This window comes from Nicotiana sylvestris, chromosome 3 (genome assembly GCF_000393655.2).
Source record: "Nicotiana sylvestris chromosome 3, ASM39365v2, whole genome shotgun sequence".
Classification (NCBI taxonomy): Eukaryota; Viridiplantae; Streptophyta; class Magnoliopsida; order Solanales; family Solanaceae; genus Nicotiana; species Nicotiana sylvestris.
The window spans coordinates 143,198,471-143,270,559 of record NC_091059.1 but is presented as its reverse complement, the minus strand read 5'-3'; the positions used below and the strand labels follow the sequence as shown (position 1 = coordinate 143,270,559).

The 72,089-nt window shown below is 38.4% G+C and overlaps 3 protein-coding genes across 10 annotated transcripts; 2 read left to right on the top strand and 1 right to left on the bottom strand.

Annotated features, from left to right (window-relative positions):
- The first annotated feature begins 25,791 nt into the window (after positions 1-25,791).
- LOC104236494 (polypyrimidine tract-binding protein homolog 2) lies at positions 25,792-32,187 on the top strand. Of its 5 annotated transcripts, none has more exons than XM_009790412.2 (11): positions 25,792-25,900; positions 26,961-27,151; positions 27,385-27,594; positions 28,840-28,902; positions 29,011-29,084; positions 29,635-29,727; positions 30,041-30,098; positions 30,494-30,598; positions 30,704-30,785; positions 31,274-31,386; positions 31,599-32,187. In XM_009790412.2, the coding sequence occupies exons 2-11, from the start codon at positions 26,966-26,968 to the stop codon at positions 31,944-31,946; spliced, it is 1,332 nt and encodes a 443-aa protein (XP_009788714.1). In that variant the 5' UTR covers positions 25,792-25,900; positions 26,961-26,965; the 3' UTR covers positions 31,947-32,187. The 5 variants fall into 5 exon arrangements, with proteins under 5 accessions (XP_009788714.1, XP_009788713.1, XP_070027155.1 ...); XM_009790411.2 differs by having other exon boundaries at positions 25,798-25,900; positions 26,948-27,151; XM_070171054.1 differs by lacking the exon at positions 25,792-25,900 and adding an exon at positions 26,354-26,371.
- Positions 32,188-32,733: 546 nt separating this feature from the next.
- LOC104236495 (ATP-dependent zinc metalloprotease FTSH 11, chloroplastic/mitochondrial) lies at positions 32,734-46,916 on the top strand. Of its 4 annotated transcripts, none has more exons than XR_713440.2 (17): positions 32,734-33,622; positions 34,093-34,246; positions 34,540-34,632; positions 34,857-34,945; positions 35,240-35,363; positions 36,181-36,300; positions 36,412-36,462; positions 37,020-37,081; positions 38,297-38,354; positions 39,259-39,384; positions 39,465-39,545; positions 40,170-40,299; positions 41,539-41,687; positions 42,051-42,332; positions 43,004-43,469; positions 43,562-43,695; positions 44,504-44,593. XR_713440.2 is itself a non-coding variant. In XM_009790419.2 (17 exons), exons 1-17 carry the CDS (start codon positions 33,063-33,065, stop codon positions 46,573-46,575), a joined length of 2,379 nt encoding a protein of 792 aa, XP_009788721.1. In that variant the 5' UTR covers positions 32,738-33,062; the 3' UTR covers positions 46,576-46,916. The 4 variants fall into 4 exon arrangements, 2 of the variants coding, with proteins under 2 accessions (XP_009788721.1, XP_009788723.1); XM_009790419.2 differs by lacking the exons at positions 43,004-43,469; positions 43,562-43,695 and adding exons at positions 44,751-44,804; positions 46,420-46,916 and having other exon boundaries at positions 32,738-33,622; XM_009790421.2 differs by lacking the exons at positions 43,004-43,469; positions 43,562-43,695 and adding exons at positions 44,751-44,804; positions 46,420-46,916 and having other exon boundaries at positions 33,519-33,622; positions 34,124-34,246.
- A 126-nt stretch (positions 46,917-47,042) lies between these two features.
- On the bottom strand, positions 47,043-49,998 carry LOC104236496 (uncharacterized). Its single transcript, XM_009790422.2, has 3 exons — positions 49,585-49,998; positions 48,606-48,857; positions 47,043-47,672 (listed from the first exon to the last, which is right to left on the bottom strand). Exons 1-3 carry the CDS (start codon positions 49,939-49,941, stop codon positions 47,394-47,396), a joined length of 888 nt encoding a protein of 295 aa, XP_009788724.1. The 5' UTR covers positions 49,942-49,998; the 3' UTR covers positions 47,043-47,393.
- Between the last annotated feature and the right edge of the window lie 22,091 nt (positions 49,999-72,089).

The following is a 72,089-nucleotide window of genomic DNA, read 5'->3' as shown; positions in this document are numbered from 1 at the left end:
GAAAGAGTTGAATTTGAGGCAGCGTAGGTGGCTTGAATTATTGAAAGACTACGACGTCGAGATATTGTATCATCCCGGTAAAGCCAATGTTGTGGCAGACGCTCTCAGCCGTAAATCAATGGGAAGCTTAGTACATATTGAGGCAGGTAGATGGGGGTTGATTAAAGAGCTTCATCAGCTAGCCAATATGAGAATCAGATTGTTAGACTCTGATGATGGAGGTGTTACTGTACAGAATACATCAGAATCATCTTTGGTAGCCGAGGTAAAAGCACGACAATATGAAGATCCTATCTTAGTACGATTAAGAGAAAGCATTCAACAGTGTAAAAGTATGGCTTTTGGGATCGGAAAAGACGGGGCACTGAGATACCAGAGCCGATTGTGTGTGCCTAATGTGGCAGGGTTGCGAGAGAAGATTATGAATGAGATTCATCAATCCCGATATTCCATCCATCCCGGCTCGACAAAGATGTATCATGATGTCAAGGAGCAGTATTGGTGGGATAATATGAAGAAGTCTATTGCAGAATTTGTAGCCCAGTGTCCCAATTGTCAACAAGTAAAGATAGAACATCAGAAACCCGGTGGATTGCTTCAAAATATAGAGATTCCGACCTGGAAGTGGGAGGTGATTAATATGGACTTCATTATTGGATTACCTCGCTCTTATCATAAGTTTGACTCCATCTGGGTGATAATTGATCGACTTACAAAATGTGCCCATTTTCTGCCAGTGAAGACAACTTACACGGCTGAAGATTATGCAAAGTTGTATATCAAGGAGATTGTTAGGCTTCATGGTGTGCCCATATCTATTATATCAGACCGAGGAGCTCAATTTACGGCTAACTTTTGGAGGTCTTTCCAGAAGGGTTTAGGCACACAGGTAAATCTCAGCACTGCATTTCATCCGCAGACTGACGGACAGGCTGAACGTACCATTCAGACACTGGAAGATATGCTACGAGCATGTGTTCTAGATTTTAAGGGGAATTGGGATGATCATCTTCCACTCATAGAATTCGCCTATAACAATAGCTACCATTCCAGTATTAAAATGGCCCCATACGAGGCACTATACGGGAGGAGATGTAGATCACCAGTTGGATGGTTCGAAGTCGGTGAAACAGAATTATATGGGCCAGATTTGATTCACCAAGCTATTGAGAAGGTGAAAGTGATACAGGAGCGATTGAGGACGGCACAAAGCAGGCAAAAATCTTATTCTGATGTCCGACGTCGTGATCTAGAGTTTGAGGTTGGTGATTGGGTTTTCCTGAGGATCTCACCAATGAAGGGTATTATGCGTTTTGGGAAGAAAGGTAAGCTGAGTCCAAGGTATATCGGGCCGTATAAAATTCTTCGACGGATTGGACAGGTTGCTTATGAGTTAGAATTGCCATCCGAATTGGAATTTGTCCACCCGATATTCCATGTATCTATGTTGAGAAAATGTATTGGAGACCCTTCTCGAGTCGTCCCTATCAAAGATGTACAAGTTACAGAGGACCTATCATATGAAGAAGTGCCAGTGGCGATATTAGATCGGCAAGTCCGCAAGCTGAGAACAAAAGATGTAGCTTCCGTCAAAGTATTGTGGAGGAACAAAAATATGGAAGAAATGACATGGGAAGCAGAAAAGGAGATGAAGTCTAAATACCCTTACTTATTCCAGAATGAAGATAACAAGGATGCTGGTGGAAGACAGGATACATTGGAAGGTGAAACGGCTCTATGAGGTAAGCAATAATTTGAGAATACTCCTCCTTAATACAAAATGGTGATATGTAGATAATGTAAATACGCATAATGCTTTGTGTAGCCTTGTGAAGCCATATGTTGGGCTTAATTACTTGCAAGTTTTGCTAGTGACCATTTTATAGGGGAAAATTGATCGGAAATTTCCATTGGAATCCATGATGATTTAAACTCCCCATAAACCCTTACATTCGAGGACGAATGTTCCTAAGGGGGGAGGGTGTTACAACCCATATCCACATGTGTTAGTTCATGCCATATATTAGTTAACATAAATCCAAGAAGGAATTATCTTTGAGATGATAAGAAGTCAATCCTATTGGTCTTAAGTGATACAAGAGTGTATAAGGGTGATTAACCAGTATTAGAAGTTAAACGAATCAAGGATGTTGTAACTCGTATTTTCAGGTAATCTAGCGGTGCTTAATACACTCAAGAGGTCATTTATTAAGGTATTTTAATCATATAATATCCGTATCATAAGTCTTGAAGTCAAACGAGTTATGAAACAAAAGTCGACAAAAGTTGTCGCAACTTAGGTTCATAATTTTACTTAAACATTAGGTCAAATGTTTCTAATCTTTTCTCATAATTTACAAGGAATTACGGGGTGATCTACCCACCAAATTAAATATCTATGAGTCTAGTTTCCAACGCATTAAACCGTTCATCGATACGATCTCGGAGTAGAGAGATATTCGCGTTTTCGCGAGACTGCGCCAAGCACCTCTCTATGGGGCCCACTAAGGCGGTTTAAGATATTTGGACCTATATAGGATGCCTCCAACCCGTTTTAAGTCATTTCTTCTCACTATTTTCAGACCTTAGAACCCTAGGAACATCCTCTCAAGGTTCTCTCAAGATTCAAGACCCAAAAAAGGGCAAACAACACAAATCAAGTGTCGGGAATTCCGTGGCGCTAGTAAGTCTCTTGTTCTTCTTGTTGTTGCTCATTTTTGTGTCGTTCCAGCTCGTGTGGGAGGTTGTTTTAAAGGGTTTATGTTCTGTAAATACTCCCTCATGTTCTTAATATCAATCCTAGGTGATTTCAAGCCTTCTAAAGTGATTCTAGTGCCGAAAAACACTAATTGATCGCTAGTTTCGCTTTTTTGTTGTTGTGGCAGCATTGGAGGGATATTTCATGGAAATTTAAGGTCAAATTGGAGTTGTTCTTTCTGTATAAAGGTAAGGAACCTCTTACTCTATATGTATTTAAGATTATCCAAGTTGCAGCTAAGCCATTGAAGCTAGAACTTGTGAAATATATATCGAAAGGCTTGGAAGTAATGTTATTGTTTTGTGGATTGTTTTGCGTTGTTGTTGGGCTGCGTATTTTACTACTATCTTGTGGAGTTTTGGAGGAGTAAGGGTGTGGAGAAACACCATATATATGTAGGGTTATGGGCTGATAGTTATTCGTAACATTTCCAGGTTGTTTGACACGACTACGGTGGTCGTCGTATGTATGGAGTGATTAGGCTGTGTGTGGACTATTTTGGGAGGCTCAATATGTTTATTATTGATGTTGTTTGGGCTGTTTGGTGACTGTTTTGAATGGTGTGAGGTCATATATATAGGGGAGGTGTTGTCCGTTTCATCGTAAAATAGGTTGTGGTCGATACATAATAGTTATGACGCTTAAATGATAACGATAGTATCGTTTCTCTTATTGTAGACTAAGGAGTTTTGACAATTGCATAGCTTGAGATTGGGGCAGTATATACAAGGTATGTGAGGCTATCCCTTTCCTTCTTTTGCACGACTCCGATTGTACATAATGTAATGAACGATCTTCCAAGATACTCTACTCTTAGAAGCTAGCAGTACTTACATTGTTTTCCCTCTTATGGAACGATTGATGTTAATGTTGCTTCTCTTAGTCTTATGTTATCAATGTTGTTGGTACTTCCTGATTCTTATAAGGTTCATAGTGAAGAGTTAGTCCTAATAACGTGTACAGAGGATACCGACCTTACGTCACTCCGAAAGGTTTAGAATGTGATTCCATGAGTCGAGCATGCATTATATATATGTATCTATTTTACTCTACCGAGCCACACTATAGTTGGCCGGGTACGGCACCTATTGTGCAACCACTGATCAGTTGGGTTTTACCGAGCTCCACGTGGCCGGGTACGATTCTACCGAGCCTATTATGGCCGGGTACGATATGATGATGATGATGCCCATAGAGGCGAATGCTTTAAAGGTTTATGTATTTATACATATGTATCATGCATTTCATGTAAGTAGCCCTCAGAGGTACTAAGATGTTACAGGTTGTATATTCTCTATCCTTGCTTACATTACTGATCGTATTTATGGTTCCTTGCCTTACATACTCAGTACTTTATTCGTACTGACGTCCTTTTATTTGTGGACGCTGCATGTCGTGCTGCAGGTCCTGATAGACAGGCAGGTGCAGCTCCCCCACCACAGTAGACTGTCCAGTTCAGCGGTGATTGGCGAGATCCCTTCTCCGGACTTGCCTTGGTCTTGGTATGCAATTTTTGTTATAGACATTATGGGTATGTCGGGGCCCTGTTCCGGCTATGTTGCAACACTTATGTTCTTTTAGAGGCTCATAGACAGGTGTCGGCTCATGTATAGTTTGGTATGCCTTGTCGGCTAGTTTTTGTTGTATAGTCTTTCATAGTAGCGTGGTAGCTCATACCTTATATGTAGTTTCTTGATTGTCTGGTCATCCCCTGCTATGTATGTTCATGCCGTCATATTTTATTGCTGGTTGTCTATGATCTAGGTCTACCATTTATATTGATCTCGTCAGCCCTAAAAGATAATAATGAAGGTTAGATGAAATGTGCGTTGGTGCTCGGCAAGTGTGGTCGGGTGCTAGTCATGGCCCTTTAGTTTGGGTCGTGACATTTCCGGCCACAGTCCTTTGGCGTCCTCGAGCGTTTTCTTCATAATGTTTAGTATTGACATGTTAGAGGACTCTACTTGCCTGTTACCCGCTGGGCGATATAGGGTTGAGAGTATCCTCTTAATATGTCATTTCTTCGAGAATTCGGCGGTTTTCTTTCCCATGAATTGGGGTCCGTTGTAACAACCGATCTCCTTGGATAGGCCGAATCAACAGATGATGTTTCTCCATATAAAGGTGATTACCTTTTGTTCCCGTATTTGGGCAAATGCTCCTGCTTCCACCCTTTTAGAGAAATAGTCAGTTAAAATGAAAATGAATCGTACATTACATTGCCCTGCTGAGAGGGGGCCCTACGATGTCCATTCCTTATTTGATGAACGACCACGGGGAGGTGACTGAGTGGAGGCGTTCGCTTGCTTAGTGGATCATTGGGGTGTATTTTTGGCACTATTCGCATTTCCTCATGAAGTCTGCGACGTCCTTTTTCATGGTAGGCCAATAGTATCCAGCCCGTATGAGGTATCTGACTAGTGCTCGATTGCTGGAGTGCGCACCACAATGGCCTCCATGGACTTCCTCGAGGACGCGTTGGGTATGGTTTGGGCCCAGATATTTCGCCAGAGGGTTGTCGTAAGTTCTCTTGTATAGGTCACTATGAAGGAGACTATATCTGGTCGTTTGTATTCTTAGTTTCTTGACTTCTTTCTTGTCGCCTGGGAGTGCGCCGTCCTGCAAATATGCAATAATACTATTGTGCCAATCCTAAGTCATGTTTATAGTTATTACCTTGATTTGTTCTAGTGATGAGTTGAGGAGTTAGACTATGTTTTTGTCCCCGGTCGTGATGCTTTTGGTAGCTAAGGCTAATTTGGCGAGGCCATCTGCTTTGGCATTCTGCGCCCATGGGATCTGGTCGAGCTGGCATTCGTTAAACTTAGGCAGTAGTTTGTAGATTTTGGTATGGTCTTTTTGCAACTTTTGTTCCTTATTGGCAAGTCCCTGTGACTTGGTTGACTACGAGCTGGGAATCATAGCGAAGTTTCAACCGCTTCACCCCGTATTTGAGTGCTAGCCTCATTCCTACAATTATGGCTTGTACCGGCCTTATTGTTAGTCATATCCGGGAACCTTATGGAGTGGTGGATTATTTTGCCTGTAAGGACTCGAGTATAAGTCCCAGTCTGGACCCTGATCCGTTGGACATGCTACCGGTGTATAGGACCCAAAGGTCTTGTGCTTGGAGGGAATCTTGGGCGGCATCCCTTTCGACTTCAGGCATTATTTTTGCACTGAAGTCGGCAAGCACCTGCGACTTTATTATCATTCGCGGCTGGCATGTGATATCGTGCTCACTTAGCTCGATGGCCCACTTGGCCAGCCTCCCTGATAGCTCGGGTTTATGCAAAATGCTCCTTAGGGGAAAGGTTGTAACGATCGAGATGAGGTGGTACTGAAAATAGGATCTAAGCTTTCGTGAAGCTGCGACCAATGTTAGAGCCAATTTTCTAAGGTGCGGGTAACTCGTCTCGACGTCTATGAGTATTTTGCTAATGTAATAGATGGGAGATTGCGTACCTTTGTTTTCGCGGATCGGGACTGCCCTTACCGCTATTCGAAGACGGCTAGATATACGAGGAGCTACTCCCTAGGTTCGGGTTTTGAAAGTAAGGGTGGTGATGATAGGTACGCCTTTAGCTCTCGCAGATCATGGACGCACTCGGGAGTCCATTAGAGGCCGTTGGCCTTCTTTTAGCATGCCAAAGAATTTGTGCCATCTATCACATGAATGCGAGATGAATCTTGATAGGCAGCGATTTGACTAGTCAACCTTTGGATTTGCTTCTTAGTAATCAAGAGCTCAGGTATCCCTTCGGTAGCTTTGATTTGGTATGGGTTGAGCTTGATCCCCTATTGAGACACCAAAAAACCTAAGAACTTTCTCGAGGCTATGCTGAACGTGCATTTTTTGGGTTTAGTTTCACCCTGTACCGTCTTAGTATATCGAAAGCTTCCTTCAAATGATCGATATGGTCATCTGCCTTTACGGACTTGACCAACATGTCATCTATATATACTTTCATGGTCTTTGAATCTTTGTCACCAATATTTGGTATGTAGCCCCTGCGTTCTTCATCTCATACGGCATGAACCTATTACAATATGTTCCTTGGTGGGTGATGAATGTGGTCTTCTTCCTCCATAAGAATTTTGGTTATAACTTGAGTAAGCATCCAAAAAACTCAATATCTCATGCCCGACTGTTGTGTCGATAAGTTGGTCGATGTGAGGTAATGGGAACGAATCCTTCAGCATGCTTTGTTCAAGTTTGTGAAGTCCACGCACATTTGCCATTTCCCATTTTTTTTCTTTTTGACCATCACTATGTTGGCGATCCAATAAGGTACTTCGACTCCCTGATGGAGCTGTTCTCTAACAATTTTTCCACTTTCTTGCAGACTGCATCGTTGATAATAGGGTTGAATTTACGCCTGACTTGTCTAACTAGGGGTGGAACATGTCGATGTTTAATTTGTGTGTGGCGATTTCCCTTGGTATGCCCGGCATATCTACATGACTGAAGGCAAACAACTATGCATTAGTTATTAAGAATTGACTAAATTTACCTGGTTCCCGGAGTTTGCAACCAATATAGGCTATTTTGTTATGGTCGTTGAGGTCCAATTTAACGGGGGCTAGGGATTCTATGGTTGAATTCGCAGCCTCAACCATCTCGGGATCCATGATCACGTCTCCGATCTCTCCTTGCGTCAACCTCAGCCCTGTTGATTACTATGCCTCTTTTTCCTTGTCTTTTTCTGTTGGGTTTCCATGTTGTCTAAGGCAATCCTGTAGCATTCACGGGACATGTGTTGTTCTCTACGTATACAGAATATTGTTTATGGTGTTGGAAATTTAATTATTTGGTATAGACTGGAGAGGATGGCTCTCATAGGATGTATCCATGGTCGTCCCACTATGGCATTGTATGTGGTGGCCTGATCCATGATGTGGAATGTCATCTCTAGTGTTATGCCACCGGCCAAGACAGGAAGTGTAATTTCCCCTAATGTCCGCTCAACTGTATTATTAAAACCAGTTTGCGTGATGCAACGCGTCACTATCTTATCCTTGAGTCTCATTTGGGTAATGACTCGGGGATGGATAATGCATACGCCGCTTCCATCATCTACTACAATACATTTGGCATCGGTATCTAAAATGCGTAAAGTAATAACAAGAGCATCATTATGAGGAAAAGTCAAATCGTCGACATCCGACTCATCGAAGATGATACTTTCTTCAAGTTTGGCGTGTCGTTCGCGGGTGATAGACCACTTGAGCTTGTGAGTGGTAGTGAACTTCACGTTGTTGATATAGGTGTTGCCGCTGCCATCGATGATCTTGTTGATAGTACGGGCTGGCGATGGCGGCTTCGGTGGGCCTTGGTGTTCGTGTCCTCTGGTAAAGTTGTTTCTACCCTTGTCGCTTAGCAGCTTTTTGAGGTGTCCCTACCGCAACATGTTTACGAATTCTTGTCTAAGGGCAATGAAATCTTCTATTTTGTTCCCACATTCCTGGTGGAACTTACAGAGGGCATCAAATTTTCTAATGTTCAGGTCTGATCATATCTTCGGTTGCCACTTCACCTCTGTTCCAAGTTTTTTAAGAGCGTAGACTATTTCTGTAGGTGACACACAAAAATTGTAAGTAGATAACAATGGGGAATACCTCTTTCGTTCCGGTGAATCCCTGTTCTTGGCCTAGATGGGCCTTCTATAGAGCGAGGGTAAGGTGCAGCGGCTGCCCTAATATATGACCGGTGTCGTTCCCTATTAGGTCGTGAAACTAGGTGATCCCTCCTGATTTTGTCTCTTCGTTCTTTTCTGGATTCGGTTTGTATAGAGGTTAGTCAGTGAGTTGGTCCATTAAGGACGTCTTCATCTGCTCGGACCTTAGCACAATAGGCATTATGGATTTCGTCCCAAGTGGTTAGAGGATATTTCATCAATCGGTTCAACAGTTTTCTAGTCATTCTTGAGCCATGTCTACTCAACCCGTTCTTGAAGGTTGAGAACGCCATCCCTTCGGATACGTTCGGTAGAGTCATCCTTACATTGTTGAATCGGGCGAGGAAGTCCCTCTCCCAAGGATTGCTTGATAGTGAATATGTCGTTTACTCTTACTTTAGACTTTTTGGATCCGGCATGGGCAGTTACGAACTTATCAGCCATTTCCTCAAAAGTCACTATAGAGCGGGCTGGTAGCTATGAATACCATGTCAATGTCATTCCCGTAAGGGTTTTGCCAAACTTCTTCAGCAAAATAAAGGACACTTGTTTCTTGGCGTGGTCGTTGTCTTTCACGGCGGTAACGTAATGGGTCATATGATCCTCAAGATCAGTCGTCCCATAGTATATCCTGAGGTAGGTCGGCATTTGAAGGTCTTGGTATGGCATATGGGCCTGCGTTATCGTTGTACGACTGCTCTACAAACCTGCCGGCGTCCCTTTTTGGCAACAACTTAGGAGCACCCAGTATTTTGTCAACTAGTTCTTGGTGTTATTTCATCTGATCTCAGAGTGCTTTGTTTTCATTCTCTATTTCTTCCCATCCTCTTTAGAACGATAGCGAGGGCGTTGTCACCTGCACTGTTAGTAATATTGTGAGTTATACCTATTGTCGGAGGGCTTGGTCGGTTGCATTGATCGTCCGTTTGTTATATCATGCAAGCTCTTGCGGTTTCTGTAGTCATGTCTGGAGCAGATCTGTTGAGGACGCTCACCAGCATGTCGGTCAACCATGCTTCGAGGAATTTTTTCACAACTGGGGGCATCCCTTCTTTTGTGGACGTGGAGGCCCCTTTTAGGTTTTGTTATGCTGCAGTGGGGAGGGAGGTGACCTCTTGCACCTAGGGAAAACGTTGGGCGTCACATCCTCACCTACTATTTCACAGCTTTTGTTGATAGCGTTCATGAGGTTTCTAGGGAAATCACTTATTATTTTTGTCCTTTCTCCTTGGTTACCTATCGTGTAGGTTTTGTACGTACAAAGAAAGAAGATCTCGGGGTTTGTGAAGTCAGTGACTTGCGTCAGCTGTAGATCTAGAGGAAACTAAAATTTTAACTAAGAAGTTCCCACACACGATGCTAAATTATTTGATCAAAAATATAGATTTTGGTTCAACTAATTAAAGGGTTAATCTTAGTTAACAATAATATCCCAAAGATGAAATTCTTGGAAGTGCAATAAACAATATATAGATATACTTCAAAAGCAATGGTAGCACACAATCAATATTTAAGAAGTCAATGGAAATAATGAAGCATTAAAAAGTGATGAACAATAATAAATGGCATTTATGTAAATAAAACGAATGAGTCACCCAAGAAAGGATGAAATCAATGAATATTCTTTCTAGCAATGATGAGTGATAGATAAGTCTTTGAATATCTGAGCTAATCTCGGATCCAGTGAAAAAGTGTTGACAAGAATCTTAGTATAAAGGTTGCTTTTGTATGCTTGCAATACGATTCGATTCTCTCTTTTAAAGTCAAAGTGTATTTTACAAAATGAGTATCACATGTCCCTATCATTGTGTCTCTTTCCTTTTTATAGGGGACATGTTCCTAGAAACCCTAATAGTATAAGTGCAGAGAATATCCACCAGAATATTCTCCTTTTGTACCTATCTTAAAGCTAGTTGTTATAACTCTGTCAAGGGCATGAGACCACGACATCGATTATTGACGACTCCTCGACTTCGATCTTTGCTGACTCTTCGACCACCACCTTCATTGTTTATTAGACCACTTCGACCCATGGCGGCCTGGAGATGCTTTACCGATATCATTTTGACTTATATTTTAGAGATAGATTTTGACCCATAAAATGTGGTTATAAAAACTTCTCATTAAAGTAAAATGGATAAAACAAAGAGTTTAAAATTAAATTATTTTCAATTATAGAAATGTATTATTCTTTTTGGTGTATCATCTAAATTGAAACAGAAGGAGTAACCTTTTTAATAGTAAATAAGCACCTTATTTGTTCTTTAATGTCTCTTCTTTTTTTCCTTTTACTTCTTTTAGAATATTTATTAGAGTAAAATTGGTAAATTATTTACTTCTTTTAGAATATTTATTAGAGTAGGGATGGTAAAAATAGAAAAATAATTAAGTTCTTGATTTTCTAAAATGGTAAATATTTTGAAATAACTATATTAGCAAAAGTGATAAGTATAGGGCTAGAGGAATAAAAATATATTTCATACAAAATAATAAGATATTTTTCAAAGCCATTTTTTGGTATCTAGTAGATTAAATAGGTATTATCACAAAGTAAAAGATTGGGATGTTTTCTATGTCGATTGAAGAAAAAGAATTTCAGATATTTTCTAAAGTTATTACTCAGGGCATAAACATTATATGTTATATTCAATCGTTTTGCATGAATCTTGTAAGAAAAATACTTTAAAAGTTAAAGAATTAAATACAAAAAAGTATTTTATTAAGATACTTTATATAAAAGTTCACACTATATGAATAATACACTAGATTCAATTAAAAATTTTACTAGTTCATTTAAACAAAAAATTTGAACCAAAGGGTCATTTCTTTCACATGTTATTTGAGAAAGTATAATTATGAAATTATTTACGTGAATAATAATAATAATAATAATAATAATTTTGTGGGTGATATACAAATTAAAGTGTATGGACAAAGTTTGGGGCATGATTTCCTCTCGGCGCACGTTAAACGAGTCCTGCTAATGTACACGAGTAGCGTAAAAATGCCTGCTACCCGTACCTTACCATCACCGACAACTTTGGCTATAGCAACACTGGCGAATGCAGTACAATCACAAGTAAGACCACTCACTTTTGGTAGTTTCCTATCGCTACAATTTCAAATCATATGTGAGGAAAAGAGTGAGAATCAACTCAATCTAGTTGGGAAGCGAGCTGCGAGAAGAACAGGGTTAGAGGTTCTCCACCGACTTCAATTTTCTAACCTAGCTAAATCCACAATACCAATTCCTGATGCTGCAAAAAGCCATGCAATGGAGGATCAAAAACACCCTCCAACGGAGGAGAAACCCTACTAGAGGAATAAGTTCACAAATGGGTAAGGACCTTACCGATATTCCTTCAGATATGCATGGTGATACATTCATAGTTATGATTGTTGAGGAGGACATTAAGGAACAATAGAAATATTGGGGTACTTCTCTTATAGGGTATGTTCTGGGGGGATACTCCATATTTCAAATCCATGGAGAATTATGTTGAAAATGTGTGGAATTTTGTTAACGAACCCAAAATCCTACATCATGACGATGACTATTACATAATCAGGTTTGACTTTGTGAGTGATAGGGATCGAGTCCTACAATCTGGTCCTTATACATTCCATAACAAGCCTTTTATCTTGAAGAATTGGTCGATTGATTTTGTAACGACCTGGCAGGTCGTTTCGAGAGTTGTAATCTTGTTCCCCCATTTTCTGCTTCTTTTGTGTTCTACAGCTATATTATGACTTATCGAGTTAGTTGGTTCGAGGTCTGGAGTGATTTCAGAATGAATTGAGACACTTAATCTCTTACTTGAAATCTTAAGTTGGAAAAGTTGACCGGATTTTGACTTATGTATAAATGACCTTGGATTTGAATTTGTATGGTTCCGTTAGCTCTGTTAGGTGATTTTGTATTTAGGAGTGCATCCGGATTGTGTTTTGGAGGTCCGTTGTGGAATTAGGCTTGAAATGCCGAAAGTTAAAATTTTGGAAAGTTTGACTAGGAGTGGACTTTTTGATATCGGGTTCGGATTGGATTTCCAGAAGTTGGGAGTAGGTACTTGGTATCATTTATGACTTGTTTGAACAATTTAAGGTCAATCGGACGTGATTTGATATATTTTGACGTCGTTTGTAGAATTTAAAAATTTCGAAGTTCATTAGGCTTGAATCTGTGGCAATTCATATTTTTATGTTGTTTGAGGTGATTTGAGGATTCGACTAAGTTTGTATAATATTTTGGGACTTGTTGGTCTATTTGGTGCTGGTCCCGAGGGCCTCGGGTGAGTTTCGGGTGGTTAACGGATTATTTTTGGACTTGGGTTGATTGTTGATATCTGCTGGTGTGATTCTTCTGGTTTCCTTCATTTGTCAAAATTGAGGTCATGATCGAGGCCATGATTGAGGGCAAAATCGAGAGGGCGGAATCGAGAAGGCACAATCGAGGGTAGAAACGAGGGCACAATCGAGGTAGCGATCGATGGCAGCCAGGACAGAAACTTTAAGTTATAAAATAAGGGTACTTCATCCCATTTTCCATTTTTGACGAATTGGAGCTTGGGGAGAGGCGATTCTTGAGAGCTTTTTCAAGGAAAAATATTGGGGTAAGTGATTCTTACTTGGTTTTGGCTAAATTCCATAATTATGTCTTTAATTTCATCATCTAATTTGTGATTTGGGGTGAAAATTGGGGAAAAAATGAGAGGAAGTGTTCTTGAGATGGATTTTTTGAGGTTTTGAATGAGATTTTATTATCTAATTTGAGTAAATTTGGGTATGGTTAGACTCATGCATGAATGGGCTTTCGGATTTTGTGACTTTTGTCGAATTTCAAAACGTGGGCCTGGGGGTAGGGTTCGGGCAGATTTTGGATTTTTGGCTCTAATTCAAGAGTTTTCTTTTGGTATTGATCCCTTTAGCCTATATTAATTGTATTGTACTACTTGTGCCTAGATTCGGGACATTTGGAGGCCGACTCGCGAGACAAGGGCATTTTGGAGTAGCATTTTGCTCGGATTGAGGTAAGTAACAGTTTTAAATCTGGTCTTGAGGGTATGAAACCCCAAATGTTATGCTATGTGATTATTTTGGAGGTGACACACATGCTAGGTGATGGGCGTGTGGGCGTGCACCATGAAAATCAAGACTTGGTCCGTCCCGTGGAATCGTAAATTGGAATAACGTGCTATTAGCTATATGCTTCTCTCAGTGTTATAGAAATTGGACTGAAATCCATGTTAGAAATCATGCTTAGGCTATATGAAGTCACTATTAGGACCCGTAGAGGTCGTGTATTTGCTGAATTAACTGTTATTTGTTGTTTTGTACCTAGTCATGATTTTCTTACGTATCATACCTCCATCTCTTCTTGTTCCTTGTTGATACATGTTATTATCCTATTTGGGCTCATTTATATGATTTTTGAGAATCCGAGAGACTAGGGAGGTTGATGATTGAGTGAGGCCGAGGGCTGAAGGTGAGGTATTGATACTGTAGCACGTGAGTTATCCGTGCAGATCCTGATATGATACTGTAGCACGTGAATTGTCCGTGTGGATCTTGATATGATATTATAGCACATGAGTTGTCCATGCAGCACGTGAGTTGTCCGTACGAATTATAGCGCTTGGGCTGTAGGAGCCCCTCCGGAGTCTGTACACCCCCAGTGAGCGCATGTACCTATTAATTGTGAGTACTGAGGGCTGAGGCCGAGTGATTGAGCTCTGGAGATGAGTTGAGTGTCAGTTGCACTGAGAGGTTGTACTTGCTTTCATTTGTTGTTTTTACACTTAGTTGCTATCTATCATTGTTGTGAAATTTCCGAAAGACTTTATATCAGGTTTACTTGAACTTGAACTGTATAAAACTAATTTGACTTAAACTGCCAGATTTGAAAGCATGTCTATTCTTTGCTGAAATTACTGAAAATGAACTATAACTGTATAGCTCGTCACTATCTTCATTTCCTTATTTATTATTATTACTTACTGAGTTGGATGTACTTACGTTACTCCCTGCACCTCGTGTGCAGATCCAAGTATTTCCGGATACGGTGGACGTTGATCTCGTGCGTGGTTGAGTACCGGAGACTTACGAGGTAGCTGTCGGCGTCCGCAGTCCTTGTCTCTCCTTTCTTGTTATCTTTTCTTTTCTGTGTTGGCATTTTGACATAGACTATTGTAGACTCTGTTCTTAGACTGGTAGTTTAGATGCTCATGACTTAGTGACACCCCGGTGTCAGGCTATTTTCCACACTTATGATTTGGGTTTACCCCGTTTTTATAAAAAAACTCTGGTTATTTTGAATGTCTTAATTCATTTCTGTTAAATGTTGAAAGTGTTATAAAAATGCTGGCTTGCCCAGTACCACGATAGGCGCCATCACAATGGGTTAGGTTTTGGGTCATGACAGATTTTGTGTTTGATCCTGAATGGCTAACTGTAATTCCATTATGGGTGAGATTTCCTAGTTTACATGTTGGTTACTAGTCTACAAAAGCTTTGAGTAAGCTGGCTAGTGTGGTAAGTAAACCTATGTACACTGACCTGTTTACATCAGAGATGGATCGTATATCATATGCTATAGTACTAGTAGAGACAGATATTTCTCACCCCTTGCCAAATGCTCTTGAAATCCATATTTCAAAAGGGGTTGTCCACCAGAGTATAGAGTATGATTGAAAGCCAAAGTATTGTACTGATTGTGCTAAAGTTGGGCACACTATTAAGGAATGTAGATAGAGGAAGACCCAATAGGAAAATGATGGTTTTGTAGAGCAAACAAGGAAGAATAGAAGAGGTAGGAAGAGGAGGAAGGTGGTGACTAAATGGGTGGCAAAAGACCAGAGTAGCACTACCACTGATCCAACTGCTTCTACAACAAAGGAAACTATTACTGAACCACAGGGGACTAATGCTACTTTGGACGAGGAGGAATTCCCAGCATTAGTAGCACCGATAAGGAAAGAAGGGTCAAAAAGCCAAGATAAAAGAATTGTTGATGGTGGAATGAATGATCAGACACAACAAGTTATAGCTAGTTATTCCACTAGCTAGTTGGGAATTACCAATAGACTTGAGGTACTTACTCAAGGATATTCATCATCTGATATAGGGGAGGGTGGTAGTGACCACCTCAAACTTCTATAATTATAAGTACTTGGAACATAAGAGGGCTTAACATGCCCTTTAAATAGAAGGAGATGACTCTCTTTCTGAAGAAGTACAGAGTAGAAGTTATGGGGATAATTGATACAAGAGTAAAAGTAAATAAAGCTATGAGGATCACACAAAATATAGCAAAGGACTGGCAAGTCAAATAAAACTATGATCATGCCTATAATAGTCGCATTTGGCTATTGTGGAAACCTCATATAAAGCATCAAATATTAGATGTTAATGCTCAGTTCATCCATTGTGAAGTGGAGGTCCCAAATTGTCAAAAAAGGTTGATTCTCACTGCGATTTATGCAAGTAACGACTTAGTGCAGAGACAATAACTATGGGATAAGCTTGCTTATATAGGAGCTCATATTACAACTGAATGACTGGTATGTTGTGACTTTAACAATGTGCTTCATACAGAGGATAGGATTGGGCCCCCTATAACACAGGCAGAGACTTAGGGCGTTAAATAACTATTGAATCGACTGCAATTTACTCCCTTAAAGAGCATATGATGGTACTACACATGGTGTAACAAAAGAGATGACAATGCAAGAGTATACAACAAGATTGACTGGGCATTTGGAAATTATAATTGGCTGATATGGCCATATTGAAGCAGAGTATCTGAATCCTGGAGTTTCAGACTACCCACCTATCTTGCTCAAATGCAACTCTATAGTATAACAGCGGAACTTGCATCCTAGACCCTTCAAGCTATATCAAACAATAATACACCACTTAGATTTTGCAGGGATTGTGAAAGAAGTGTGGGAACAGGATTATGGAGATGCAGGGATGTCCAGAATATGACAGAAACTTAAGAGGCTAAAAGAGGCACCGAGGAAGTTAAATACTTATATGGCCTTTTATCAACAAAATCTTAATCAAGCCAAGCAGAAATTAGAATTAACACAATACAATATCTCCCTACAACCATTATGCCAAATCTATATAGAACAGGAGAAAGAAGCTTTAATGGAAGTGGAAAAGTGGAGCAATGTGGAGGAACAGGTTCTAAGGTAGAAATCACGAGCCACATGGATACAATATGGAGATACTAATACAAGATACTTCCATACTCAATGAAAGATGCGCACTAGTGATAATATAATTAATTCTATACACAATGATGCATGAATCAAGATCACAGAACCAAAGCAGGTAGAAGAACAATTTCTCTCTTTATTTAAAAAACTGATTGGAGCGTCATCACACATTCTCCCCTGCCCAAATTCTAAGGTGATTAAGAAAAGGTCATGCCTGACAAGAAAACAACAACTGGAGCCGATCAAGGAAGTCACAACAGAGGAAATATTTGATGTTGTTAAAAGCATGCCAACTGACAAAACACAGGTGTTGATGGATTTCCAATTGAATTCTTCATACAACACTAGGGGGAGGTAAAATATGATGTGATTGTTGATGTACTAGCTTTCTTCCAAATAGGAAATATGAATAAGGCTATCAATTGTACTGCTATCACTCTGATCCCAAAAGTCCCCAACCCCACCAGGTTAAGGACTGTAGGCCTATAGCATGCTGCACAACCATGTACAAGATCATTACTAAAGTGCTCACTGGGAGACTTAAGGAAGTGATAGGTCATCTGGTTGGAGGATCTCAATCAGCTATCATTGAAGGTAAGAGTATCACTGATAATATATTATTCACTCATGAACTATTCAAAGGCTATAACAGGAAGGGGATTTTAGCAATGTGTGTACTTAAGGTTGACCTTAGGAAGGCCTATGACACATTGGATTGATATTTTCTGAAAAGACGTTTGATTGAACTGGGATTCCCACATAAGTTTCTTGAGTGGATAATGGAATGTATAATAACCATTACTTATTCTTTAACACTGAATGGAGGGCTCACTAGACCTTTCAAATGCCAAAGGGGAATTAGGCAAGGTAACCCTATGTCACCTTACCTGTTTGTGCTTGCCATAGAATATCTACATAGAGAATTTGATCAGTTGGCTTTGAACAAGGAGTTTCACCTCCACCCTAGATGCAAAAAGTTGGGAGTGATCTATGTGTGTTATGCTGATGATCTATTGATGTTTTGTAGGGCAGAACTTCCTTCTATTAGGTTGCTTCCGTAGGCTTTTATGAAATTCTCAAAGGCCTCAGGATTACAAGCAAATGCGGACAAGAGCTCCATTTACCTTGCTGACATTTTTGCAAATCTGAAGGAGGAGATCTTGCAGGAGTTTGGATATAACGAGGGCACATTGCCATTAAAATTAGGCACTGAACTGAGGTTTAGTAGTGCTTATCACTCAGGACGGCCAAACTCTCTTAACTTGCTCCTACGACTTCCTTTTCATTTGGTAGGGCATGCCAACGAGATCTCATGAGAGCTTTGAATCAGTAAGCTCATAATCTAGGGTTCAAATAGCGCCAACTTCAGGGGAGGGAATTCACCCCAAAGTGGATTTTGTTCGCTCTGCTCCTCTTGATTCTGTTGTTCTAGACAAAAAGATGAGAGCTTTTCAAGGTATCCAGTTAGATCCCCGTGTAAAAGAGATCTATCCATTTTAGCCACCCTTTCCATTACTGATCTAGTTGCTCTTTCTATCTAACCCGCCACTTTATTATATGATCTTTTATTGACTTCAAAAAGTCAATTTTTTTCTTTTTCTCGGGCCGACTTCATACATTCTATTACTTATAGAAATAGTTATGCCAATCTTCTCGGTAAAAAAGATCAATGTTGGGTGTGCCACTAGCATCAAGGAAGCTGTCAGTTAACCAATGCTGGCCACTGGTAGAAAAGATCAGTGCAAGGATGAGCTGTTGGACATCAAAGTTATTATCATACTCTGGAAGATTGCAGCTCATAAAACTAGTGATCTTTGGTGTACAATCTTACTGGCACAAATATTTCTATTGCCAAAGAAGGTGTTGAAAATGATTGAAGCCACATGCATGACATTCCTATGGACAGGAAAAACAAATATCTTTAGGAAAGCATTGGTGTCTTGGGAGAAGATATGCTTGCCACAAGTAGCTGGAAGACTGAATGTTATTAACCTGTACAACTGGAATAAAGCAGTAACGGCAAAACACTTATGGGCTATCACCAAGAAGAAGGATTCCCTTTGGATCAGGTAGATCCATGCTTACTATATCAAGAACCAGACTATCGATACTATGTCTATACCCAAGAATGCAGCTTGAATAATGAGAAAAATTCTTGAACTCAGGAAGCTTATCCTTGATCTACCTACCATGCAAGGAGACTTAACTTCAAGACTGATGAAATTGCAAAGTACAGATGGAAGATTCAGCATCAAGAAGCTATATAAGTTGCAGATCCCTCAAGTCCAAAAGGTGCACTGGAAGAGCCTAATCTTACCACATATACACCCTAGACACAAATTCAACTTATGGCTAGATGCACATGGGAGACTACCTACTGTTGAGAAGCTACAGAAAATTGGTATTCAAGTTCCTCAAACTTGTGTATCTTGTGGCCTAGATGAAGAACGCTTTGAACACTTATTCTTTGGTTGTGACTACAAGAATAATATCGGGCAAAGGCTACTGAATTAGCTTGGTTGTCCGAGGCGGATAAGTACATGGTAGAAAGACGTGAAATGGGTGACAACCTATGCTAGGAAAAAGAAAGGATTTGGGACAATTGTCTTAGCTGTCTTTGGGATGATGGTATACCTTATATGGCAAGATAGGAACAACATCAAATTTTAGAGTGGCAGCTCGTCACCAGATAGAATGTGTAGAGAAATTGCAAGCCATATACACATCAGAGGCAATGCATATCTCAGCTAGCAGAAGCATTTGGAGGCATTGAACTGGTTTTCTTAGATAAGTTTAGTTTCTTTGTTCTGTCAAATGTACTGTATATTTGTCTATAGTTCAGATCGTATAGGTATTAACATGTATGTTATAGTTGAAATCAAAACCTAATGCCTTCATGACCACTTAAACTTATAGGGCTTTTGAAAGCCGATACACAAACTTTTGTCTTTCCCATTTAAACACTCAAACTCGTGAAACCTATAACTAATAAACACATTTTACCCTTGACCCTACGCGCGTGTATTACATATTAGCTAACGTGTCCATCCAGTCAGCAAATGACCAATAAGACTGGTACACGTCAATGGCGCGAAATTAAACCCCAACCGATTGGGGTCCCCCCTCTTTTAATCAGTACACCGACAAACCCTCCCCCACTTTTCGTCTTTTTTCCTCTCTCTAACCAACCCTCCCCTCTTAAACCTAGGTTAAGCAATGGTTGAAAATTAGTCATCCCCTTCCAAAATAAATCTTAATCACTCCAAAACCAACCGATTAGGGTCCCCCTCTTTTAATTAAAAGCTGATCGAGCTTCGTTTGGTCTGAGCTTTCGATTTCAGTCACGTTATAGGCTCTGAAGGTTAGTTTGTTTCTTTTGATGTCGTTTTCTTTTTTGTTTTCTAATTTCTTGTGAAATAATGTGGGTAATGTTTGATAGTTAAAGCTATTTTTGTCTGCATGCACAATTTTTCATCTGCTATAGTGGAAGCCATTTCGCCTTTTGGGATTTTATATTAGGGATTTTATATTTGGGGAACACTCGAATATTCACTCTTTTTAGGGGGTTTGTCTTTTTCATGACTGATCTGGCATTTGGGGTTAAAAAATTAGGGCTTTTGTTTGCATGCACAAATTATGGGATTTTATATTAGGATTTTGGGGAAAACAGTCGTATGTTCACTTTATTTTAGGGGTTTGTCTTTTTCATGAGTGATATGACATTTAGGATTAAAAAATTAGGGCTTTTTTGAATATCAAAATATTCTTGTCGCCCATTTTGTTAAAGTTTATGGCTTTTTAGGATTAAAGTGTATTTGACTTGTCCCTCCCCCCTTTTTTATAGGTTTTAATGGCCATCTATGTGAAATTACAGTTTCATCATCTAGGGTGGTTAGTGGCTGACCCAATTATGAGGTATGTAAATAGTCAAACTTGGCCAGTTGTTCTTCAAGCTGACATTGATGAATTACATATAATTCAATTTCATGATTGGGCTAAGGATATGGGGTACTTAACAATAGATAAATATGCATGTAAAATTAACCAAAAAGGAGAATTTAGATTTCTGAAATATGATGCTGATGTGTTAGCTTTCTGTCAAGACCTTAAGGATGAGAATTTTATTGATGTGTATATATGTCACACAATTAATACATCATGTATTGATTTGGACCTAGATGAAATGTTAAGTAGTGGTGGTTTAAATGTGGACCCCACTAATGTGTAGCCATTTGGCTTTAATGAAATGCCACATGGGCAAACAAGTGATGTTAATGTTAGGGCAACACACTCACCTAACAATGATATAAATAGGGGTGATAACACTCATGGGAAGGGTAAAGAGAGGGTTCCTGAAAGTGATTCTGAAACAGAAGAGTCTAGTGAAGATGAAGGTGAGTTCTATACCTTTCATTTAGCAACTGATGTTGAGGGTGATACTGAGGGTGATGAGCTAAGTACTGAGAGTGATAAAGATTATGAGGCTATTTCTGAAGATGAAGATGATGATACAAATGAGTCATTATATGGTTCTGATGAGTATATTGTTGGAGAGACAAGTGACCTAGAACCTGAAGTTGTTGTTGCTAGACAGACTAAAGTGAATGCAAAGAGTAGTAAATTAAGATCTAGTGAAGTTAATACTGATGAGATACCTAGTGGACTTGTAGGTATAGACCCTGATTTTGAAGACATGTATAAAGACAGGGGATCCAAATATGCTGGAAAGTTGGGAGGGGATGAGCAATATCTGGACAATTCAGATCGAGGTAGTGAGGATACAGATGATGAAGTAGTTGAAGAAAATGTGGTGCATAACCCTCAACCAAGAAGATACAACAGCAGGGTATACTTTGATCCTGCTTGTAAGAAAATTTGTTTCTAGTTGGAAATGGTGTTTGAAAATATGAAATAGTTCAGATCTGCTTCGCAAGATTATGATGTACAAAGAAGAGTTCAAATTAAGTTAAGGCCTAATGAGCAACATAGGATTAGGGTAAAATGTATGAACTCAACAAGATGTAGATGGCATATTGTGGGAAGTTTGGAGGGACACACAGGGAATTTCATTGACAGCAACTACTATCCTATTCATAAGTGTTTTAGAGCAACCAGAAACAAGATAGCTAATACATCATGGGTAGCTAAACATTTCAAGGACAAGATTATCAACCAACCTGATATATAGCTTAGGAAGTTGCAAGATTTGATTAGGATAAAGTATGGTGTGTATGTGGAAAAATCCATATGTGCTAGGGCTAAACATCAGGTCATGGGTCAGTATCTTGGTGATTACAAGCAGGAGTTTGCTAGAATATATGATTATGCTGACATGTTAAGGTCTACAAATCCTGGCAGCACTGTTGTTGTGAAGACCTTCAAGGAGAAAATGCCTGGTAAAGAGGTGTTTGTGGGTATCTATATTTGTCTACATGCTTACAAAGTTGGTTGGTTAGAAGGATGTAGAAATGTTATTGGCTTTGGTGGAGCGTTTCTGAAGGGTGTATGTAAGGGTGAGCTACTATCATGCATTGGTAAAGATGGTAACAACCAAATGTACCCTGTTGCCTGGGCAGTGGTGGAAAAGGAGACAAAACACACATGGTCATGGTTTTTTAGGTGCCTGATGCATGATCTACAGCTCACTGAATCCCAAGGTGAGGGGATGACCATCATTTCTGATATGCAGAAGGCATATACTTCACCCTTATTCTTCCTTTAATTACTTATCTACTTAATATATGTTTCTGATATTCTAATTATTTTTTTCGTTGCTTAAGGGACTTTTTGCATCTGTTTCTGAGTTGTTACCAAATGCTGAGCACAGAATGTATGCAAGACATATATGGAGCAATTGGAAACAAAAGTGGAAAGGAGAGGAAATAAGGAAGAAGTTTTGGGCCTGTGCAAGGGCTTCATTTGAAGCATATTTGAAGGCTAAGATAGATGAACTAACAGAATAAGGTGATAGTAAGATCATTGAGGACTTGCTGAGATACCCAAAACAATGTTGGTGTAGAGCATTCTTCAAAGGTTGAAGTAAATGTGATTATGTGGAGAACAACATGTGTGAGACCTTTAACAGTTGGATCTTGCCTGTTAGGCACAAGTCTATCATAACCATGTTAGAAGAGATTAGAGTGAAGGTGATGGAGAGGATGACTACCATGAGAGAATTTGCAACAAGGTGGATTTCTAATGTATATCCTATGGCAATGAGGGTACATAAAGGAACAATCTCAATATGCTATTAAGCATGAATTTAAATGGAATGGGGATACTGGGTATGAGATACAACATGGGGTTTACAAACATATTGTTGACTTCTCCAACAATACATGCACACGTAGATCATGACATCTCAAAGGAATACCATGCTCCTATGCAATATGTGCAATGTTTTTTAAGAGATTTGAGCCTGTTGACTATGTAACCCACTGGTACAAGAAAGAAACATACCTGAAGGCTTTTAGTTGTTACATACAGCTAGTAACCAACATGGAGATATGGCCATCAACACAGAATCCAACTGTTGAGCCTCCTGTAATTACCAAGATGCCTGGTAGACCTAAGAAAAATAGAAAAAGATCTCAATATGAACTTAAAAAGAAGTTTGGTAAGAGATCAAGGAAAGGGATACCAATGACATGCTCTAACTGTAAGACAGTAGGCCATAACAAGAAGGGGTGTTCTATCCTGGTAATGTATTCAATTTGTTTTTGATTGTGTCTTGTACTTTAGTTGTTTCTATATCTCATTTTATATTTTGGAAATTTCATAAAGGACAAGGACCTGGAACAACAAGAACCAGTAATCCTGGTGCTACTCAACCATCACAGGCTGCTCAAACAACAACTCAACAATCAGGTCCTACAAGTTCTGGAACTGCCAGGGCCAGAAATACTCAACCATCAGCTGTTGCAAGTGCATTTGTAAGTATTCATTTTTTACTTTAGTTAATCTGTATTAGGACCATAATTTTTAAATTACTAGATAGTATTTTATCTTACATCAGGATACTAGAAGTATGAGATCAAGAACTTCTGAGGATATTATAGCTAGTGTTAGAGGAAGGCCAAAAGGTAGTGGACTTCGAGAAAGACCAAGAACTACTGGATTTGGTATATTGTTTAGTGATACAGGAACAATGATAGAAAGGGTAAGATCATTAAGGATTTGAATTTTTATTTATATATTAGTAGTTTGGGTACTAATTTGGCTTCCTATGCAATATGGAGCAAGAGATAGGGTACATTCTGCTCCTACAAAAGTAGTGGAAGTTGGGCAGACCAATATCGATCTTGGATACAGTGCACCTGGACTAAGGTGGCAAGGAAGAAATGCTATATCACAAAGGCAACTTCAACAACAGTTGAGGAGAAGACAAACTCAAGCAAGCCTTAGCCAACCTCAAGTCCATTCTTTATCTCAGCCAAGCCAGTCTCCATGTCCAAACTTGAGCCAATCTCAGCAAAACATCAACCAATCTCAACCTTGAAGACGACTGAATGTTTGTTTTTGTGATAACTTAAGTCTGTTAGTTGCAGAACTTAATTTGTATGTTAATTTAAGTCTGTTTAACTATGACTTTTCTTTTGGAACAATGTTTAAACTGTTTCTGCTACTAGACAATAGTTTAGTGCTAATTTTGTCAACCAAGAAGGCTGATCGAACTTGGTTGTTTATATATGTGTGCTTGTTTATGTTAAAATTTCTTTTCATTCCACAAAAAATACATCATTCATTCTGTCATTATCATTGTACATAGGGTTATGAAGACACTGATTAGTGCTAACTACACTAAGAAGAAAGTTACAATTATTAGTACTACTACAACAACTAAAGTCACAATGATCTTCACCCTCTTCCTACGCTGTAGTCGATCTCTCTCTCTAATTCTTGATAACAACCCTGAAATTACCTGTTTATAGTGACCTGGAAGAGGTAGGTCCAACCACCTAAAAAATTACAAGAATCGGCTCGACTATAGTTTGAGCACCCATAAAACCTTCTTCCTGAATTTATTGGCTTCCAAGTGATGCAAATATGAGCTTCAACTCCACAATGATAAAATACAGGACTTTGATTCATTATCACAGTCTGGAAAAGAAAAGAAAATTAAAGAAAGCTTCAGATTTTAAGAAATATGAAGGAATGAAGCTTCAAATGCATATAATAGAGGGATAATGTGTTTTACACTGAAGGAATAAGAACCCACTTAAATAGGCCCCATTTTTTACCGTTGGGCGTTGGAAAGGGGGCTCTCACGCTCCTAAACGTCGCGACACTCACGCAACAGGCTGGCTAGGACCAACTGACGCCACATAGGATGTGTCAATGATCAAATATGTTTATTAATTATAGGTTTCACGAGTTTGAGTGTTTAAATGGGAAAAACACAAGTTTGTGTATCCGCTTTTAAAAGCCCTACAAGTTTAAGTGGCCAGGAAGCCATTTCGCCTATAGATTATAGTTGAGTAATTAGTTGTCAAGTAGAGTAAAGGAAATGGTCAGTAGTTCCTGTATTGTATTGAACTTTTTGGTTAAATAGAATAAAATTTTACCAAAAATAAAAATAAAATTTGTGGGTGATATTTCTCCTCTTAATTTCATAACAAATAAATTTGACATGTTTATTGCACAATACATGAGCATTGAAAATTAAATTTTTATCATTAATGAATTAAATTACTCGAATCTTTACGATAATACATTTTTTTAGATTACCTGTACGATATAACTACACAACCTGAAAGAAATAATCATTGAAAAGTTCACCCATTTGATAACCTTTCGCATCCATGGTGATCAGAAATTTCATATGTATCCAATTGTTAAATCTTATAGTTGAATCAAGGCGAGTACCTCGATCTGGTATCACAAATATAGTTTATAGTTACATCGACTTCATTACAAAATTTAGTTTGTCTCTACATGACCCGAAAATAATTTGATGTAAAAATTATTTGACTTATAAGATCGTAATAGGCCATAAAACAAATATTGTTATCCAATTCTTTAAAGAAACATTTTCATATTATTCAGTCTTTGAACTTTCATTAATCGAGTTTAATTTTCTTATATACTTTGCACTGGTCATTCAAGAGCTATATATAGTCATATATTCTTCACCATAAAAAATAATACTAATATTCATATCAATTAATCGAATACTGCGTTGTCACGACTCAAAGCTGTGTGCTCTTCCGTTTCCGTCCGTGAAACCCTAATCTCAGATAACATAGGTATGGCTGCTCTAAATCTATACTTTCTTTTTTCATTCTAATCAAAACGTTGTTTTAGAGATTCTAGTTCAATATCACATGATTAATTTTTTCCTCATTCTTTTGTGCCCTAATATGTCTTCTTCATTCTAATTTAAAGGTTTGCGTTTGAACATTTTTTGACGGCGACACTGATTTCAATGAAGTAGCTCGTTCCCCCCTTTTTGTTTTTATATATTCGATGAGTTTGAGTAGAGGGATTGTACGATGTTGTATGTTTTTTTCCTCCTATACAATTCTGTCCCGGTTAATCTGGTAGTCAATCCAGCTCACAATTACGTTCAATCACTGCCCGACCCGGGTTTGTGGTTGGTTGGCCATAAAGTTGATGTCTTTTTAGCTGCATAAATTGGATATGTTGCTTAATATTTGTGGATAAATTAATTGTTTTCCTGTTGGTGGAAGCTTGTGATTGGCTTCACTTTCCTTCAGGTGATGTTTTCTAAGTTCTTCACTTAAGTATTTATTTTTGGACTGATGTAATGTGATGACACCACTATAACATGGATTCGCCAATGTCATTGCATGACTGAAGTATTTATATGCCATCTATCGTTCTACCTAATTTTCTCTTTCTTTATTGGTTCTTCGCTGTTAACTTTGCGTGCGATAAGGAAAAATATAGTGGGTTGACCCTGATTTTAAAAAACCGGGTTGAGAAGGCTATAGTTACACAGTATATACCTTCATTTGAAAGCTTAGTATAAGGGACTTTCCTAGTATGAATAAGAAAGATAATTTATGGCAATAGTTGTACTTATTCTAAATTATATTCTTGGAGAATTGCTTTCTATTTAAGCGCATGCTATTATATTACACAAGATTACATATATTTTTTGATAAGGAAATTACACAAGATAACATTTTGAGTACTGCGCTGGCACCTTTAGCATCAAATTTTATATAGTTTATATACTGCTTATAATCCAATCAGGCTCTTAGATTTGAGAGCTCGCGGGGTGTTATTATTGAGCGAATACCATTTTAATTTTGTTATTCTGTTTGAAGCTTGTGTTTATAGTTCGGATGGCATCTGGGTCTAGCCAACCCCAGTTTCGATACACACAGCCACCATCAAAGGTCCTCCATTTGAGAAACTTACCATGGGAGTGCACAGAGGAGGAGCTGATCGAATTGGGGAAGCCATTTGGTAAAGTTGTTAATACCAAGTGTAATGTTGGAGCGAACCGGAATCAGGCATTTATAGAGTTAGTAAGTAGCTGTTCAAATTTTGTACTGATCTGCACCATCTTAGTGCTTGGTCAAGTTTGCTTATATTAATTCTACTTTCTCAAAAAATAAAATTACTCACCTTTCCTCCTAAAAAAAGAGAGAGTTCGTAAGCAGCTAGTTCACCATGATCTTTCATTACATTTCCGTTTCTTGTAAAACTGCACGTCCTTCAAAAATTGATTTTCTTATTTCTGAAGTGTTAATATGTGTAGGCAGAATTAAATCAAGCTATTGCAATGATATCGTACTACGCCTCTTCCTCAGAACCGGCTCAGGTACGAGGGAAAACCGTCTACCTACAATATTCCAACAGGCAAGAGATAGTGAACAACAAAACTACAGCAGATGTAGCTGGAAATGTGTTGTTGGTTACAATTGAGGGGAATGATGCTCGCCTTGTCAGTATTGATGTTTTACATTTGGTAAGGATTACATCACTTCCCATGTACCTTGGTGGATAGGAAATCTTCTTCATAGAAAGGTTTTTCTGTAGTTTTGGTAATTAGGTTGGGCTATTTCATGCTTTATTGAGCACTCTTTGACATGAAATTGAATGGATCAGCAGGCCAGTGTCCAGGATATATCTTCAGTGGCAGCTTATTGCTTCGGGAGAAAGAGCGAATGTGTGTTTGTCTCCTTTCTCTTTTGCTTAACTCAAGCTCTTCCTTCCCTTCTTCTCCTCATCTAACTTTCCTGACTTTCTTGGAGTGTCAGATGATTCTTATTCCTCAAAATCTTCTTCCCTCCTTAGCATATGCATAATGGAGTTGCAGTTTTTCGTTGTCCAAGGCAAACTTGTTGCATGTGCATCTGGAAACTTGCAATGGATGCGAATTTACTTGTTTTTCTTAGAGTAATAATGTCTTTTCAATTAATTAACTTGAAAGTTTACGATCCAACTCAATTAGGCTCAACACAAAGCCAGATAACCATCTACGACTCAGATATTTGGTTTCTAAACTTACCCTCTCCATGACTTGCTTGTCTTAAATTTTTTAAAACCTTTTAACTTCGATACTAGCGTAAGAAATAATCTCCTTCACTCCAGTTTTAGTGTTATTAGGATGTTAGTAGACGGAAAGTTTTGTTTTTTTAAAGACAGCTTCAAGGAATGGAGCTTGTTCAGCTTTGGGCCTAAATTTTACAAACCTGAGGCGACTTACTGCTGCTGAGAACTTCTCTGATTATGAGCTTTGTTTGACAAGGTTGCCCTTGTAATGAAGAAATGAGACTTAGGCTTTATTAACAGTCGTGAAAGCTAATTTTTTTTCTTGTGGAATTTTCTGAATATATGAGTGGTTGACCTAAATTTGGTGACTTCAGTGAACTGTCTCTCATGTTCAGGTAGTTTTGTTTGCATCACATGTTCATGTTCCGGTAGCTTTGTGCCTTTGTTTTGTATCCTTCCTCCAATCGATATCCTTCGCATTTTTAGAACCCCTTTAGGTCAACTGTTGTGAAATACTCCTTGATTAGAAAATATTTGCAGTATTATTCTGTGATGGTATAATTGATAATCATTAAAAACAGAAATGTCGTTTATACTATTTGTTTCTAATACGTGAGAAGAGCATGACTGGAATTGCACATTAGAATGTAGGATTTTTCCAAATATATAATTTTTAGCATTGAATAGATCTATTTCTTAAATTTTCCTATTCTTTCAGGTGTTTTCAGCTTTTGGATTTGTGCACAAAATCACAACATTTGAGAAGACAGCTGGATTCCAGGTATTTATGCTTCAGAAAGATGGATTTGACCAAGCTTGATTAGTCTCAATATGTTTGTTGACCTCCTAATTAACTGACGAGTCCCTCACCTCCTTGAACCCTCTTCAGGCTCTGGTGCAATTTTCTGATGCAGAAACCGCTACTTCAGCAAAGGATGCCCTGGATGGAAGAAGCATTCCCAGGTGATGTTGGATTATATTTTGGCTGGGTTAAGGATCATTTTTGTAGATGTGGTGCATATACATTGGGGCTGGACATCTTTGAGGAGCTTTTTAAGAATTTACTGAAGGGGTACACACATGCTCCTTAGCCCGTTCCATATATTTATATTGACATTTCAGGCACCTTCTTCTTGTGTTCATTTAAGTTCTAGTTAATGGGGGATAATAAGCTTATCAAACTCTGCTTTTTAAATGCTGCTACAGAAGGCATTCATAACTACGACTTTCTTAAGAAAGAGGGCTGATCCTTGTAAAAATGCTTGCAGAAAAGATGATTGTTTGGTCTTCCCGTTTAATTTAGTTGGCTAAAATTCAGATGGTCGGCCGGCTGCTTAAATGTACCTATGCTCAGAGCTATTAGTGGAATTCTGATTTCTATGATCTTGTGAAGGGAAAAATATATGCTCTAAATTTTCATACTATACTCAATTGCTGTTCTGGAGAAATATTTATTAGCTACTTCTTGTTCATGAGGGGCAGTTAACTGATTTTTTCTTCTCTCATGCATTAGTTACTTGATTCCAGAACTTGGACCATGTACACTTAAAATCACATATTCTGCTCATACGGATCTGAGCGTGAAGTTTCAGAGTCATCGTAGCAGGTAAAAATGATCTCCATCTTCCTCCTCTCACGCACATGCACTATTTTTCGGATAAAGTTGCTGGGAAGGAAAACTTCTGTATACAAGCAGTGCACCAAAAAGTAGAGAACCTAATGAAAGACTCCCAATCTTCTATACAAACATACACATTCATAATTGATGACTTGTTTTAATTATTGAAAGCTGTTCATATAGATTGCTTTTGCGCAGTCTTCATCATACTTTATTATATAGTGTATGTGACTTAATTGTTTGGATTTATTATTGCCTTCCTCTCTTTGAATCTTAAATCGTGTATATGGTTCTGATTTAGGGATTACACCAATCCTCACCTTCCTGTTGCTCCCTCAGCCATAGATGCAAGTGGTCAGGTAATGCGTCAGTCACAGCTCTCTCTCTCTCTCTCTCTCTCTCTGTGTGTGTGTGTGTGTGTGTGTGTGTATGCAGGCATCAGTTGCACATAGAGGATTTTCTAGGATTGGTAAATTTTTGTCTTCCAGTTTCCTTGTTGCTGGTGTTGTGCTTTCTGTGGGATTACTTCATGATACTGCCCTTTCATACAGCAGGAATTAACCAGATAAGTTTGAATGTGTATCCTACACTAATATGGGATTGAGGCTTAGTTTATTGATTGGTATGCATGTATGTCTTTACATGGTGTGCAAATCTTTTTCTAGTTTGTGGTTTGAGATATGTTCCTAGGTTGCAAGCTTGTCTTGAGATGCTGTTTGTCCTTTCTTTGAAATTTCTTCCATCCGTGTCACAGTTCAGTTTGGGTTTGGATGGGAAGAAACTGGAACCTGAGAGTAATGTTCTTCTTGCTTCCATTGAGAACATGCAGTATGCAGTTACCTTGGATGTCCTACACACGGTAACATCCCTCTTCAGTTGCTAAAAAAAAGCTTTTGTACATTCTCTTGTGACCTGTTTTCTGAGTTGTTTTATTGCTTCCTCATTTTCCTTCATATGTCCTCAGGTTTTCTCAGCTTTCGGTCCTGTACTAAAGATTGCTATGTTTGATAAGAATGGAGGGGTTCAGGCTCTGATACAGTACCCTGGTAAGATGAAATGCAGCCAATAATTTGCCAGTGTTTGTTCTTACCCTTGCAAGTCGCAAGTCACCACTTTATTGCTCCAATGTTCTAAAAGCATTTGGCATAGTGGCCAAACACTGTTCTCAGCTTCTTGACATTATATTATGTTTTTATTTATGTATGACATTCTATAGTCAAGAAGGCTACTTTCTAGTGAATATTTATTGGGTCATATACTTCCAGCAGTCCTTTTTTTCAACTTTGGTTTTCCTCTCAAGCGTCTTATGTAAAAGAAAATAGTGGGTATTAGTCAAAAAAATGTTTTCTTTTTTTGATAAGGAAATATTTTAGACTGGTTAAAAAAATGTTTTCAACTCTCGTATACTCTGAAGAACACGGTTTCCTCTTGTGAATTGGTGCTGTACAAACTCAGAAGTAATGGATCTGAATTGATTATTCTATACTTAGATGCTTGTGAGTTGAACTAAGCAATAAATTTGATAATTCTACAGATGTACGCACAGCTGTTGTTGCGAAGGGAGCTTTAGAAGGACATTCCATTTATGAAGGTGGATATTGCAAGCTTCATATCACTTACTCTCGACACACTGATCTTAGTATAAAGGTAAAATCAATTTTGTGGAGAAAGCTTTATTAGCTTAATTTTGTGGAGAAAGCTTTATTAGCTTGAGATATTACTCTGTGACGGGAACTCTGTGATTTAGTGTCAACCATCTCTTATCTGCTCATTTCTTATACTCCCCTGCCTCCTTAGCCTTTTTTTTTCCTTTTCCTTGTGAGGGGCCTAAAATGAATGATTATCATTACTGATTTCAGGTTAATAATGATCGCAGCAGAGATTATACAATCCCAAATACCCCTATGTTGAATTCTCAACCTTCAATCTTTGGGCAGCAGCCACCTCAGATAGGAGGTCCAGGTGTTCATCCATACAGTGCCCCTGCCCATTACGCTCCAGCTCCAGGTGTTGCTCCGCCTCAGCATTCTGCAGGCTGGAACTCTGCTGCCGCCACAGCAAATCCAGGAATGCCAATGCAGATGCATAATCACCCTTACATGCCACCTGGTAGTGTGCCTTCACAGATGGGTTCTGCGGTGATTCCAATGCATGGACGGAATGGCATACCGTATTCTACTGCAATGCCTCCTTATCATCAACAGTAGCACTACCGTGAAACAAGCTTTTCATACCAGGGGTCCATAATTTTGTTGCAGAGAGATGTTAGCCAAAATGTGACAAGTCTTTTGGTCCTAACTGCATATCTTGGTTCTTTTTGTCTGTCGTAGCTCTTTTCTTTTGGGGCACTGAATGGTCCCGTTGCTGCTTTTAGACACTGCATTGTACAATATTCTTGATCATCTTTCATCGGTATGAATTATATTATGGAGCAAAGGCTTTGATTCACGCTTGTCTTGTGTGAAACTTATTAGCTCGTCGACTCTTTCCCATTCATGTTAAGTTGAAAACAAAGAGTAAAACAAAGGACCACCAAGTGTGCCAACACATGGAATCTTATGGCGTTTGTTTCAAACTTTGGGTAAACTCAGTTTTGGAAAATTTCTTCTTGTTTTATAACATATTTGTTTGATGTTGTTTTCATTTCTTTTGAAAGTTTTCAAACTCAGGTTTTCGAATTTTGCATAAGCTAAAAAGCAACGTATAAACTTCCCCAAGAGAAGTGAACGTGAAACCAACAAAAGAGAACTTTGGTTGACTCCAGTGGGGTTTCAAGTTCCAGTCCTGAAGGATAGGCCACTTAAAAAGTAATGAACTTTGGTCCATGCTGAGCTTGGTACTTGCACAGTAAATTCATATTTGGCTGAAAAGTATTTGGGTATGAAAATGTCCAAACCGGCTGTTTATATTAACCCCTGGCCCCTGGGAGTTTGGGAACCGGCTCGGCTCCGTTGACATCCTCAAAATCTCTATGTAAGCTAGTAGTATTTTTTTTCTTTCAAAAAATAAGGGTGAAATAATAAAGGCCACAAGAAGAAGAGCGCCAATTTGATTGAGATAAGGTTTTTCTTGTTTGCTCCCTTATTGTATAACATAACAAGAAGCAACCCAATCCTGTGGCTCTCTCTCTCAATCCCTTCAACTAAGTGAGAGCAAGCAAAAGGGAGAAGAGAAGTGCGTTACTCTTCAAGAAACTAAAAAAATCGTATCCTCTTTTTTGCAGTAAAGAATCTTTGAATTGAGTTCAAGGCAAAGTATCTTATTTTTTTCTTCCTTTAAACCCTAATAAACATCTAATCGAAGAAAACAAAGAGAGGAAAGCGATGACTACTCTTCAAGCTTCTCTTATCTTCAAGCCTTTACCTTCTCCTCTTTTCCATTTTTCTTCTTCCAAACCCTTTTACTCCCTTCGTTTATCCACAACAACTGCGTTTACTTCTTTAAAGCCTCGTTTTTGCCGCCACAATTTACTCCTTCACTGTACATTGACTCCTGAAAATGTCAGTTCTGATTTTGCCTTATCCAATAATAATGATAATGAAATTGAACCCCAAGAATTCAATAAACCCCAAGAATTCAATGAGCCCTCCTCCTTTGGTGAGAGCAGTAGTTCAATTGAAGAAGCGAGTAATGTTGTGGAATCTGAGGTATTGGTGGAGGAGAATGGGGAAATGAAGAGGAAGTTGCCTATAGTGGTTTTCTTGATGGGGTTATTTGCTAAGGTCAAGAATGGGTTTGAGAAGATTTTGCTGTCTGATTGGTTTAGTTGGTGGCCCTTTTGGCAGCAAGAGAAGCGTCTCGATAGATTGATTGCTGATGCTGATGCTAATCCTAAGGACACAGCTCTGCAGAGTGCTTTGCTTGTTGAACTCAACAAGCACAGGTATAGCTTTACTTCTCCAAGAAAAGATTTAGCCTTTATCTTAGTTCTGTCTTATGCTTCAGTGACTTAATGTAGAAGAGGTAGGATAATAGTAAAGATTCTTTTTTTTTTTAATAAGGAATATTGTGGTGTTCATTACTGATAATAATACCATGTTTAGCAATCTTTGCCCGTCTTTCAATATAAAATGTTTAATTGGTCATTATCCTCATGGATGCTTTTGATTGGTGTGCCTAATTGCAATTCTCTCGCTATTTTAAGAACAAGCAAAAAATCCCATATGTGAGGTGCCTAATAAAATAAGAATGCAGCTTGTGAGTTCCTGTAAATTACTGTATTCAAGTCTTTCACCTGATCAGTTCGAGTTATTTTTGTTTCCTTTTTTAGGTTTGATAGTCTATAAGTTGCCTTAGCTACACAAATTTGTTTTTAGAGAGTATTCACTGTTCTCTTTATCTTTTCAACCTTAGCCCTGAGTCTGTCATTCGGCGCTTTGAGCAGAGAGCTCATGCTGTAGACAGTAGAGGAGTCGCAGAATATTTACGAGCTCTTGTGGTGACAAATGCTATTGCCGAATATCTACCTGATGAGCAATCCGGAAAGCCTTCTAGTCTTCCTTCACTGGTAATTGTTTGATCATAATACCTTTGCATTTTTTGGTGTGTATTGGCAAATTCCACCTGTGTGGTAATAAATCATTTTAGTGTTTGACATTAAGTAGTGAACATTCTGGGTTCCTGATTATCCCAGTTAGTCTCAGTTCATTCTATCTCCATAATGACACCTAAGTGCTTCTATTTTCTGGAGGGAAGGAAATCATTTTGGACTCTAGATGTTCTGGTCACTCCTGTAATTTATACTGTTCTTGTCTCTTGATTTGGTGCTATTTTTTGATGATTAATGGAATCAAAATGTAGTTGCAAGAATTGAAGCAGCGGGCATCAGGGAACATGGATGAGCCGTTTCTCAATCCTGGCATTTCCGAGAAGCAGCCATTGCATGTTGTGATGGTAAGATACCATGAGCACTGCAGTTTTTGTTGACAAAAGGAGTCTAATGTTCATATTAACCATCATATCTAACACCTGTGAGTCACTAACAGTTAAATATGAATTTGGTTTATGGCTTTTCGTGCTTCCACTGGTTCTGCTGATGATTACGTTATCCATTTGTTGGGTCATGCTTTTGCACATGCATGTGGTTGTTTAACCCAGATTTCATTATTTTCATGTAGGTTGATCCTAAAGTTTCAAGCAGATCATCACGTTTTGCGCAAGAGTTTCTCTCAACTATCATATTCACTATTGCCATTGGCTTGGTCTGGTAAGCTTATCTTCTGGATTTTACTATTCCCTATATACAAAATGAGGCCTAGTAACGTCTCTAAATATACTCTTGCCCTTTCTCCAGAGTTTGTGAGGGATTGGGGTGTACACTGCTTGTTTTTTATGTGATTGATGCCTTGCTAGTTAGCATATTAAGCTAATGTGTCTCTGTCCTACCTTAATTTTCACTCTCTTTCCTTGCTTTAGGTAACTTCTCTTGTCTTTGGTTGGTAGATAATGAGTCTTATCCTTCTTTACTTTTACTAAGAAAAGAACACATTCATTTGTTCAGGATAATGGGTGCTACTGCACTTCAGAAATATATTGGTGGCTTAGGTGGGATTGGAGCTTCTGGTGTCGGTTCAAGCTCATCCTATGCCCCGAAAGAGTTGAATAAAGAAATAATGCCTGAGAAGGTATGTTTTCTTTCTGGAGATGTTACATGAAGCTTGTGTCTTCTGCAACAATCTTCTGATGTATTATGTTAATTAAAGAGATTGGAAGCTAATTTTCATTTATTTTGCTTCTCAATTCTTGTCATTGTGTGAAATGTCTAGTTTGTTTGGCTTCCTCGTTTTGGCATTAGAAAAGAGAACTCTTGTCTCTGGGAATTTCGTCCAGAAACTTGGGATTCAGGAAATTTGGAGGATTGAGACGTCTCATTTGTAATTTTCTATGCTCTTGCGTAATCAGATCTCAACTACTGATCAATTAAGTGTAATCTGGAAAAGGGAACAGCTTCAAGTATCTTTTTTATCCCAGGCTATTCCTACATAACTTAATTCCATATCAGTTTTATATTTTATTAACATAAATGTTGATGCCTCATTGGTCTTGGTTGTTTGATTTTCTCTTAATCTTTCATCTGTTCAGGAGTAACTCTTTGAGCATCCGCTCTCTCGTTAACTAGTAACAACTAACAACTTCTAAGAGTCATACATCATTCTCCTTTTGTATATTAAGGCTCAACCATGTATAAATGCTGCTTCTTATTCTTGCGCACTGTTTTGAAGTTTTTGATAGACAAATAGTTTGGATTATCTACTCGATGGACTTTTTTTTTTGATAAGGAAAAACAAAAAACGTTTATGCTATAGTGCCAGTTCGTTCTAGAGATTCAATTTTCCTTCTGGGGATTGCCCAATAGGGATTGGGAGAAGTATGACTTTTCTTGTTTGTGGATCTTGGATAATTGCAGTAGTTTTTGTTTATTTATTTTTCTTTTGGACGCAGAATGTCAAAACGTTTAAGGATGTCAAAGGTTGTGATGATGCTAAGCAAGAGCTTGAGGAGGTTGTTGAGTACCTCAAAAATCCTGCTAAGTTCACTCGGCTTGGGGGAAAGTTGCCGAAGGTTTGTGCTTATTATGCTTATTTATTCTGGCTTGTCATTGTCAATTTTGCTTTCTTTTATGTAAACCACCCCCTATCCTTTTCATGAAGGAATTATTTATCTTGTTTTTAGGGCATTCTTTTGACTGGAGCTCCTGGAACAGGAAAAACCCTCCTTGCCAAGGTAAGCTGTTGATTACATTTTACACTGAAGTAGTTGTCCACATTGGGTTTTCCATGTGTTGGCTACCTGTGTTCTTTGTTATAATTCCAGATGCACTGCACACTTCCAACTATGCTCAAATTCAGATGAAATTTCTTCTTGTTAGTTGTGAGTCTTCTGATTAGGTCTCTTCTTCACTCTTTCCTCTTCCTATTTGTTGGGAATGTAAGATTTGTTATCCCTTCTTTTTTTTTGGTTGCTAAAGTGAGGTAATTTAAGATTTGTTGTCCTTGCAATTACAAAACATAGTTATTCCTTCCGTTCTTGAATATTTTCTCAAGTGTCTGCCTTGGTCCTTTTTTTAATTATTTAAAGATTTCTCTTCTAGTATCGCATATTAATTAATTAATAGAATTGTTACTTTGTCAAAAAAATAAAAAAATAATCTTGTTCTCTTCCTTGTACAAAATTCTGTATTCGTCCTGCATTCAGAAAACTGCCTTTTGCATTTGTGATTCTTGTATGTCAACATAAGCATATATACTTATGCTAATCATGCTTAATTATCTTGATTGAAGGCTATCGCTGGAGAAGCAGGGGTGCCTTTCTTCTATAAGGCAGGCTCTGAATTTGAAGAAATGTATGTCTACTACTCATGGATAAAATTAAGATTTGTGATCTCCCCTTACTTTCTTGAATGAAGTTTAATTTCTTCTCATGGATAGCAAGTTGCTTGGTGCTTAAAAATTTACTCTAGTCAGTTTTTGTCCATTATATGTACAAATCTTCAGTGATTTGCTCCCATCATCTAGGAAACTGGATGATAACTCTCATTGATATCACAACTTTTTCATGTTAACTCTTAACTGTGAAGAGAGGATTGGTAATGTCTGCACAGGCCTATGCATGTCACGGTGTCTAAATTTGGTCAATGGAGGTCTCAATAGCTATATAGGGTAGATCTTCTTTTCGTGCACATGTGACAAGGTGGATTTTATTGATTTATTCCAGCTCTAAGATGGTACTGGATTATGTACAAAATTACAGTTAGCAACAACTCTTTCCAAATCTAAATACTTATGAAGCTGAGGAAGTCGAGTAAAGTGTCTACTTCATGGATGTCAACCATTTTGTGCCAGATGGCTGTCTAGAGAGTAAATTTGTATTTTAATCTGAAGATAGTGTTGGTGTTGCCCTAAAATATCCTGTGATTCCTTTCCCTCCAAAGTATCCTAGCAAATGCATACAGGAATGGTGTTCTAGGCAGCTTTAGCTTCCTTGCACCCCCCCCCACCCCCCCACACACAAAAAAAAAAAAAAAGAATTTCCTTGTCAAGGCTACCCCTGCTCCAGCATTCTAGCAGCTTCTTGGTTTCTTTGGCACGACCCACTTTACCAACAAAAGGAGTCAAAACTGTGCCAGAGTTGACTTGTGAAGTTGCAATGCAAAAATAAGTGAATAACATCTTCAGTTTCCTTTTCACATTAGGGGCATCCAATACAACCGAGCAAGTCTCTTTGCGGTAACTATGCTGGGTCAAGCATGATCCAGGTGCTGCCGGCCAACTGAAGCAAGCAATGCTGTAGGAGGCTTTAACTTACCATATGGTTCTTCCATGGCCAGGGAACTTGAGGACCGTTTTTATGGGATAGTCTTGTACCATGATTTTACTGTGAAAGTCCATCCTTCTGTTCCTTTTAGAGGATACTGTCTGTTTCGTGCACATGTGATTTTTAAATGCTTGATTTTTTTTTTTTGTGTGGATTTGGGCAAATTTTCCTGTCTTTTCAAGATCTTACTTTGGTTAACCTTATGACCTAATTAACTTGCCTGGGAAATTTTACATTCTTTCAGGTTTGTGGGAGTTGGTGCTCGACGTGTTAGATCTTTGTTTCAAGCTGCTAAGAAGAAGGTTGATTGACTATACGCCACTTACTTATTGTGGTTTCTAGAGAAGATCACTTTTAACTATCAGATGTAAAATCATGTGAAATGTACTAGGTAGACTCTGGGCTGAAAATTTTCAGTCAATGCTGAGCTATGGTTGAAAAGATCTCACTTGAGCTTAAGTGGTCTGGCTGTGACACAATGTGTTTTCTGAGTGCATAGAGAACCAACTTGCATGTATCATAACGTATTCATGCCTACTAATCTCTCAAATAAATTTTGGTTTGAGTTACATAGTAATGAAAGAAGTGGGTGGAGATCACTCATAATTGGTTATGAAAGTTTCCTTTATGGCTTTGTGAAACTGCAGTCTCTTTAATACTTTCATGTCTGTAATCATTTGGCATACTTTCTATTTGGGCCGTCCATAAGAATGCGCTTTCATCAATGGGTTAAAGGAATTTTCATCATTCTTAAACCAAGAGTTTGGAGGGAACAAGGGATTCAACTAATGTGAGAGGGGTTTTTGTGGTAACTCCAAACAAACCAGTTGTTAGAAATTCTGTTTATTAATATTAGGCCTTGATGTACTAGGAAAGTAACTTTCTGGTTTTCTTGGAACTAGTAAAACTTGATAAGGGGCATGATGCCCTAGCATCTGCTTTGAATTTATGTTGTCGTCAAACTTGTTATTCCTGCCCGAAATGCTAAAATAAATAGAACTCCCAATTTTGCTAAAGCTGTTAAAACCTAATCATAAGTCCCCTTTCAGCTCCATGTGTCTCTATCATGTGAGATAATCTGCTTTGTCCGTTCCTTGTCCTTGTACTTGGAATAGGAAGGGATTTGATGTCCGTTTCCCTTTCTGAAGAAGCTCAATCAGTTTCTTGGAACTGCTATCTAATTTTCATGTGTCTTCTCTTTTTTAGGCTCCATGCATCATATTTATTGATGAAATTGATGCTGTTGGATCAACTCGAAAGCAGTGGGAAGGTCATACTAAGAAAACACTGCATCAGTTACTTGTTGAGATGGATGGTTTTGAGCAAAATGAGGTAAATGGCTTGAAGTTAAAGTATCTAGATCATGATTCCTCTCTGAACTTGAAACTGGAGTGTATATTTGACTTATGCAGGGAATAATATTGATGGCTGCGACCAACTTGCCTGATATACTTGATCCTGCCTTGACAAGACCCGGTAGATTTGATAGGCATGTAAGTGTTTTGGAGCTTTTCCAGCCTGTTTGATTGCTTTTCTACTTCCAAACTTAAAATGTTTTTTTGAAGGAATAAATTTGGGGTCTTCAGTAGTTTTCTCCACTGTGTTAACGAGAGTATTTTGAAGGCACTAATTGGAGTATTTTTTTCTTCTTTAACACTTGTCTGCTGACAAGTAGACCGGTTGCTTATCATGAATTTATTTACCTGAGAAAGTTGTGTCACACTATCCTACTGATTTAACCTTTTTTCAAATTGACTAACTTCACGCTGATAGTTGTGCATGGGGTGGTGTCGTGCAGCTTCGTCACACTAAAGCTATGCCTTAAGTTTGAATGTCCATTAACAACTCCATGAATTACATTTGGAAATCGGAACAAGAGCAAATTTCAAGGGAGCATTTTTTGTCGTGAAATTATACAGTATATACTAAATTTGAGTTAATACATTTCATTATCCTGAGATGTCAGACTAAGACAGAATTTTGTTGGAGGACTTTTGATCCTTCTGCTTTTGGAAAACACATTGTAAGCTATGAATGTGAGGAATAGTTAAATTGCTCTTTTCTTATATAATAATGGTCCATCATCAGGCTGTTAACATCAAACCTACATTTTCTAGATTGTAGTTCCAAACCCAGATGTGCGGGGCCGTCAAGAGATCTTAGAGCTTTATTTGCAAGACAAACCAGTTGGTGATGATGTCGATGTGAAAGCGATTGCTCGTGGAACACCAGGATTCAATGGAGCAGGTATGTACACTGCTCATTTTACTTTATGTTCATTTTCTTTTGCTTAAGTTTCCCATTTAATCTGAATCGTTTTTATCCTAAAATTGGTGTCTAATGAGATGTTATACTACCTTCTCAAGCTTGAAATGGAGGATCCTCATAACGTGGACTCTATCTATGATCTTTTAAATATATAGCAAAAGAAGATTGGATTTGTGAAGATGGCTATATCATATATCCAATCGGCTGGACATGGTTTACTCTTCAAGATAACTCTGGACGAGTGAAAGGAAAGTTAATGGATATGCGCGATCCACAAAAGCAAATATTATGCAAGTTCATGGGCCAATTACATGAATAAAGCCCTAACTTATTCTCCCTCCAGTCCAACTTATGTGACATAGTTTGAGTTAGCATGAAGTTTAAGAAAGAAATGAAAACTTATGAAATTTGTGGTTAAAAACATGCCCCAGCATTTGTGTGCTTATAACTTTTGAAACTTGTGGAATTAAACACGCCATGGTTATAAAAATTTTCATTAAGGGTACAACGGGAAGTGTAAAGTTAATTATTTCAAATTTAGTGTGTCATTCTTTTTGGAATGGCCTAAAAAGGAAAGCGTGTCACATAAACTAGAATAGAGGGTGTAACTATTTTTTCAGATTACTGAACTAGATTACATTTTGAACAAAGATCTTGTATTATTGTATCCATTGCTTTGTGCGTTATCTCTTCCTTGGGATAGCAGTTCTCTATGAACTTCTTTTAGTATTCAACATTTGACTAATGTCTGAGATTTCTCCTAGATACATCATTCCACTGTTAATTATAAATGGAATAGTGATGTCATTGATACATCATTTTCCCTAATAATGGCATACAAGAAACACCTATTTATAGGTGTCAAATCCAAGACTCATATGATATTTGTTCCATATGGGACGATATCTAACTAATAGTATAACTCTTTTAACAGTGGTGGAGCCACCTTATAGGAAGGGGTGTCAAACGGTACCCCTTCGCAGAAAAATACATTGTGTAGGTAGGTAAAAAGAAAATTTTATATGTATATATACTATGTATTGACTCCCCTTAATTTTCTGATATGTTTACTTTTGTATATTTTGACACCCCTTAATGAAAATTCTGGCTCCGCCACTGTCTTTTAAGATTACACTTAATATTGAACTTACATTCTAATTCCTTTCTAGGAACACTGTTGATCTGGATATATTATTCTATCATTTCTGTTTGAAACAGATTTGGCAAACCTTGTGAATATTGCTGCCATTAAGGCTGCTGTTGAAGGTGCTGAGAAGCTAAATGCATCACAGTTGGAGTTTGCAAAAGATAGAATAATAATGGGAACAGAACGCAAAACCATGTTCCTGTCAGAAGATTCAAAGAAGGTATTCTGCTTTGTTATGAAAACTATGTTCACACTTGGATCCTGTACCCTGCTCTTGCAAGTTTGATTTGATTTAACATCAGGCATTGAATTTTTGTATCTATGTCATTGTTTGATTTTACATGTTTACGAACTGGCAAAATTATTTAGAATGAAAGAACTTATTTGGCCTCAAAACATCAAGCTGTGTATTTTATGAATGCCGTGTAGATTCTAGGTCAACCCCTTGTATAGTGAATGAAACGAATGTCAGAATGTTGCCATAGTGTACCAACAACTTGTTTTCCACCTGTTCATGATTTATGGTGGCAATATTATGATATCCAGGCATGCTAACCATTGTGGTAAATATATTCTTTTTCAGCTAACTGCATATCACGAGAGTGGCCATGCAATTGTTGCCTTGAATACTGAAGGTGCACATCCAATCCATAAAGCTACAATCATGCCACGTGGATCTGCTTTGGGAATGGTTACACAGCTTCCTTCAAATGATGAGACATCAATCAGCAAAAAGCAGTTGTTAGCACGGCTTGATGTTTGTATGGGAGGAAGAGTAGCTGAGGAGCTGATCTTTGGTCAAGACAATGTAACTACCGGGGCTACTAGTGACCTTCACACAGCTACAGAACTTGCTCAATACATGGTACAATTTCGCTACTTAGTAACATCTGTTATAGTGAAAGAAATAGCCAATACATGTAGTAGAATACTTCTTCTCTCTTCCCTGTCTATTTCTCTAGCTTACTTAACAAGAATTATTTTTCAGACACCTTCAAGACTACATACGGTTTAAAAGTACATAGATCATCATGAATTATAAATATTAGCTATGATAAGAAGTTGTTTCCTTGTTTCTTTTTTACTTATCAACAGTTATTTACACTCCTATACATTTCAATGTATGCATGCAGATCAAAATATAATGTTCTTACTGACTGCATGATATTCCTTTTAAGTGCTCATTTGGCTTTTAGCTGCATTGATATGCCAGAATTTGTTAACCGAGGTAAAGTTGCTGTCATGTGACCACGCGGTCACGGGCCCTATTGCAGAAATGTAGGGTAAGGCTCCGTATGATAGACCCTTGTGGTCCGGCCCTTCCCCTGACCCCGCGCATAGCGGGATTATTACTGGGTTGATGTTGTTGAGAAAGTATTGTTTTCTCATCAACATTATGAGACTTGAGTTTCTGCTTCAGAAATAGTGAAATTGTACAGGGCAGTGCTTATTCCATTTTTGATTTCTCGCCGGTAACTGCAGAATGAAAGTTGATATTTATGTGAACATCAAAGAGGAATGACCGTTGTATTGCAGGTTTCCTAAGAAATTACCTAAACGATAATAGGGTGTTGGGAAGAAAAGATTGTCCTATGCAAAATTATCAGACAGATCAACTAAATCTGTGCACTAAAATAACATAAAGATAACAAGGTTGGGATCTCACTCATAGAAGACAATTGAATGACTGGGAGATAACAAGATTAGCTGATCTTTACAAGGAGCTGGAAGCATTTAAAGGAACACAGGAAGGGGTGGATTCACTTTGGTGGCAGACGCACAATAGTGGGGTCTATATGGTGAAGGATGCATATAAGATTTTGAATCAAAATGATCTTCAGATTGGCCATGGAAGCATATATGGAGAATAAAGGTTCCCTATAAGGTAGCATGTTTCTCCTAGCTACTAGCAAAGGAGGCTGTCTTAACACAGGATAATCTCATAAAGAGAGGAATCTCTTTGTGTTCAAGATGTTATCTATGTGGGGAAAATGCTGAGACGGTTAGCCATTTATTCCTACAATGCAAGATAACAGACCATCTGTGGAAAATTTTTATTAGTCTCAGGGGTATTTTTTGGACAATGCCATACAGGATTAATGAAGTTCTTTTTAGTTGGGAGGAAGCGGGAGTTCAAGCGAATAACAGAGACAGATGGAGGATGGTCCCAGCATGTATCTGGTGGTTTGGAAGGAAAGGAATGCTAGATGTTTTGAAGACAGAAGCAAGTCAGTGCAGAAGATCAAACTTAATTGTATTCTTCTATTTTGTTTTTGGTGTAAACAGATCTACACGGAAGTTACTATGTCAATGGTAGACATACTAGGATCTTGCTAGGATAGCACATCGGTTCTTCTGGTAGTAATCTACATGTAAATTGGGTTTCCAGTCCAACCTTTGTACTGTTTTTATTAATATATACAAAAGTTAACAATTCAAAAAAAAAAAATAGCATAAAGATCAACTAAATCCGTGCTTTTTGAGGCTATGCTGGGCACAGAAAATTGAGTCTGCCGATCTGAAGCTTCAATGTTCTGAAGTCATTTTGCTTCCTTAGTTTGCCCTCGAACTTTTCTCAACCCAAAGGCACAAGTGCCTTGGAAAATAGAAATAGAGAAAATAGGATCACCTTTAGTTCCTTTTCCTCCATCTACTACTATTTGTCAATGCAAGTAAAAATTAGCAGTTCTCTAATCGAGGCATAGCCGAACATGATGGAAACAGAAAAGAGAAAACAAACATAACCTCTCATTATCTGTGCCGGCAGTATTTGGCAATCTCTAGACATGAGTCAGAAACAACTTAGGTTTTCCCCCATATGATTTGCTGCAAGAGTAGCTTCCCACAGGCAAAAGCTGGAAGATTTCTCTCCAGATCTGCTTCATAGGAAGAGTCAAAAGAGTCGGTCTGATATTGTTGTTTCTTCATTTTCTTTGTCTGTGTTATGTATACTATAAGCTGTGAGTAACGTTATTACTCATTTGTTAGAATGAGCTTTCTGTTACACGGGTATGACAGTGTCACATTCTTCTGTAGGTATCGTCCTGTGGGATGAGTGATGCAATTGGACCTGTTCACATCAAAGAGCGGCCAAGTGCTGAAATGCAATCACGTATTGACGCGGAGGTATGTGCTTAGCCCGACAGTTTTTTTTTTAACTTTTTATGTTCTTACCTTTTGTAACAAGTGGCCTGGTGAAAAATTTCTAGTTCACTATATTGTGTTATCTATAGTTTTTATTTGGGTTGGTAAGCTCTTATAAATTTGTTCGTTTGATGCACAGGTGGTTAAACTTCTAAGAGAAGCTTATGATCGTGTAAAGGCCCTCCTAAAGAAGGTTTGTCTTACATATCTTAATGAATGATCATAGAGCAATACTACCTTCCATCCTTTTACAACCATCTTCTTGCTCAGTATTTGATAGTATCTTTCCTTCCATCCTTTTACAACCATCGTCTTGCTCAGTATTTGATAGTATCTTTAGAAATCCAAGTAGATGCATAGGTTTAAGTACTTCAGAGTGTATGATAGCGTGCAGACAATCTTAGTCTTTTCAATGGGTTGACATTATTTTGGTCTCTCAAGACTCTGGCAACTTCCTATGGAGAAGGTGAATTATGAAGTACAATATAGGTAACGAATGACTCATTACTCTTGAATAACAATTTCCATGCAAGGTTGTTTCGCCTAAAGCTAATGAGGGCAGGTGGAAAAATCAATCCCCAATTACATGGAACCGTTTTCAACATACAGGAAAATACTTAATTTCCTATTTAGATAAATAGAAGTAACGGAACATTTATCTCAGCCTATGTTGCTCGGATTCATTGATTACTGCCCGTGTCGGCATGACAAGACACCAGCAGGTATGGGATTCGCACCAACATTCGGTGGATATTTATGAGACAATTCTTTTTCTATTTTGAGATGCCCCTAAATGATTGACATACTTCTGGAATTAACATACTCTATATGACAAAGTTTCAAGCAAATTTATTTAACATTAACAGTTCGTTACTTTCTTTTGAGAAGGAACATCAACGATTCATAACTATAAAAAACAACCAAAAAAGAAAATGTGATCCAGACTCAACTGTTGAAAGTTGCGTAAAATATTATTAATGTAGAAGTATGTGAAACATTTTGGAACATCTTAAATTGAAAATTGATAGAGCAAGTAGGGGACATATTGTAAAGAAATAGTAAAAGGAAAATTTTTGCCTTACAACTTTCAGATTTTAAGTTTGTACCTAATTCCTAACACTTTGAAGGTACGGCAACTATCAGACATTACTTTTATGATTCATTCAGACAAAATAATTACTTTTATTGGATATTGTTGCTCCCTGATGGTTACTATTTGATGCTACTTTTTCTCCTCTTTGCTTATCGCCTTTCTCCCCCCTCCCCCCTCTTTCCTTCTCTTCTTCTCCCCTATTCTTCCTTTTCACCTTTTCTTGAGCCGAGGGTCTTTCAAAACAGCCTCTTCTTCTCCCCTATTCTTCCTTTTCACCTTTTCTTGAGCCGAGGGTCTTTCAAAACAGCTTCTCTACCTCTCCAGGTAGGATAAGGTCTGCGTACTCACTACCCTCCCCAGACCCCACCCGTGGAATTATACTGGTATGTTGTTATAGTATTTATTCAGACAAAATATCTTTATAGATGTGTTAAAAAAGAATTGTATAGATGTGTTAATCGAATCAAGTATTTGGTTTTAAGGAGATTATTTTGCCATTGAAGCATTGTAGCTATATGATTTTTATCCCTAATGGCTGGTATTGTGCCATGTTTATTTAATGAGCAAAAGCAGTGAAAAAGTTTAAGCAGCCCCTCTGCGCCCCATAAATCCTCACTAGTGATTAAAAAGATGCGTCCTCATTACATGAATTTGTTTTAACCGCGCAGCATAGATTGGAAATATTGCTCTAAACTGTGTTTCTTTTATATTGCAGCATGAAAAGGCTCTGCATGCTCTGGCGAATGCACTTCTAGAGTGTGAAACGTTGAGTTCAGAAGAAATAAGGCGAATTCTTCTCCCTTTATCTGAAGAACGGCTCTCTGAACAACAGCAGCAGCCACAAGACGAAGAAGCACTTGCATTGGTTTAGGTGTCGCTTTCTCTTCCATGGGTGATCATCTCAGCTGGTGTAGGGAGCTAATGTACAGTTTATACGAGACACTAGTCTGATTATTTCATCTACAGATCATAAAATTTCTTTTTCCTCACTGTTGTAACATATTTATAGGACTTTCATTTCCTGGCAGCAGACAGAACAGGTAGCTTCAGTAGAGTATTGTAAGCCTTGGTAGGAATTCAGGATTTCTTTTTCCGTTTTTCTTTTTCAGCCACTTTAAAATTAAAAATACCCTGTATTGGGTAAAATTTTGCATGTAAACTGGGGAATTGTATATCAATTTTTTGAAAATAAGATGTCCTATTTTAACATCATACTTTACTAACTCTCTGCTTCTTTCAGAGAAATGTCATTCCCAATGTAACTTTGCAGGAAAAATAATAAAGATGAAGGATAAAGAGGAAGAAAAAAAGATGACAGACTAGCTACTTTGAGTTGTTCTTGGATCCTGATACTTCTGGAGATTGATTTACTCAGCTATTTTGCATCGTTAGTTACTACTCAAATTGATATTCAAGGCAAGGGCCAAACACAATGTTCCGGTAACCCATACACTAGTATAAATAAGACATCGTATTATTCAACATCAAATCCAAGTGAGTATAATATAGTAATATACGAGCTCTCGAAATCTTGTCAATAAGCACATGTAAAATCAGCAAATTTACGAGAAATTAGCGGCAAAACTTGTAAACCTTCTGTATATCCTCGTGTTGTATGACTGTCCAAGAGCAGTTGGCGAAGTTTATATGAGATGGGAGTAATGCATAGAATTCCCTCGAACGATTAACTCAAGCCTGACCAACAAGAACATCCTTATAGGGAGTTGGGGCAACAGTAGTTGATGTTGTTCCCTCCTCGGGTGAGTTTCTCCTTCTCCTTTGCTCTTCTATAATTAGTGGCATTTGCCCTTCTCTTTCTTGCATTAGTCGTTCCTGTGCTCCGCCTCGTAGCTTCTCTAGCCTCAATCCACTCATTTGTTGCATCTTGAACACTTTTACCACGTTCATTAGTCCTCCAATGAGAAGCAATAGGCTCCCAAACATTCCCAACCACACCCACTCTTCACTCTGCATCATTTCAGAATTACTCAATTACTTAATCAAACTATGCAAAAGGCAGTGCAACAGATTCTAGTACCCGTAAGCATTCAAACAGTGTTAATATGTAAAAGCCTATAAATAGTAGGTGACAAACCGAGTAAAAAAGGAAATCAACCAATAAGAATGCCTTACACACAAGTTGGATTGGCTAAATGAAGTGTCTGTATGACGTCGTTCAATACGCACTATATTTCGCCAATCAGACTATTGCTATATAAATAACATTCCAGGTTAAAGATGACTTGTGGAAAGTTTCCAAAAATGAGGTTTTCCTCTCCTTCCTTTCTTTTTGATGCTTGGTTGACAAGGTCAGGCAGTTTCTCGCTATGCACATCTGATATTCTAATTAAATTACTTCCTTATTCTTAATTAAACCATTTCCTCCACTTTCTCAACTGAAAGATAGAGATCATGCTCTCCAAATGAGCAACTGTAAATGAGTGTCTTTACAATCAAGAGAACTAACTAAAGAAATATAGCGTTCTTCTCAAGAGAGCTTTCTGCGGGAAAACTTGCAATTATAGTTCAGGGAGATGTGGGACTCAACCTTACCTTATGTGTATTTGGCCAACAAATGTCCTCTTTCTTTCTACAAGTTTATACTTTAAGGGGTCGTTTGGTTGGATGTTATCTCAAAATTAATTATCCCGGGATTCTTATCCCACCCTCCCATAGGTATAAAATTAACACTACATTAGTTATACCATCCCAACCAAACGTGGGATAAACTCATCTCAAATTTAATCCCGAAATTAATTATCTCTTATCCACGTACCAAACGAGCCCTAAGATCATAGGTGATACGATCATATAGGTAGTATGAGACTATGAGCGAGTTAAACACTACATCCATAAAAAGATTTTCCATATCGATAATTTGTAAGATGTTGGATTACTTACTAACAATTTCAAGCCATGGTGGACATGTCCTGATTGCTCTCTCCAATTGAGGAGTGCTCCTACTAGAAACAGTAAACTGCCCAACAAGAAAGGAATGTTGACGCTTTGTTGCAAGATTTGAACATGTCCATCTGCTCTTTCATAAATCTGACACGAGTTATGAATTGAACCAAGCAGCCACAGAGCAGGGCCAGCAATAAGTAGATTCACAGCTTGCTTCTCCACTTTGTAATTGTCATACCCCTTTTCTGCCTACATTAATTTTATAAAACATAATACATCAGATAAAGAATTCAGGAAAAACAGTACACTCATGAAACTACATATATATCCAAAATTTAAAATTTAGCCAGCAATGCTTAGAAAGGATGCCTTGGCGTAACGGGTAAAGTTGCTTGGCGTGACCAGAAGGTCACGGGTTCGAGCCGTGAAAATAGCTTCTTGCAGAGTCAGAATTTTCCCCAAGGAGTGTCAAAATATAAATAAGCAAGCATATGAAAAAATTAAGGGGAGTCAACACATAGTATATATACGTAAAAATAAAATATTTAACCTATTTACGCGGTATGATTTTCGAACGAAGGGGGTGTCAATTGACTCCCCATGCCAATGAGTGGCATTGGCACCGCCACTGGGTAAGGGCCACTGGGTAAGGGTGGGTACAATAGCCCGGCCCTCCCCACCCGCGGATAGCGGGAGCTTAGTGCACCGTGCTTCCCTCTTTTTAGCCGCAATATGCTTAATCACTATGCAATTTAAGAGTTTACGCTCTATGCGCTAACAATATAAAACATACTACACACTTAGGTTACTTCATAGATATTATAGGTAAATCAATATGATAAAAATGGTAACTACCTTGTTATCACGGGTCACATACACCGATAGTAAAAGGAATTTTTACACTGAATTTATATAGTTTAAATCCATATTTTTAATACACAAAGTAAAGCAGAAAGAAAATAAATAAAGGACTTACCTTAGTGAAGAGAAAAAGAATTCCTAAGAAGTAAAGAAGAGTTCCCAAGGATTGAACTACAGGTACAGCAAACTCAACAAGGGCAAGCTGCGGGTCAAATCCGAGCAACAGAAATCTATAGTCAATAGCAGCAAGATGAGCCATAAGATCATGCACATTCACTACAATGATCTCTCCCAACGCTAATAGCAACAGAACCAAACCGGACAAGGGTTCTTTGGAAAACTGAGCCGCGAACCCACCTACGAGCAAAATCGTAGAGAACATGTATAGACCCGCGTTGATGTACTCGAATCTGTTTCGGGTCAACCTTGGCCCGTACATTCGGATCTCGCGTGCTGATGCTAGTTTCACCATTATTGTTGAAAAAGAAGACGAAATGATGATCTCTCTACAGTTAAGAAAGCTAGTAAGTAATTGATGAGGGAGAGAAGATGGAGATGTAGGAAGCGGGGAGTGTGGCCTCTATTCTGGTCAGGGGGTTACGTGTCCTTCTGCATGCAGTTGCATGAAGCAGTCAACGGAAACAATTGGTTGACACGTGTTGATAGAGCAACCCCTGTGTGTTTTTTCCTTTCATGGACATATTTAGGTATCCAATTTGAGATTGAGAAATAATATTGGTATTGTTGTATAGACATATTTAGGTGTAGTAGTTTTAGTGTACGTACGTGTTTTTATATTTATTAATAAAAAGTGTATAAAATTTAAAATAAGAATAAATTATGTGTAATAACAGTTAACATCGAGATAAATGTAATATTCATATAATTAAGAGTAAGGAAAAGGGGTATTATTACTTTTAGCCCACGTCACAAACTATTTATATTCGGTAACTGGAAAAGTGTATAAAATTTATATAATTTTTGTATATAACATATAGAATGTATATATATACAAAGAATATATTTTTCGTGTCATGACCTAAACCGATGGGCCGCGACGGGCACCCAGTACCTTACTCAACCGAGTACCAACATAACGTATCTTTTTATGTCATACTATCATAGAATACTGAGCCGGAAGGCTGCCGTGAGATAAGTAGAATACAACACGTGATACCAACTTATACATAAGAAGTACGGGCCTATAAGACCAAAATAACCACTCGTATACTGAACATAGGCCGACAAGGCCGTACAATCTTTTACGTACATGACATCTGTCTACAAGCCTCTAAGAATACATAATTTTCATAAAGGTCGGGACAGAGTCCCGCCATACCAAACAGTACACGTCTAAATCATACTAACCAAACAAGCAACTCCGAAGCAAATGGAGCGCACCAACATCTTCCGCTGAGCTGATAGCCTACTTGGAGAGCTCTCAACCTTTCTATCGGAACCTGCGGGTATGAAACGCAGCGTCCCAGGAAAAAGGGACGTAAGTACGAATAATGTACCGAGTATGTAAGGCACATAAATAAGTACATAACAGACATGGAAGAAATATAGAGTAAATGACTCAACCTGTAAGTCTGAATAACTTTGTAATTCATGAAATAATTATAGTGTCATGCATATGCATATGAATGTCATGTCGTACATAGGTACATGTGTTCATAACATCATCAAGCTTCTGAGGGCATCCCATCATATCATCTTGGCCACTATGAGCAAAATCATCAACGTATACCAGCTGATCAGGTGGTGGTGCGTGTATGACACCGTAACATTTTTCCCATATCCCATATACATATAATATACATATATACGCGTATATAACGTCTTCTGGTCATGGGTCAATGTGCATGTATAAATGCATGAAATGCATATGAAATACGTTAATAAAATCTCTTGGTACGTCATAAGACCATTATGCCTTTGATTAATATCATGAAATAAACTTTACCAACTTACATATTTTTGAGACCCATGAACAAATGATAGAATAATATGACACATGGAAATTCAAAAACATAGACACCTCTAATACTTCTATGAATAGAATCATTTATGAAAGTTGTGCATTTTCTCATTTCGTTCATATCGTATAGATCATGCCAAAAGAAAAAAGAGATAGCCTTAACATACCTGAACCGATTCTCTTTTGCAAAAACATGTAACGACGAATCGAAGTAGGAAAAAAATTCGTATGATATTCTTGAGAAATATTATACCGTGCTTCCTTAGAATTGCATCTTTCGCATAATCAGATCTTGTATGAATTTTTCCAAAGCAAATTTCATGTTCCATCTCTTGCGTTCTTGGTCACTACTGGATTTGGTCTTGATTACAAGACATCATCTTTTGGCTTGGAAGAATCATTAATTTGGAGTGCTTTTTGATGCATAACTCAACTATCCAACTTTCATGATTGGAAAATACACTTATTTCCAATAGTTGGTCTAGCAAAATGAATCTTATATTCAAGTTTTGGTTATATTATGCCACCACCTACTTAGGCTATGAATTGGTGGCAATGTGCTGCCATGTTTACATATCCCCACGTGGATATTGTCCTCTCAATAATTATCCAACAATTTCACTTAAATATTTATTTACAAATTCAATAATTAACCAATTACCCACATAATTAAGAATTATCTCACTTTACTTAAAATACTACTCACTTTTAACACTCTATACACCTTACTATCATGGCCATGTGGTACCTTGTATGGTACTAGTCCATAAATACCGGGTATTTTAGCTCGGGCCGTATTTTATCCTAAAATGCCAAATTTCAATGGAATTCATCTCCTTCGATTTGCTTACCCTCTCACCTTCACGAATTTACTCATCACTTGTTTGAAATAGTATAATCATTATAATCTCTAAATAATCTTTTCCTTGGACTGATGTCAATTACCTTATGACAAATTCAACGTACAATACTACAGGGTGCAACATCGTCGTAATTTAATACTGCGAAGTGTAACATTATCGTAATGTAATACTGCAAGGCATAACATCATCGTAATATAATACATTAAGGCGTAACATCATCGTAATATAATACTGCGAGACGTAATATCGACGTAATATTGCGGGGCGTAATATCATTCCCCCCTTTAGAACATTCGTCCTCAAATGTTGACTGATGCTCTTATCATTTTCATAACTTATAGCTCTTGTGAATACCTTAATGCTCCACTTGCCATTTAGGTAATTGTTCTATGAAATCCAAAGGCCAAGGTATTTCCCCCTTTAGGCCTCTTTCTCACTCCACGACTTGTGGCAGAATCTTTCCAATCCCGTAACTATTACTACATTCTTTCATGCAGACTGTACGACTCTAACCTTGTAAGTACGCCTATGCAATCCTCTCTCCTTTTTACTCCAGCTTTTAGCCAATCTTTAGACCTCACTTTGTGAACATATACAGAGCTTGATAAGATGTCCCTCTGGGCATCTATAAGTATACTGACGTTATTTGCTCGATACTTTGTCGAATTTACGAATATTGATTTATCTTATTTCATAGACTCGATTATCCATTTGTATGACTTTACTGCATCTAAGTAGGTTAGTATACCATCTCTCTTACTTCAATTTGTCGTTACTGAGGTCTGCTACCAAGCCCCAGGTTACTCTCGTTGCTTATCCTATATGTACAAATCTAAGTCATTTAATGCTTCTTCCTTACCGTTTATCTTAAGAATGATTACCTAATCTCATCTCATACTTTGTGACTTTTGTCCATCCATTATGATTTGCCGCAATATTGACCTACAATATATCACTGATACCTTGAAACTTCTTACATAAAACCTTGTCACTAGGGCTTACATTGCATCGAGGAATATTTGAAGTGATTTCCATAATCGTATTTCATAGTACCTTGATATGATTCACCTTATGGGGCTATTCTAATATCATACCGTCCACGAAATCTTTTCTCCTTCTCCTTTTTTTTCCATCAAATTATTATTCAATCGAAGGCCCAAACGTCATCCTTTATCTCACACAATTACACCCTTATTCTACTACCAGGGCAACATTCCATTTCTTATAAATGCTACTAGTCTTAGAGTCCTTGGGTTCATTCAGGCTATACTGAGCTTTGTATAACTTAGAGAAACCACTAGCTCTCTTGTTTTCATGTGCTTAATCTCGAGGACTTATCCATTTTTGTCAACTTTTCATTTGCTTTTTCTTATCCTTACTCCTATTTTCCTAAAACCTTGTTGATCTACCATATTTTAGCTTGTGTCTGATCCCTTTATGCTTTTCTGAAACATTGAGTGAGACATCACATCATCTCAAACTCTTCTTTATTCTTTTAACTAGACCTTTCGGTACTTAGAAACCATAGGCTGGAAGATATGCCACTGATGACGCTGCTATCATTCCTGGATACTGAATCCCAGCGCTTCTAGTCTTTTACCTGAAGTATGGACCACTCTCATCCTTCTATACTTGAGTTTTTCGTACGTTGTTTACCTTTACCTTACTTACTTTTAAAATATCACCTCACATTCTTCTATCTCTCTTTCATAACCTCTCTCCCACAAAGGTATAAATCACATCCACCATTTGAAGCTCTATTATAATACTTGCACCTCTGGTGCCTATACAGTCCGATGTGAGCTTCGTACTGACATCTTATGAGGCTGGTACTACCGGATTTATCGTAGGGCCATTATAGAATATGGTTGTTATACTATCCCTTTGGTACCTCTGATATTAAGAGTGACCCTGTAATGTGCTCAATTACGATTTCTATACTTTTCTGGGTCTAATAATCAGATTCCTGATTTACCTCGTTGATGTAACTCTTTAGTTTCCTCCTCCTTCTGATCAGCCTTTATGTAGGCTTACGCTATCTCCTGATCTGCAGTTCATGGTATTAGTTATTACTTTAGTCTTTCATAGACGCTATGTAATATCCGTGATACCATCATCTAACAATTCAATCCCTTGTCTATGACCCGAACTCAATTCTTTCTTTTAACTTATACCAGAGTCTCCTACGACCGTATTATTGTCAACATAGATGCTGCATAGATAATACTCCAAACACTTATGTGTGTTCATAATGTAACTAACTCTAGATTATTGATCGAATAATTCCCTCTTTTCCTTTTCAGCTTTCTTTAAATGTAAGCAATTACTTTTCTTGGTCGTTTTGCCACTTGTTGCGTACATACTTAACTTATCTTAGTGCCCATACATATTGGAATTCCATACAACTCATATCATCTTGAATATCACTTTTGATTACTTCCCGTCCATTAGCCGCGGTAGGTGTCACTTCCTTATGGAATGCATACAATATTATTGTGAGATTGTTATTATAAGATCACTTCCTCTTTCGGTCACTAAGCTTAGGTTGACACCTTCCTCCTTACTTCCTCAGCTAGTCTTTCATTGTAGTGCTTAAGGAGGACTCTCTGACTCTTGTAATGTTGCGAGCTCGTTATATTGTATACCCTAAGAAGTTTTCGATGTTCTTACTCGCCTATAAATGTCCGTAGTTACTTATCTCCACGCCCATGTGCTTGTAGGGTTACTTCTGAACTAATATTCAATTGACTTCCCAGTGGTACTATCTTTTATTTCCGTAGCACTCATACGGTACCTTTAACTACCCCAACTCCTATCTGAATATTTCTCAAGTATTACAAGGACATTACTGCGAGGCTGAATTCACTATATTGAGTTTTACTATCTTTAGCTTGCACAATCTACTAACTCATATTTGACCTCCTATTTAGCCATAACTAGGCTCTTCTCGAATCAGTTACTAACTACTCGTTAGCCCATTATCATATCAATATTCCGCTTAATCTTTCTTGGGTTATTTCCTTGTCTTAACTTACATCTCGCCTCGACTCCTTATTCATGAATAACATCCCGGGATGGAACCCCTTACTTCCTTTCCTTGGCGTCGTGCTTGCTTAATGTTCTGGAATCGTAGCATATATGTAGGCTTGGGATAATTGCAATCTCATTCCTTTTTCATTTTTTTTTGCATTCTTCCTTTACCATTCTATAATTACTAGAACCACTTAATTCTGGCTTAACGCCACATCATTCCATATTCCCCCATTTTGGGGAGTACTAAGAGTTGGAGCTACGATGACCTATCTATAGATGTTTTACCTCTTCATCTTTGGCATCCTTTCACATCATCGATGACCCTTACTTGCCTTGCGGTAATCCTCCCGTACCAAGGATAGTAAAATTCTACTGATGAGGGTCACACTTAGTATAACTGGCACATACACTCCCTTAAGCTGAACTTTGCTCACATTTCTTGCTTTAGGGAAGCGTTTTCCTGAATGACCATTCTCTAAATTTCTTATGAATCTTTTTTTGTCGTCTATTCTATTATTGCCGGAGCAAAATATGAAATTCTTATGATGCTGACTATTATCAATCACTTAGTCTATAATTCATGTTTAGTTTATCTTGTTCACAAATCCATACTGGTTCTATTACTCTGGGGTCTAACTTTTCCTCTTGGTAATCGCACTAGAGTTACGAACTTATTTCTCGAAATGAGGACATGACTGTATAGCCTATACTCTTTTGTTGTCCTAAGGCCTTTCACCTCTTGTCTCTTCCTTCACTTGATTATAGATTTTGTAATACTGTTATCTTTTGATCTACCGTTGTCATCCATGTATCACATCTTACTCATAATGCTTCATTAACTCTTTTCTTATTTCCCGCTAACATTTATGCCTATCACTTTATTCTGAAAACTTGAACAAGATATTCCTTTGCTCTTAGCTTCCCTTTGCTCTATCTAGTGGCTTTTCAAGTTGCTTAACATTCTCGCTTTACTAGGGGCGCGAGCTACACTAAGGTAATATTTATCCCTTCAAGGCTTCTAGTGCATGTCTTTGTAGTACTCATATCTGGCTGTACTATTTTAGAGTGTACCATCTGGGTGTCTCACAAGGAGATCTATTAGCACACTTGAAATATCCTACGGAAATATCAACTAACGCAAATAATCCATTCATCATTTTGGGTTACTCTAACCCCAGCCAGATCCTGATATTTGTCCTTCTCTTATACTACTTCTGTTAGCCCCCATTGGGCATAAATGAGATGGGTGTGACCAATTATATATACCTATGTTATTGTTGAAGGTAACTCAAAAGGCTTATATTCCTCTGCATAAATTGTAAATATCGACAATCTTCATTAACTGGGTGCCTCGTACCCTTCTTCACCTTGCTTCTTTTAGTTGCTGAAACTTGTGTCTCCCTCCTTATTCTTTTTTACCGTAAGAGTGGATAGGTATTCTTGCCTTAGGGATTCTTATCAAGAAGCTTACACATCTTAGTATAAACATGACCTGCTCAAGACCTCACATTACTTATTATAAGCATGATGCAAAGTCGAGTTCCTCTGATTCAACTCTTCCATAGCCACATCTCTTACCAACAGTCTTTCTAGATGTAGGTATTGTCGTACTATAAGTAAGATAGAGTTTAGAAAATTGAGTTCTTACAACTGAGCTCTACAACACGATCTAGAGTAAGAAGAAAGAATGACAGTCCTAAATGCCCTGTAGCCTTCTACTTATAAGTGTGGTCCACGACACATCCATAAACAAGACTCTACTAGACACGACTTGTAGACTCCCTAGGACAGAACTACTCTGATATCACTATTGTCACGACCCAAACTGATGGGCCACAACAGGCACTCGGTACCTTACTCAATCGAGTACCAACATAACGTATCTTTTCATGTCATACTATCATAGAATACTGAGCCGGAAGGTTGCCGTGAGATATGTAGAATACAACATGTGATACCAACTTATACATAAGACGTACGGGCCTATAAGACCAAAATAACCACTCGTATATTGAACATAGGTCGACAAGGCCATACAATCTTTTACGTATATGACATCTGTCTACAAGCCTCTAAGAATACATAATTTTTATAAAGGTCGGGACATAGTCCCCCCATACTAAACAGTACATGTCTAAATCATACTAACCAAACAAGCAACTCCAAAGCAAATGGAGCGCACCAACATCTTCCACTGAGCTGATAACCTACTTGGAGGGCTCTCGACCTGTCTATCGGGACTTACGGGCATGAAATACAGCAAAAGGGACGTCAGTACGAATAATGTACTGAGTATGTAAGGCACATAAATAAGTACATAACAGACATGGAAGAAATATAGAGTAAATGACTCAACCTGTAAGTCTGGATAACTTTGTAATTCATGAAATAATTATAGTGTCATGTATATGCATATGAATGTCATATCGTGCATAGGTACATGTGTTCATAACATCATCAAGCCTCTGAGAGCATCCCATCATATCATCTCGGCCACTGTGGGCAAAATCATCAATGTATACCAGCTGATCAGGTGGTGGTGCGTGTATAACGCCGTAACCTTTTTTTCATATCCCATATACATATAATATACATATATACGTATATATCACGCCTTCTGGTCATGGGTCAATGTGCATGTATAAATGCATGAAATGCATATGAAATACGTTAATAAAATCTCTTGGTACGTCATAAGACCATTATGCCTCTGATTAATATCATGAAATAAATTTTACCAACTTACGTATTTTTGAGACCCATGAATAGATGATAGAATAATATGACACATGAAAATTCAAAAACATAGGCACCTCTAATACTTCTATGAATAGAGTCATTTATGAAAGTTGTGAATTTTCTCGTTTCGTTTGTATCGTATAGATCATACCAAAAGAAAAAAAGGGATAGACTTAACATACTTGAACCGATTCTCTTTTGCGAAAATACGTAACCGTGGATCGGAGTAGGAGAAAATTCGTATGATATTCTTGAGAAATATTATACCGTGCTTCCTTAGAATTACATCTTTTGCATAATCGGATCTTGTATGAATTTTTCCAAAGCAAATTTCACGTTCCATCTCTTGCGTTCTTGGTCACTACACGATTTGGTCTTGATTACAAGACATGATCTTTTGGCTTGGAAGAATCATTAATTTGGAGTGCTTTTTGATGCATAACTCAACCATCCAACTTTCATGATTGGAAAATACACTTATTTCTAATAATTGGTCTTGCAAAATGAATCTTATATTCAAGTTTGGATTATATTATGCCACCACCTACTTAGGCTATGAATTGGTGGCAATATGCTGCCATGTTTACATATCCCCCTCGTGGATATTTCCCCCTCAATAATTATCCAACAATTTCACTTTAATATTTATCCACAAATACAATAATTAACTAATTACCCACATAATTAAGGATTATCCCACTTTACTTAAAATACTATTCACTTTTAATACACTCTATGCATCTTACTATTATGGCCATGTGGTACCTTGTATGGTACTAGTCTATAAATACCGAGTATTTTAGCTCAGGGTGTATTTTATCCCAAAATGCCAAATTTCAACGGAATTTATCTCCTTCGATTTGCTTACCCTCTCACCTTCACGAATTTACTCATCACTTGTTTGAATAGCATAATCCTTATAATTTCCAAATAATTTTTTCTTTGGAGTGATGTCAATTACCTTACGACAAATTCAATGTACAATACTACAAGATACAACATCGTCGTAATTTAATACTGCGAAGCGTTTCATCATCGTAATGTAATACTGCAAGGCGTAAAATCATCGTAATATAATACGGCAAGGCGTAACATCATCGTAATATAATACTGCAAGGCGTAACATCATCGTAATATAATACCGCGAGACGTAATATGAACATAATATTACGAGGCGTAACATTTCAGTTATTATTTTTAGAGCGGCTATACACTGTCATTTTTCCTAAGAAAAATTTCTCTATTTTTTTTAATTAAGATGCTAAAATTATACACAATTAAGATAGTAGTTCATTGAAAATTTAGAAAATAAATTGAAATATCCAACATATAAAATATTAATGCCAGTTATCATTATACCTAACATAGAATGTATATTTCTGTTGATATATTTACTTCTCATAATTGTATAAATATTTACCACTAATAAATGTATTCTAACATAATTTAAATGATTAATTATATTTAAGCAAAAAAGAAAATGTAGACAAACCTAACGTGCACTTTGTGCAAATGGAGAAGTTTACCATAAACTGATATAATGCCATTATTTTTTTATTAATGAAAAAAATCATAAAATTTAGAAAATGTTAAGGACTTCTTACCTAATTCAAATAAGTTTTGATTTCGTAAAAAAGAAATGGCTTGATTTTAAGGTATTAGATATTAGGAAAGCAATTTAAATTGCAATTTTATCCAATGTAAAACTTATTTTTAAAGGATAAAAAAAGCGAATGACATTTCGCTAAGGGCCTTCGTGCTTTAAATATAGCACTAGTCACTAGTACGCGCGTTGCGCGTGTACCTTATCTAAATGAGTATAAAGTTTTTAAAAAGATTATAAAATATTTTGTCTAAAATTAAATTTGAGTTATAAATAAAAGTGTTAGGCCTGAAAATGAGGGCAAGCAGGTTGAGATGAGTATCGTGTTTGATCCTCAGACGGGCGGATTGTCCGAACGTACCATTCAGATTTTTGGGAAGATATGTTGTGGGCATTCTCTCTGGATTTCGGGGGTCAGTGGGTGTCACGACCTAATTTCCCCTATGTTAGGTTTCGTGATGGCACCTAGTCTTAAGGACTAGGTAAGCCTAATATTTACGGAAGAACAACAATAATAAATAACATCTTAAAGTTTTCTGGAATGAATCCTTTATACAATGAGCATATTCCCAAAACCCGGTAGTACAAGTCATAAGCTCTACAGAGTTAGCTACCACTTCTATATAAACTTTTTGGAAAAGAGTGAAAACAGTTGAATACAAGTAAGAAGGTGACTCCGAAGCCTGCGAACGCAGCAACAGGTTTACCATGAGTCTCCTCAGCAATGATCCACACAACTACTAATGATCGACACCTGGATCCGCACAACAAAAATGTGCAGAAGAGTAGCATGAGCACATCACAGCGGTGCCTAGTAAGTATCAAGACTAACCTCGGTAGAGTAGTGATGAGGAAGAGTCAAGATACCTACCGGTCTAATAAACTGTACAAATATAAACATAGGAACAACAGAACATGATATATACATATAAAGACTACACGCTATGGCTAACAATACAACAATCACAGTAAGGGAAGAAAAACAACAAGTAATAACGAAAATACCATAATAATGACATAGAAGAGCGAGCGAAAACACAAACCCAAACCCAAATTTCTCAAATACAGTAAAGGTAAGCAATAACCCAGAGCCTACGACAATGTTCACATCAGGTCTTAGCCAACAAACTCCACGAAATACCGAATCTCAGAGAAATTGCAACTCACAGGTCTCAATACCTGAACCCTAATACTTGGCATCCTGTGCCCTCATCACACCTCATGGTTACGCTGACAATTCACTTTCTAACTAGAGCTACTCTCACATATATGACAAGTAAACGAGGGTATGCATCTATACTCAGCTATATCAGGAGAACTTCATATCCAATGGGAGTGTTCAACTACGTGTATGCTTGTGCAAGGCTTTAACATAGTTCCTACCAGCTAATAAGCAAAAGGAAAAGAACGGACGACACGTAAGATATTTTCTCACAACTTCCACGAGATAAAACTCATACATGTAAGCATACCACAACACACTATCAAACAACAAGAATGCCCCCAGGCCATCACAAATCATCACAATTAATCCTTGACATAGCCAACCTTGTCTCGCCACGTGTGCACATAATAACATAATAAGTGCCTGCCTTGTTTCGCCACATGTGCATCATAATGTTCCCACCTTGTCTCGCCACATGCGCAGCCTACATATAAGCATATATATATATATATACACACACACACACATCCTGCCTTGTCATGCCGCATGTTCAATATGTCAATAGTAGCAATAGCACGGCAGAAACCTCGTGCAACCCCATAACAATAACCGCACGGCAAAAACCTTGTGCATGACATTATCAACAACCGCACGGCAAAAACCTCGTGCACCGCCACAATACGTACCACAACAATAATGACAATATAAACAAGAACACGACAAATAAATCAACTCGAGAACTTTAGATCACAAGGAGACGGTAAAACTAGCTCACAAGGAATAACCACAATAGAGAATACTAAGCGTAATAAGAACAACTCAACAAGGAAAAAAATAATGTGAAGCAACGATCCCAAAATATGTAGTTCAACAAGAAGGAAGCTAACACGAATCAAATAATTCCAAATAAGAAAATGTCAACTAAATATAGGATACCTAAACTTCTTTTAAGGTCGGGCAAATTACGAAGAATATACAATAATTTTAATTAAGGATGAGCAGCAGGAAGATAATCATAACCTCAATTAAGACTAAACAATTACAGGAGAGATAACAATAGTTTCCAATAAAGACAAGCAGTTATGAAATATAACATGACAATAGAAGAGGTAAAAATCTTTAATTAAGCAAAATAAGAATCAAATAGGCAATACGAATGAATCATAAAGCAATTAATTCCAATTAAAGCATGTAGAGGTGAAACTAGTAAATAGAAGCTCAATCATATCAAGAACAATTTCATACTTAGTGAATACAAGGACCTAAGAACTCTAAAAGATCAACTTTCCACAAATAAGTCCAAACACGCACTCGTCACCTCGCGTCCACGGACTACAATCAACATAGAAGACTCAAATCCTAAGGGGAAGTCCCCCATGCGAGGATAGGCAAGATACTTACCTCAATCCGGCCAATTGAATACTCAATTTAGCTTTTTCTTTACCAATTCATCAACGCTCGAATCAATCTAGCCAAAAACGACTTGAATACATCAAACAATGCAAGAAAAAACAATTTCAATTAACAAAACTATAATTCTTATACAATTAGAACAAAGTCAACAAAAGTCAACTCCCCGAGCCCCCACCTCGAAACCCGACAAAATTTATAAAAACTGAATACCCATTCCGATACGAGTTCACCCATATGAAAATTATCTAATTCCGACACCATTTCGTCCCTCAAATTATCGTTTTACATTTTTGAAAGATTTCACAATTTTCCCCAAATTTTCCTCTAGATTCTCATAAATTTGATGTTAAATCTATGATATAATCATAAAATATAGTTGAAAATTGATTAGGGACACTTACCCAATGATTTTGTATGAAAAGTTTCTCTCAAAATCGCCCACTCTCGGAGTTAGGGTTCAAAGAATATGAAAAATGAACAAAAACTCGAGTTACACAGGTGAAAACAAGCTGCAGATATCGTATTTGCGATCCAGGGTTCGCAATTGCGAACCCTCGCAAAAGCGAAGAAAGCCTTCGAAATTATGTACAAGGAAGGGATGGAAAAGGTCGCATTTGCGACAAAAATTTCTCAATTGCGAACTGGGCATCGCAATTGCGATGGATATGTTCGCAATTGCGACCATACCAGAAGCAACGATTTTTCCCGACACAAAAATGAGCATAACTTCCTCCTACGATGTCCAAATTCGATGATTGTTTTTGCTATGGATCCATAACTACGATACGTATCTAATGGTTCAATAAAAACTGAATTTGGAGCTCATTTGCTTAATGTGGTACCCTTTATTCCCAAAGAAACGACGTTGAAACATCAAATAAGAGTGCAATACAACCCGAAACACACCCGAGGTCCCCGGGACCCCGTCTAAACACACAAACAAGTCACATAACCTAACACAGACTCGCTCGAGGTCTCAAATCACATCAAACAATATTGAAATGATGAATCACACCATGAATCGAACTATGAACTTCTAAATCTCCCAACTTCGAAAACTTGTGCCGAAGCCGATCAAATCAACCCAGAATGACGCCAAATTTTGCAGTCAAGTCCCAAATGACATAAAGGAGCTTCTCCAACTCTCGAATCATATTCTAACCCCGATATCACAAAAGTCAACTAAGGGTCAAACTTCTCCATTTTCCAACTTTCACCGAAACGCCTCAATTTACCCTACGGACCTCCAAATCTAAATTCATACGCACACCTAAGACCCAAATCACAATACGGAGCTATTGAAATCACCCAAAACCCATTCCGGATCCGTTTACTCAAAAGTCCAATTCCGGTCAAATCCTCACCGCTTAAGCTTCCAAAACTAGATTCCTTCTTCCATTTGGACTCTGAATCATCCGTTAACTGAATTCAACCATGAACGCAAGTCGATACATATAATATGAAGCTATTCAAGACCTTACACCTTCGAATAGAGCTTAAATTATCAAAACGACCATCCGAGTCGTTACATCCCCCCCCTCTTAAAACCCACGTTCGTCCTCGAACGTGCCAAGATTTGCCTCGAAGTCCTCAAGTTGCTGAATGCACGCTTCCACATACACCAGCGGGTGATCCCACATCACCCCAATCCACATAAACCTTACGACATCATCTCAACTAAAATTTAGCCTTTCTAACAATACCAATAAGCCTTAGAGCCAAAATTCTCACCTTCCATCCATTTCCAAAGACCCGATTCTAAATCCATACCTGGTATCAGTCTCAACCACTTACATCAATTCATGCCAACACCCATATAGTACAACCTTACAACATGACACATCACATATAGGCCCACAATAACGTTGTTGATCACAATATCCGCCCTAAATCAAATCCTATACCGGCCATAAGCCTCATATTCACTAGGGACCTTGTTTCAATCCTCCACAACAATGGCGATGATACAATAACCATGAAAGCCCCATAACTAAACACCTGAATCACCAAATCACAGCTAATACCAAGGGAACACACCCTACAAGCTAAAACTCAAGAAGCACAGAATGAAAATGACTGAATATGGAAAGGGAAACACATAAGGGAACTATCAATCAAGCCCGACAAGCACAAATTTTTCTATAAATACTAATCTATGAAGCAATCTAACAAGAAATATTTAAAGCATATAAAAGAATCACAAGGATAACATACTGATATAACTCCCACCGTGGTACACAACCCGGTCTCAACACATCAAATCACATAATCATAAGGGTCCCGCCTTTAATTCTGAATCACAAGTAGGGTACACATCAAACCGGCTAGAAATTCTCACTAGATCAATTCCGTCATAATTTACAACAAGTACTGGCTCCCACACCGATGGAGCATAAACATCACGGCTCGTAGCAAAAAATAATGGGAATTTACTACTAGTCATATAACTCTCAACAATGAATTAAACAGACGATAGACACGTGCTATTACTCATAGACCTCTTAATAGGGCAACACATAGCATAGTGCCAATCATGAAACACACCCATAAGTGGAGCAACAGATAGGGGAACTCGCCCCGATAAGCAGAACTATAATGAACTACGGATGGTGCTCCTCTATAACAAACCAAAAACATACCTGAATGACATCATCTGGTGCAGCGGCCTCAAGCCTACTATGTGAAACTCATCAACGGGCCAGGCCTCTCCCTTTTGGGCGCCCTCTACTCACCTGAATACCTCACTATGACACATCGGCCCAAAGTCTAGGACAATCTCTCACCATATGTCTAGTATCTCCACACTCAAAGCAACCTCGCTGCTGACGTGGTTGTGGGAACTATGCGGTACGGGTACTCCGAGACCCATGAACACCTAAGTCACTATGCGAAGCCTGAAGCGCGAACTGAACTGACTGACCCACAAAACATCTACCATGTTGCACCCTACCTCTAAAATAAGGACCAACAGATCTTCCCAGTCTACGGGGCCTCCTAGCCTCCTCAAAATCTCTCTCCTGATCTCGTCTGCCCTCTCTCTCATGGCCCCACCTGTCCTCTCTCTCCTGGACTCGCTTGACCTCTCTCTCTCGAGCCAGCATGCCCTCCACCCTCCTAGCAATACTTGCGGTCTGCTGGTACGAAATATCTATCTCCAACTCTCGAGCCATGCTAGTCCTGATGCTGGGATGGAGTCCCTCAATAAATCGACGGTCCCTCTCCCAAATAGTAGAAACCAAGGTCGGTGCATGTCTTGCCAAATCACTAAATCTCACGGTGTACTCTGATACTGACATAGTGACCTGGTGCAGCTGCTCAAACTCTGCGCGCCATGCATCTCGAAAGGACTGAGGTACAAACTCTCTCAGGAACATTTCTGAAAATGGAACCCATGTAAGTGAAACTGACTCGGCCAGGCTACCCAACTCATATGCCCGCCACCACTAATAAGCCGCTCCCCTAAGCTAGAACGTAGTAAAAGAAAACCCACTCAACAATACCCATAGTGCGGAGAATGCGATGTCACTCCTCCCGAAAACCCCGTGCACTCTCTGAAGCCGAACCACTTAATGTAGGAGGGTCGTACTTCTTGTACCTCTCAAGCCTAAGCTGCTCTTCTTCAGATACTGCTGCTCTGACTACGGGCTGAGCTAGAATCACAGGCTGCGCCACCCTGATGCCTGGAACCTGACCAATATGAACTTGCTTGCTCTAGAGTGTGGGCGGTGGGAGTCTGAGTCCCTACCCAGGCATGTGAAGTAGCTGGTGCAACCAGAATCAACCCTGCCTGAGCCAATGTACCAAACATGCTCAGGAACTGTGCTAAGGTCTCCTGAAGTCTGAGGGTAACAGCAGGCACCTCCGGTACCTGCCCCCCAACTGGAGCTACTGACAGCTCCTCAACAGCTACTCTAGTAGGTGCTTATCATGACCCTAAAATCAACCTGATCGTGATGGCGCCTATCGTGAAACTAGGCCAGCCGACACAATTCCCGAATTAACCATTATTTGATAAAAGTCCTTTTTAGCCTTTAATTAATCAAATATCTCATAATGTAAGTCTAAATGAATAGTGTGAAATAAATACACAAGCCCGGTATCGGAGTGTCACAAGTCACAAACATCTAATAAGGTCTGAATAAAATGAAGAGTCTGAAAATATACTAAAACAATCTCAGGAAGACAAGAACCGCCTCCGGTACCTGCCCCTCGGGCTACCTCACAATCACTCGTAATCAGCCCCTCGGGCATAACATGAATCAAGAACTGCCCCTCGGGCAAACATGGATCAAGAACATCCCCTCGGGCAAACATGGATCAAGAAACAACAATAGCTCCTCGGGCTACACATATCACTCACACTGGGTACCCGCGCTTACTGGGGGTGTACAGACTCCAGAAGGGGCCCCTTACGGCCCAAGCGCAATAACAAGCCATATAGTGGCATAAGCAAACATGCTCTAGGCCTCATATCAAGCCACCTCATGGCGTAACAAATCAGTCCCTCGGCCTCATAATCATGAATCAACACAACACTGTTGCGACACGCAGCCCGATCCCATAATATCCTCACAATACAAGCCCTAAGCCTCACTCAGTCAGAAATCTCTCAAGCCACTCGGGCAACAGTAAAACATGATGCTCAGCCCAAAATATCATTTAAATTATCAAAATGGAGTAAATATGGTTGAGTTATGAAAAAAACAGAATACAACATGACTGAGTACAAATATGAAGTCAAAACAGTGAGGAAAAGTAGTAAAAATCCCCTAAGGGTCCAAAATAGTTGGCACGAGGCCCAAATATGGCATTCAACCCAAAACATGATAATACTTTCCAAAACACAATGATATCAAACAAGTTTTAATCATATATGCGACTTAACAGTCATACGGGACGGACTAAGTCATAATCCCCAACGGTGCACGATCCCACGCTCGTCATCTAGCGTGTGCGTCATCTCAAAGTAGCACAACGATGTGAAATACAAGGTTTCATACCCTCAGGACAATATTTACAATCATTACTTACCTCTATCCGATCTAAACTCTAGCCCGCGATGCCTTTGCCTCTCGAATCGACCTCCAAATGCTCCAAATCTCAAGATTGCCCATGACTTCTCGCTCAAAAATCGCCCCAAGCCACGTTCTTTTCGGCGAAAAATATGGGAATGAGCTAAAACAAAAGACAGGTCAATAAAACACGTTTCTGGTCGCTAAAAGCCCCATTCCCGTCGCTAAAAGTGCCAAATCTGGTCGCTAAATGTGCGCACTAGATCCTGCTGCACCAGCAATATTTATTTTCACTAAGAAGGCTCTAACTCCACCATACGAACTCGGAATTCGATGATTCTTGTTCCTATGAGTCACAAAAAATAATATGAACATAGACCTTAAATCAAAACTCAATGTGGAGCTCATTTCCTCAGTGCAATACCCATTTCGCTCGTTAAACAATTAACTCATGTTTCACGTCTAAAACCCAATCGCGACTTGATGAATTAGACCAAACTTTCCAGATCACTCCTATAATTCATTATCAAAATTCGGAAGTCTCAAAATCAAATTTCGATCTCTAGAACTGAAAATGGACATTTGGATCATTACATGCTTATGCTCAAAACGGCAAAATCTTCCAAAAACTCTTCCAAAACTTATTCGAGCCTCATGGGACCCCGAACAAACATGCCAACACACCCCATAATATCATTCAAACTTTTTCCAACCTTCGGAACATTCAAAACAACATCAAAACATTGAATCACCATCGGATTCATGCCTAAGAATTCCAAAACTTTTGAATTTCGAAGTCGATCAAAAAGTCTATCAAACTTCATCCGTATAACCTGAAATTTTGCACACACGTCACAAATGACACAATGGACCTACTCTAATTTTCGGAATTCCATTCTGACCCAGATATCAAAATTTTCGTTGTCGACCGGAAAACGCCAAATTTTCAATTTCGCCAATTCGAGCCTAAATCTACCACGGACCTAAAAAATACATTCCGGACGTGCTCCCAAGTCCAAAATCACCTAATGTAGATAACCAAATTCAAATTCGAGATCAAATGCTAAAAAGTCAAAACTTGGTCAAATCTTTCAAATTTAAAACTTCAAGCTAAGAATTGTTCTTCCAAATCTATTCCGTTATCATGAAAACCAAAACCGAAGATTTACATAGGTCATAATACATCATACGGGGCTAGTCATACCCGAGAACTGGCGAGCAAAGTACAAATGCTCAAAATAACCGTTCGGGTCGTTACATCCTCCCCCACTTAAACATACATTCGTCCTCGACCGTGCCCAGAGTTATTCCAAAAACCATCAAATTGCTGGGTAACCTTACCATGCACATACCGGGGGGGTGATCCCATGTCACCCTATCCCATATAGGTCCGGTAACACAACATAACTAAAATTTCACAATTCACCATAACCCATAACCTTAGAACCAATTTTTCCACTTCCGAAATTATATATAAGATCAGAATCTCACATCTACAAACTGAATAAGTCTGAACACACTGTATCAAGCCATAACCGCAATCCAAGATGAAAATCACATGATATACCACAGAATTCAGACACTCATAGCGATTAATTCTAATCACAGTAGCTGCTCAAACAAACCAATTCCGGTAATAAACCTCTTATCAAACCAAAGCCTCATTCCAACACTTTCGTATACTACCAATGATGAATGAAACATGCAGAAAGTCATAACCATTCCTCAGATCAACCAGTCATGGAGCTCCCTCTCCTTCGGCAAGGACCATAGTAAATTTTTAGGCCAAATCCCGATATTATCCTTCCAACATGCTGAAATCGAATTCGATAGTATTCATTCTAGATCTCAATGACCTCATCTCATCCAACACGACTACCCTAGTGACATGACACATCGATACAATCTAAAGCCACAACCCCTGCGACTCGTGCACCAATAAGCAACAGTCCAAATGTACTCAAATCATGGAAAAAAAGACTCAAATGAGAGAGCTGTACCGCAAGATCACTAGTACCACCACAACACAATGCTGAGAACCCATCACCCTTTGTAGAACCAGAACACATGAATCTAACCTAAAGGATCATACCTATACATAACTTCGCTGCAATGCGCGGCCCTATCCAAACACTGGTCCACATGAGACACCTCAAGTCACCATGCTCAAAATCATCAACCATGTGCAATTTGATGTCTAGTACCAAAAGTAAATCACCAAATCCACGGAGAAGTAAATGACGCAATGCTATGTCAGCCCGAAAGAACATATCCAATGCGCATTCAGTCATGCAACACCCAAATATCCGTCTCACTCAAATTCCGCTATAAAGCCCAAATAGAAAAAGCACCATATGTGAATATAACCAACAATCACAACTCCTCGCAACATAGAAGGGTAACTCATAGATCACTACAGAACACGAATAAGCTCAATGACAATCGAATGGCACATCCCTCAACAATAGCAATTTGGAGTCAACAATTCCGATACGGTGTAGAACACACATCTATACTAGGCCTACTAATGAACCCTAAATCAACTTTGGTCACCCGCAACAGATAGATAACTCTCCGAAAGTTCACAATGACTGAATCATGGCACATACTAACATCTGACTAGCTTTGCTCGCATATTCACGGTCCACAACCACAAAATAACTTGTTTATGAGAACTCCCAGTCTCAAAATCCATAAAACACATAAATTACCATATCTGATCCCAACTCCACCGCTCGAATATATAACAAACCTCTAATATTGAATCATTCCATGAGAGGTACTCCTATAATTCTTCTGTGCCACCAAGCAAACTCGAATATCGGTAGTCGATCCAACAAAAGAGTGTCGCAATACTAATGAAGTATCCTCAACTCAAATACATCGCCCTTTTTAAAATGTATACCCTTATCAAGCCGCACAAATTAGTGATATCATTCATCTGAAACTGACCATGCTACCTAAGAATTTGTGACCTTCCTTTTAAACTGAACCATGACCTTACACATGCAAGTCTCAATCCTATACAATATAACACATATACAATACCATCCTAGGATAAACATGAGAACTTTTTATCCCTTCCGAGCCATAAGCAGCTACGTACTCAACTAGCCAAAAACTTTCCATTGATCCCATCTAGAAGAAAATCACTACACATCCCATGCTCCTCACGCTAGTAGAAAATATACATCTCCAACCATAGTAGAAATCATCAAGAACCCTCAGAATCCCCTTTGCACAAAACCAAACCAACAGTACTAACTCCTTCTAACTCAACCAAGCTATGGAAACCATCAAAACCTAAGAGCATTTCCACGAAGCACCTGTAGAAACTCATTATCTCATAAACACCCAAAGAACTAATCGTATCCCTTACCATGCCAATCCGACCTACTACCAAGCTTTCCTATTTATCCAAGTTCCTTCTGGATTACCTTCGAATTAATACTTCTTCTTGCCATAATACCGCAATTCTCAACTCAGACTCATTACACGAGACCCTAGCATAAGACTACACCGTCTAAGGCTCATAAGCCGCTGAATACTCTCTCAAATATCCCCACAAGCACTACTTTCAAAATACTTACCCTGAAGAGACTTTAATCTAAAGCCATTACCTTCACCTTCATGATACTGATATGTAGAATCCATAATGATATAGAAATACCACGAGTCTTGACACCCTCTAATGCAAACCTTAGTTTCTAGCCAAATATACAACCTGAAAATCTTCAAATATTACATGTAAAATCTTGAACCCATTAGAACCATTCTCGAGAGTCATCCACTCTACTCAAACCGCAATTAGACCGATCAAACAGACCGATGACTTGTGCTCCATTAGCATTTCGAAACCGCAGAATGTGACCTCACCTTAACGTAACCAAGCAACTTCCTATTCTATGCACAATACCTCTTTTACCAATAACAACTCAAGTCATTCTGTGATTCTCATACACCCATAAAGCATAACATAACCTATATTGAAATTTTCTTTACTCGATCCATCCTCACTCTCAACCTCCATAAGCCATAACTGATTCACAAGTATGACTCAAACTGGAACCAACATGGCATATAACCGTGCAATCAACTAATCAATAGCACACTCCCCTACTTAGCTTAAAGCCATAGTTCAAAACACACAATAACTCATAATGAATATACTCTATTACTACCATAATACTTAGTGAGATTAAACTCAATCCTTTATAAGCTCGTGCAACACAGACCATCTAGTACTTCAAATCTTTTGCAAATCTCACATTCATCCTCATAACAGTCAAGCCCACTCTCTTAAGCAACCCAAATTCAAATTGCAACACATATATTTCACTGGTAAAAGAGATCTTCCAACAAACAACATAAGGATCACACAAACTTCAGAACACTCCGCAGGAGATAACCCACATGTTCCACCTCAAACTAACATCTCTTTATACCCTTCCATCGTCATAAACATTACGCAGTCACTTAATCTTCCTGAGTCTGAACTCATATCACAACGTGAAATCTACTTCACTTCCCAACTAGGCAACATGAAATGTCCTTTAACACACCTACAACTCGGGGCTATACATCAAATCACGATGGAAATCAAGCACTAGATAGTTCTTGCTACCCCCAAGCAGACCCTTCTCACCTCATTCAATTCATATGAATACATCTCATAGTCACATTACACTCATCACGTAACTATCCAGTCATCACTTCCCTTAATAGGGATACTATCGAACATATAAATCCAAAAACACGCGCTCGCACAATCAATAGCTCAGAGCTCAAGCTACAGGCAAGGCCCAGCCTCA

What these genes read in the sequence shown, in the direction of transcription:
- LOC104236495 (XM_009790419.2), top strand. Translation starts at nt 33,063, where the DNA reads ATGACTACTCTTCAAGCTTCTCTTATCTTCAAGCCTTTACCTTCTCCT. An exon ending in AGCCATTGCATGTTGTGATG is followed by an intron (nt 34,633 to 34,856) that starts GTAAGATACCAT and finishes ATTTTCATGTAG; the next exon opens with GTTGATCCTAAAGTTTCAAG. An exon ending in GGCTCTGAATTTGAAGAAAT is followed by an intron (nt 37,082 to 38,296) that starts GTATGTCTACTA and finishes ACATTCTTTCAG; the next exon opens with GTTTGTGGGAGTTGGTGCTC.
- LOC104236494 (XM_009790412.2), top strand. Translation starts at nt 26,966, where the DNA reads ATGGCATCTGGGTCTAGCCAACCCCAGTTTCGATACACACAGCCACCA. An exon ending in GTATTGATGTTTTACATTTG is followed by an intron (nt 27,595 to 28,839) that starts GTAAGGATTACA and finishes CTATTCTTTCAG; the next exon opens with GTGTTTTCAGCTTTTGGATT. An exon ending in CCTTGGATGTCCTACACACG is followed by an intron (nt 30,599 to 30,703) that starts GTAACATCCCTC and finishes ATATGTCCTCAG; the next exon opens with GTTTTCTCAGCTTTCGGTCC.
- LOC104236496 (XM_009790422.2), bottom strand. Translation starts at nt 49,941, where the DNA reads ATGGTGAAACTAGCATCAGCACGCGAGATCCGAATGTACGGGCCAAGG. An exon ending in TTCTTTTTCTCTTCACTAAG is followed by an intron (nt 48,858 to 49,584) that starts GTAAGTCCTTTA and finishes AAATTAATGTAG; the next exon opens with GCAGAAAAGGGGTATGACAA. An exon ending in ACCATGGCTTGAAATTGTTA is followed by an intron (nt 47,673 to 48,605) that starts GTAAGTAATCCA and finishes GAAATGATGCAG; the next exon opens with AGTGAAGAGTGGGTGTGGTT.